We start from the raw sequence: 66238 nt of genomic DNA, 5'->3' as shown, positions 1-66238 counted from the left end.
ACTGTTACTCTATTCTTTTTGCTCAAGTTAATTTGCTTTTATTTTTTACTGTTGTAGGCTACCGTATGTCTCGATTGTGCGTAAGATAATTTCAACTCTGTGGATTTTATTACTTTCATTTGCCGTTTGTTACTTTTCATGAATAATATCTTGAGTCGCTTCTAGACGATTTAAAAGTTGTGTGACCCGATAACTCATGTGTAATTGACAAAGTGGCCCGCGACCGCAAAAAGGTTCGTCACCCCTGCTTTAGATAGACTAGGCTACTAGTGCGTTTTTCTTAGAAGTGTCGATTTGGGGTCTGAAGATCTCATTAGTACCGAGTCCAATATATGCTCTCGACAGTCCTGCCTAGTGCCTATAGCTATGTGATCAAGGCAAATCAACAGAAGCAAAATACCTTTCATTCAAGTTATTTGAAATCTGGTAGGCCTAGGCTGCAGTAGCCAGTGGAGTACGCAGAGGGGGCATTGAGCCATGACCCTCCCCATTCAAAAAATGTAAATTTTTTATCGTTTCTCGGCAGCCGATTTGTAGCAAGAATTGACAGCGATAGACACGTGTTTCGCCCATGAGGCTGGGCTCATCAGTATCGCACCGTATTCTGCCACAAATTTATTCGACCACCGCTTTACCAGTCAGTCGTTGTTGTGATTGTGTAGTGCAAATATGTTATTGTTAAAGAATGGTCTTGGGTAGCAGGGTCTTATTAACCTTCCCTCGTACTCCGGGGGGGGGAGATGACACGGCAGTTTAGGGACCCACTCATTTCAATATTTTCTTGGCTATTTGAAATGAGAAACTGTTGTGAATATTGCTGCAGAAGCTCGATATTCAATAACTTAAATCACGTAAGGTCCTATTTATCGCTTCCAAAACCCCGGTTAGTGGGACCACATCTCTATTTATAGCGACTCCCCCCCGTATTCATATTTAGTTGGTGCAGCGATTTTTGGCGATTTTATCTAAACTACAGCACTGCAACAAGAACTTGACATTTTGTAGCTAAGGTTGTATCTATCGGTCTTGTATTGTTGATCACCATTCGGAATGACTACTTTAAATCAGCGAAACGAGTAGGTCTAAATCTATGCTATTTTGTTGGAATTTACAGAAGAAATAATATTATGCTCTCGCTTTCTTGGAAAATGTCCTTCAACGATCGATAGCATTAGACTCGTCCAAAATTAAATACTGGTAAAACGACAAAGCTGTTCAATAAGATCATTTAGAAGCGTTTACCGCGATATTATCCAGCGTATAAGCTACTTTTGCATTCAAATTTATTTTTTCAATTCTAAAACTTTTTCGGAGGTGGAAGCTTGCATACGGAAGGAAACTCCACGTCGCCAAATTTTTTGTAACTACCTTGTGTAGGCTGTTTTGCATTCAACCAAGCGTCTTTATTTCAAGACAAATGCTGTATTATCCTCTTCCCTAGGTTTTAGTTTTTGTGTTTCAAGACTAATGCAATTACATGTTTTAGAGACGAATCTTTTTCATTGCCAAACAGCCCTGTAATTTTTTTTTAGTTAAACTTTATATTCCTTTGCATTGTTATGTAGTCAAACATGGAGTCCCAACAGATTGTGAAGTCAATTTGATGTTTTTGATCCGAATTCACAACCTATGGTTTGAAAAACATTTTAGGCACATTTACTAAAAGGTAGAGACCCACTAGTAAATTTCGGAGGGAAAGAAGTAGAGATGGTGCTCACATAGCCCTGTAGGATAGCCTAAGCCTTGTTTTGTATGTTCAGAGTGGGATATTTTTTGTTTAAAGTGCCGTAATAAATTGCATTTGACATTTAAACTTTCACAGAGAGGTTCCATGTAGGCTATACTTCAATCTAAGAACACTGCCAGTTAATCGAACTATTACAGTTTTTACTTATCCTTTTAGGCCTACTGTCATGCTTTTCATATTCACATATCCAGCAATTCAATTCAAAAGTACAGTGACATACGCAAAGACCCTGAGAGTTTATATTTCACCAACAGATAGCCTCGGCTACCCTAAATCTGGGTCAGAACATGAAGTAGCATTAGGCTACTCTTGATAAAAAAAAAAGGCAAATTATAGTAGGCCTAAGCTATATCGAACGCTCTCCTCGGGACAAAACCCTGCTTACATCACTGAACGCACCCTCAATACGCGTGATTTATTGGGTTGAGTAAGCTAACTACGTCGTCTATGTAAAACATTATAGTCTATATGCGACGACTCAGGGGCGCCAGAACGATTTTTGACTGGGGGAGGGGGCAAGATTACGAAAAAAGGGCACTTTTGTTTACTAAAAGGCCAATTTTTTTTCAAGTTTCAAGATAAAATATAGCGATAATGATGACAAAGAAGGGCACCATGCTATGTTATAATGACGTAACCTACTGTCAAGCCTTAAAGCAGCCTGCGGCCATGGCCGCTAAGTAGTGCTTGAATGAACCGCCGGTGCTACCTCCTCAATCGGCCAAGTTTGGCCGCCGGTCTCTTCTAGCCAATTATTTAATTTCGCAATAGAATGATCGTGGACTAACTGTCGAAAATATGTAGTATCAAGGAGTGACACAAAATTAGGTCAGCGCGTCATAATCGCCACTGTTGCATTGTGCGGAGAATATTTGTTATTGATGGAATATATCCATTATCCATCTGCGATCGCCAGCGCTGTAAGTCTTGTTTGTAATTCCCGACGTTTATTTTAACAAAGTCTTAATCCGAAGTGCTAATTTACATCGACTGGCAATATTGTCGTTTTTATGTCAATTCGATGTTGTCGGACATTGAACCGTTGTTAAAAAGGAGAACTAAGTTAGTTGACATCAATGGGGAAAACATTTTTTGATCACATTTTGCAAAAATTATGCTTCTTTTAGTAATGTCTTTTAGTAATGTACATCATTGAAATAGCTAAAACCTCAATTGCTAAGGCAACAGGGATCAGATGTCAGTAGATGCAACAAAAAAAATATTTCGCACTTGCTAGTGCATCGTTAGTTCTGATAAAGGGCAGTTAAAGCCTACAAGTAATGTTTTAATCATTGAAACACTTATTTTATTACCTTGCCGTCATTGTCAACACAGTCATGTCGAACGTTGTTTTTCGTTGCTAAAAAGAATTCTAGGGGAGTGGCGAACTTCTATAAAATCAGCCACATTGGAAACACTCGTGCGAGTGTCGTTTGATTAGTGCTGGATTACAATCCCGATAAAGCAGTTATTGCGTGGTGCAACGATTCTATTATAGGACGTCGCCCAGGCCCAAACTTCAACAACGCTAAGTGATCATTTTAACATTGTAGCAAGTTTAATTATATTTACTTGAGCTATCGTTATTTGTATTTTGGCCTCCAAGCACGCAGATTTGGCCGCCGAGAAGGAGCTCCCGGTAGGCCACGATGGCTGCCGAAAAAAAAAAACGAGTTTTAAGGCCTGTACTGTGTTGAAAAATTTTGTGCCGTAAATATTATTTTGAGGCAAATATGAAAGATTATAATTAGGCTAAAAGCGAATAGCAGAAATTGTTATATTGCAAAATGTGCAGTAGTTTACATGACTTTAAAAGGGTACCATTGCCCCCCCCTGCCCCTCCATCTGCAGAAAATTTGAGGGCAGAGAGGGCGAATGCCCCCTTGCCCCCCCCCCCCCCCGCTTCCGGCACCCTTGTGCGACGTCAAGAGTAGCCTATGTAACATTATTTTTGTTTTTAATACAAAATCTATCCAAATCAGTAAAATAGTTATAGCAAACGAAAAAATTGTCAATGCAAGCTGAGTAAGGTATAGGCTAAGCTTACACAATATGACTTAGTCACTTAGCTACTGGTTATTATTAGCAATGGGGCGTTTTTTTAATTTGTTTCGATTCGAAAAAAAATTCTAATGTCCCCCTACCCTTGACAAAATCCTGCGTACGCCACTGGAAGTAGCTCATGTGATTTTTGTTGGGTTAGGCCTACTTTACAGTGACTTTCTTGGTTATTTGAAAAGTTATTTTCGTTGATATAAGACAGATGGCTTGAATTTACAAATTTCAACTTGTGCAGTGCTGTAGTATACATGCGCGCATTCCATTTGGTACTTTGTAGATGAGACAATCACAAATAACAAAGTCAGCAGTTTGTTTTTTGCTTCGCATTTGCAAGCTATAGCCTAGTGAAATGTGTAAAGTAGGCTAAGTTAATAGTAAAACTATAACCATCTACATAGCCCACTTACAGCCCTTGACAACGTGCGAACTAAAGGAATGACTGAAGGCGTATGTAATTTCAATTTTGAGCTCTAACCTAAATTTAATTCATTTCTCTTTAAAAGGATAATTTTGAGAATTCGCATTACCGAAGTGTGATCACTGAATCTCAAATCACGGCAAAACTCCTAATTTTATGCTAAAAAAGGGACCAATCTTTCCCTATTAAAATCTTGTTGCCAGACGCTTCTTGGATTTCAAGCACAAGTGCAAAGTGTACAGTAGGTCTTTATTTGCAGGATAGGACAAAATTAAGACAAAAGTAGCTTAAAATCACACAAAATACACAACAAGGTTAGACCTATGCATTACGAAACAAACTACCAATTTACAGCATAGGCTAGGCCGCTAGGGGATATCAGGGACCAGCGGTCAAAATAGCTTTTTCATTAATAACTCAAAGAATTTACAAACATGGTAAATCAAACCACGATATTTATAAGGTTCCACTGTTCACTCACATCTTCAAAAAATTTCAACAAAAAGTGAAAATAAACCATAAGTTACAAACGTTTTCGGCCATACACATGGTAACCCTTAGGCTATCAAGTAACAAAATGGCTGATGCCATAGCAGGGTTACTCAACTAATCTTAACAATGGTCCAGCTTGACAAATTGAATATTTTTAGCGATCCGGTGAATAAGTTATTTCACACGCAACCACGAAAGTTAAATTATCTGTACCAAACCACCTTTTAGGTAAAATGTAACTCGAATTACATTTCTGAGAAAGTGTTGGAGAGTCTGAGAGTCCAAGCCTCTCAGCAACTAGGATAATTACAGTAAAAATTACTTCTTCTCAGTAGAAATCTGTTTAAAGAAGCCCTGAAAAGTGGCAATGAGATTATTCTTTCAAAAGCTCAAGGTCCACCATCAACACCCAGAAGGTCCAGATTCGAACCGCGGTCCACCAGTTGAGTAGCCCTGTGCTATAACCTACAATTTACATAACTTACATAGAAAATACATAACTGATCTACATACAAAACAACAGTTTTTAAATTTTTTTCAGAAACGTGTTTTTCAACTGACTATGTTGCACATAGCGTAGCCTACCATAGCAATTGAGACAGCCTGTTGTTTGCAAAAATATTTTGAACATTTCACCAAATAGCAAATCTAATGGACACCCAAATTAAATTTTTGTGGAATGGCTTGAAGTATACGATTCTTGTGGAAGATGGTTTCATTCACATGAAATGCGTGAACCCACCTGTTTCAAAGTCATGTTTGCTCTCTTCCCTTGACAAGTACATTGAAATGAAACACTTTATTTCAGCAACGTATGAAAAAGATGCATGGAGAGTTGACGAAAATGAAAAACCGATGACACAACAGCAACCATGTTTGAGTTCTCGACAATCGACATCGGGCCATTGTTTTGCCTTCAATATTCATTATTGGATCAAATCGCCAAATCATTGTCGTAAATTTAAAACCATTCAATTACTTACCCATCATGAAAATGATTGCATCAACTTGCATAAATGTATTCAGCAAGAACTTTCTTCATATATGGAACAGAATGCCATTGTCCGACCACAAAATTTATTGATGTTTATAAATCCGTACTCTGGTAAGAAAGAAGCAAAGTCAATTTATGATCAAATTGCTTCTCCTTTATTGGACAAGGCCAACGTTAAAAGAACAGTAATATTAACAACCCATAAAAATCATGCTAAAGAATATGTTGAATCCAATGATATATCTGCATATGATGGTATTGTCACAATAAGTGGAGATGGAACATTGAGTGAAATTGTAAATAGTGTTTTAGTGGCAGAGCAGAAAAGACAAAACATTTTACTTGATGGAGAAAGTGGTGCCCTCAGCAAGCCAGCCAAGTATGCAAAAGCCCCAATAAAGTTTGGCATCATTCCTGGTGGATCGACAAATTCATTGAACTTGTCCTCTCAAGGAACAACGGACCCTGAAACAGCAACATTGCAAATAATTTGTGGTGAAAGTCATCCTCTTGATGTATCCTCAATTCATGATGATCAAGGACATTTTCTCATCTTTATGATATTATATACAACGTATGGTTACACATCTGATTTCTACAAAATACGTGAAAGTTTGAAAATGCTTGGACGAGTAGGTAAAGCTACAGCTTTCATTGCTTCATTTATCAAACTACAATTATATTCTTACGTGGCTCGTTATCTCCCAAGTTCCGACGATCCCTCTTTAGAATTAAAAAAAGATCTCACAAGTTGCACATACCCTTGCAAAGTTTGCCTTGATTGGATAGAGAAAGATGAAAAAATAGATGAGGAGAATGCAGCGTACGCAATGCATCCCTACGTTGCCAATTGCAAAAGTGGATCATCGAATGATGATAATATATCTGAAAGTTCTTCTGACATGCAAGACTTTCCTTGGAAGGTACAGTTAGATATTGAGAGATATTATTGTTAATGGCGAGCTCAAAATGTTCGTCACTCATCATCACTGGCTTTGTTTTCAACCAATGTTGCTTCGACAACAACTTTTTTTCCAAATGCAAGGCCACATTTTCCAATTTATTTTTTTAGTAAATATTTTGCAGAAAATTAATACGTAGTAGAAACGGTTTGGTATCTTTTTAACTTTATTGAGATAAAAAATTTATCGGTTTTTTATAAGAGCTCACGAAACACTAAAATGCATAATTTTACAGTTAAAACGAGGAAAACTTATCACTTTGAGTTTGATCAATTCAACTTCCAAATGCGCAACATCTCCAAGTGGACCTTCCCCTTCTGCTCATTTGGCTGATGGTTGTATTGATTGTGGAATTGTCAAAGAAGCTGGCTTTCTTCCTTTTGCAAAGCTTATACATTCGCTACAGAGCAAGTGCAGGGATCTTCCCATGCTTGAACTTTTCCGAGTCAAAGGAATACATCTTCAAATGAAACCAGACGAGATAATGACGCATGAGAATTGTGTTTCAATCTTCAACAAAAGTGGGACTGCAAGTCAGTCACTTTTATCTGAAAAGCAAGAAACCGTTGGGTTGCAATCACAGCTTAGCTCGTGGTATGTTGATGGTGACAATGCCTTCAGTAATCTCAACATCACAGTTTGGGTACATAGAGGTCTGATAAGAATATTTTCAAAAGGTCTCGAAAAAGAAGCCGCAGTGGAGACACCGGTGTAATAGCCTACTACAGTGGCGGCTCGTGGTCTCAAAACATGGGGGGGCTGCATCAACCAGTAGGCTAACCTAATATAAATAATTATAAACCTGTACCGGACTGAGGTATAAATGCACTGAGTTAGGGTTAGTAACACAGTAACATGTTCTTTTAATTGGCTGTCGTTTAATGTTTTTATCATTTAAAGTAAACTTTTGATAATGGCTTGAATGTGGTCAAGTTTAGGTGGTCACCAGATGGAGCTAGTACTATTTTGGGACTTGGTATTAACTTAGTTGGTTAGATCTATGCTTGTGCTTTCCAACGATAGCAAATTTGTTGAAATTGAACAACAAATGAATAAATGGGAGACAATTTCCTTCAGGTGTTTTTCAGTGCCTTTCCACCCCGTACTTCCTCCTTTATAATAGTCTATTCCAACCTGTGTGACGTACATGACGTCATCAAAGAGCACCAATAATTACAGTAATTGGCTTTACTTTACATCAAAACTAGTCTGTCTCGGTGACTTCTCAAAACACAGATCAAGTAAAGTAACCTACGATCCCTTTACCTAATCACCGATAGCTTCCACACGCTTAAACTAAAGATTTACGAGAACCAAAGTTGGAATCCCTGACCAGGGTCTGTTTTATTTGCAGTCCCCGCAGCGCTTGTTCAGTGATGCTAGAAAACTTTTTTCTGAAAAACTACGTCATAAAAAAAAGAACAAGCAACACCGGACCTGCAGAATTTGCAGACCCAGAGTTGCCAATTAATTTTTGTAACACAAATTTTTAATATTAAGAGTTTTTTTTAATTTTTCAAGCGAAATAAATTAAAAAAACATGGCAAAACTATCTATATGTAATATAATTCACATATGCACAAAAATGTTGGGGGGGCTGCAGTCCCGCAGTCCCTTATGACGAGCCGCCACTGGCCTACTATATTTTCGTTCATTGCGTGAATATCTGAGTTTGTGGTGATTAGCCTAGCTACGCCCTGTTATCTCAAGTGGTCAAGCGTCCGACTCAAGATCAAGCAGCGAATGCATTTCAATAAACACAAAAATATGTAGCCTACATTATAAGTTGAAGTATAGCTGATAAAAATAAGGAAATGATGGCGACAAAACGATGGCTACTCACGGCGATCTTTTTACACACACAGGCCTTGCCAGCATGCGAAATAGCTAGGCCGATGTAATTTCGATTTTGAAATCTTAGCTAAATTTACTTTATATAGCTTTGAAGTGATAGTTTTGAGAATACAAATCGCCAATGTGTGAACACCGAATCTCAAACAGATTTAAAACTCCTGATTTTACGTTAAAAATGACAAATCTTTTTCTGTTGCCATTGTTGCCAGACGTTTTTAGGTTTCTAGTACAAGTGCCGAAATTTAGATCATTATTTATAGTCCATCATTTTATTTTTCGTCATTGACGCGTCCGGGACGAAAAAGATACTAACTACAAAAATTGATATAGACCTTCCAGCACGTTAATGAACTGGAAAAGGTGACAAAACCATGAAAGGTTTAAAAGATGCCTGAATGAAAAATTATGTAGTAGGCTATATATCAGTAGTTAGCACGGCCACAAAACCCAAAAAACAAATAGCAAAAAATAAAACAAAAACAGAGAGAAGCACGCATGTAGTAATGAAGTTTAAATGACACAAAATATACACAAAGGCTATATTTATGAACAACTACTCAAACTATCAGGGTTATAGCCGACTAGCGATTCTGGCTATAGCCCTTTATCATATCGCCCTACAGCCAAATTTAAAGCTGCAAGTTGGCATGGTCTGCATAAAGGTAGGCGTGCCTAGTACGTAGCAGCCTACATGTAGGCTTTTTTGACGTGTAATGTAGTCTAAGGTTGTGTAATGTACTACGTGTACGTGTGTACTATAGGCCTACTAGTTGTAATGTAGTCTCGTTACAGCCGATGAAGAAAAATGAACACAACAATAGCAGTAATAAAACCAATCGAAACGAAGATTTAAGTTATTTAAGTTTTTTCGAACACTCAAGATTTGCCTTAAAATAATTGCACAAACAACAAAAGTCATTCAAATGTAGTAGCTTACGGTAGTAGGCTAGTAGGTCTTGTAGCCTAGTCAGTACAGGCCCGGATTTAGAGGGGGAGCAGAGGGTGCAGGTGCCCCGGGCCCCCGACGTTTGAAGGACCCCCTACGTGAAAAAAAATGATTTTGTGTTATTGTTATTTTTTATTTCAGCCTTTGAAGTTTCTGTAAAATGCTGTGCAGTGCAGTGCTGGATTTATGTTACTGTAGACGTAGAGGTGTTTTTTTGCACGGGGGCCCCCGATCTGAAAGTGCCCCGGGCCCCCCCATCAGCTAAATCCGGCCCTGAGTCAGTAGTATTGGTCCAAGAGTCATGGGGAGCAAGCGCCTCTCTAATCATCATTTTAAGTTGCAATAATTGTTTTTAATGTTAAAAATGTTTTTTATAAAATTGGATTGAAAATATTATGGTCGAAATAAAGTTACAAAGTATCATAGGTGATGGGTCCTGTAGTATTCATGAGCCCCTTTCATTTATATTCTCATATTGATATTGCATGAACCGTTGTGTATTTATGTTACTTCGCACATGTAAACGGATTTTACAATTATTAAAAAGAAACTGTAAGCAAGCAAAGTGTACTATAGTGAGTAAAGGCAGAACATTATAACTGGCGACGAGGAGAGTTTTAGAAACCACGTAGGCTAAACACATCAACGTAAGACAGCAAGATGACTGGTCTTTCGCAAGCATTTCCATCTTTTGAAGAGGGTGATCCTTCATCAACTGGACAACGGTGGAACAAGTGGGTTTGTCGTTTAGAAAACTTCTTTATTGTCAATAAAATTAAAGAAGATAAAAGCAAACGAGCATCTCTACTGCACTATGCAGGAGAATGGCTGTTCGACATTTTTATAACTTTGCCTAACACTGGTAATGAAAATGATTATGAGGCTGCCAAACAAGCCATAAGTAACTACTTCAAGCCTCAGATAAACATTGACTATGAAGTGCTGCAATTTCGTGAAATGGCACAACTGCCAGATGAAACCATCAATCAGTTTTACGCCAGACTTAGAAAAAAGGCTCAAACTTGTGATTTTGGTGGCGAAATTGACAAAGAAATTAAAAGGCAAATCATCAGCAAAACTTCTGACAAAAAACTGCGTACCAGAGCTCTAGAAGCAAAAAATCTGAATCTAACAAATTTGCTTGAAATAGGAAAAACCCTTGAAACTTCACGACAGCAAACAGAACATCTTGAACAACAGGCTCACAGTCAATCACAATCGATCAACAAAATGCACAAACTCTCAACAAATAAACAGCATTCATTCAAGCCAAAACCTACTAGGCCAACACAACTCAGACAGTCAACAAGCATCAGCAAGTGCTATTTTTGCAGTGGCAGTTATCCTCATGCTAAGGGAAGGCGGTCATGCCCTGCATTTGGAAAGACTTGCAGAAATTGTGGAAAACCAAATCATTTTGAAAAATGCTGTTTAACTAAACAAAAACAGTATCAAAGAAATGTTAGAGCTACATTTGAACAGCAAAGCAGTAATGACACATCAGATTCTAATGAAGAAATTGCTTATGTATGTAGAATAAATTCAGAAAAGAATCCTACTGCAAATCTAAACATCAATGGAAAAAACATCAAATTTTTGCTTGATTCTGGATCATCAGCTAATCTTATTGATGAAGAAAACTTCAACAAAATACAATGCAAACTTTTCAAAACCAATGTTAAAATTTTTACATATGGTTCTTGCAAGCCAATGAAACTACTTGGCAAATGTCGTGCTGACATAAAGACAAAAAATAAATCAACTTATGCCACATTTTATGTAGTGGAAGGAACACATGGCTGTTTGTTGAGCTACAACAGTGCTGTTAATCTAAACCCGTTACACATAATCAATCAAACTGTCACTGGTACAAATTCTAGCATCATTAACAAGTATGCTGACCGTTTTCAAGGCATAGGCAAACTCAAAGACTTCAAAGCCAAACTCCACATTGACAAATTAGTGATACCTACAGCCATAACCGTACGAGATCAAAGCATTTTGGGGGGGCAGAAAGTAAATTTGCCCAAATGTGCACGCTTTTATAGAAATTGCCCAAATATAATGTATGCGGTGTATGATAACTATCCCTGATGATAACAGTGAAAAAGTAACATAACAAGATCACCAGCAGTGGCGTAGCCAGTAATTTTGAAAGGGCGGGGGTTGAGGGCGTGTTTCGCTTATGACGACACCCAGCAGTGGGAGGGTCTGGGGGGCCTCCCCTAGAAAATTTTGAAAAATTACTTTGAATTTGGTGCATTCTGAGAGCATTTTCAACAAAAATGTGGTTATGAATATTCCTGTAAAATGATGCTGTCCGGTGGCATAGCAAAAGGATAAGATCATGTTTTCTTCGGTATTTTTCAGAAATAAAGCTACAATTCTCTATGTTTTCTTGTTGCTAATTCCTGGCTGAGATATTTGAATGCTTGGTAATGGCAAAACTCGCTCTTTGCAATACCCCCCCGTCCCCCCCCCCCCCCCCCTTGGCTACGCCACTGATCACCAGCTAGCTAGAACTTCTTACCAAAGTATTCAAGATAGAGCAAATGAATTCATCTTTGAAGAGCATGGTAAGTAGTAGTAACAAATATTGTTTTACACACCACAAATAATAAACAAGGCCACTTAAATATTCAGTTGTGATGTCATAAAAGACTCAAAAAAATAAACATTGCAGGAAACCGGCTCAGGGTGACCATGCGGATTCAGAAAAAACTACATAACAATAGATAAATTATAATTAAATGTAATAAAACACAGACATACCACTTCTGTTCAAATAAACTTTGTTCAATCAATTAAAGTAGTTTTGATGATACGAATTTTAGTACAAAAATAAAAAGGTCTGGCAGCACTACTTCTAAAAATATAGTTAGGCTAGGTAATTTGATGACAAAAATATCTAAGTTTAATATATTCTAAGTTTGCATACAGACAGTGACGTAGGATTCAAAGAACCCAATTAGCCTAACAGTTCGTATTTACATTGATTCAATGTCTGAATATTGAATAATATTCAATCATCGGATTTGCAGAAGGCGTCGTTGGATTTTCAAAAAATCGCCGAATAAGAAACTCGCCGAAAAAGGCTCTGGCCGAATAGGGAACTCGCCGAATAGTAGCAGAACCTTTTTATAAAAGTAACCAAACAAAGCTAAGCAACACCTTAACATTACAGTACTTTTAACAGGTATATATAACATGTTTTTGTTAAATGTTGTGGTGGTGTTGCTTAGCTATGTCCATTTATGGTTGAAAAAGTACTGTGACCTCCTCACCCGAATTGTTTTGTAAAAGTACCGGTAGGCTATTCACCAGATTTATATAAATTCATATTTTGTAGTTGCCCAAATCAAGATGATGCATTTATGGATATTATGAAAAAAATTAAAGACTTTGTACATTTTGATGCGAGGCAACTGCATCATGCCAATTTGGGCAGTTTTATAAATAGACTATGATCAGATAATTTCATATTTTTTGTTGCCTTAATCTAAACGATACAGTTATGTAAATGGGAAAAATTAATGAATTTGTTCATTTTGGGTAAACTGCCTCACGCTAATTTGGGCAGTTGCATAAACAGACAGACTAATCAGTTTCATCAAATAATTTCATGTTTTTAGCTGCCCAAATCAACACGATGCATTTGTGAAAATTAATAAAATTAGCTATATAGCAAATTTTGTGTTTTGATTTGGGCAGTTTCACAAAAGTATTAGAGACATATTTTGGTGGCTGCCCAAATTGGCATGATGCAGTTGGTTAAATGCATTTCATACTATAGTTTGATCACCATGCAATACAATACATCAGTACGGGTGTGCCAAATGAAAATTTTGCGGCACATTTTGTAGTGTTTCGTCATAGAAACCATTGTTACGTTTCACTAGCCTATCGTTTGTACTACGTGCGACTGTTACGAGCAAGGATGCCAGAGCTTGGTTTTTCCACCTAGATCTGGGTTTTTTTGACTACATCTGGGTTTTAAGTTTTTTTATTTTAAATTTAGGTAAATCTAGGTTTTTTTGGTTTTTTAACTTTGTACAGAGCTTGCACGGTATTAAGGCACTGGGATCTTTGATAAATGGTCCACACTGCAACACAAAAATGATAAGGTAGGGGAAGGTCTTGACCTACGAGCCACTTTTTAGATTTTTTGCGTTAACTTTTTTTTTGCCAAAGGTAGAACGCTCAAATTTTTAAAGGATTTAACATAACTATTGGGGCAGATCATAGGCAAGTTTCAGATCAATACCTTTAATAGCGCAACAGTTATAAACATTTTCCTGAAAGTTTCCAAAGTGGTTCAAGGGTCATGCTGGTAATGACCCATGAACCACTCTAAATGACCCATAAGCCACTGCAATTAAATCAACCAATTTTGTTTGATTGCTGTTATGAAATGTACTTTAGACGCAAAAAAACACAAGCATACAAAAAATAGCCTACAGTAGGCTACAAAGGTACTATTAATGGACCAACTGAACAACCCCCCCCAGCGAAATCCGTAGTTTTTTCGCCCCTCCTAACATAGCTCAAAGTAAGGGTGGAAGAGGGAAATAGTTTGGCTGAGCACAAGTGGGGGAAAGATTTCAGCAGACTATTTTCCCTCCCCCACCCCATTTGGGGCGTTGCTAGGCAGGACAAAAAATCTACAGATTTTGATGGGGGGGGGGGGATTCTTCAGTTGATATCTGATTAATAAAACACATTAGATGCTGCTAAAGAAATTGTCCTCAGTTTATGCATTTAACACAAAACCCAGGAATTCATAGACAAAACCTATTCAATGTTGTAGCAGGTTCAATCTACAGAGAAATGCTTGATCCCTTGTGTCCATATAATGGGGCCACAAGGATTTGGTGGAGGAAGTAACAATACGACATCACATATTTGCACAGAGTGAATGTCTCCAACAACAGGTTCAACAAAATCATTTCCCTTCGGATTGCTTCTCAAAAATGACACCTTTACATCATCTTTTTCTTTTGTGATCTTTCCCATATAGTGCACGTCCCGCTTCTCACAAAACTTATCAACCACAAAGTTCCCAATGCTAACCGTAGTTTCATCTTTCGAATCATTGATCGTGTCGTCCACCTCATTTTCATCCGAACTGTTGTCATTAAGATGCAGAATAGTTGCATTTTCAGCTTCACTTTACGAATCGTCTGACAGCACTTTAAAAAGATTTCTCTTTTTTCTTTGTCCCATCTGAGCAGATTTTCTTGCAGCAACCTGGAGGCTTACATCTTCAGCAGCATTGAGTGTGGTAGCATTTTCTGCTGCTTTAGCCGGCGAGTCAGTGAGGACTGCTGATTTTACTCGCTTAGGCCTACGGTTTGTCATTTTTTTTCTCAGTTAAGCATGTGGAAATGGCCTCACCTGTTCTGGTGTTATGCCTGCCTTGTTTGTGCTGCATAGCGTGGTTCGGTCAACATTGTTATCTCTTGCTGCTGCACGTATTGCTTTCTTATTCTGGAGAACATCTAAGCTGTGCCATTGACATCAAAGCCAGTGAAGTCTCCCTATTTTTTGCTTAACTTTGGTCTAGGTGACGTGCTTTGATTTTTATGCTAATAACATATAAGTAGGCTAAGCTATAGTTTATGTAAGCTATAAATGTAAATTTAAAAGAGATTAAAAAATTATTAAGTCATTGTGCAACATTTTGAAAAGAGGCCTACAGCTTTGGTCTGTTCGTTTAACTACAGGAACAGGCTAGTACTATACTGTAGTAGTAGTAGCTGAGTAGGCTAGCCTACCAAGCTAAATTACACTTAGCCTAAACCTTACAGCAAATACACCTATAGGCTACAGTCCTACATACTATGACATAAATGGCATCACCCATGAACCATGGCTCAAGAGTCATGCTCCTAGGTGGCTCATCGGTCAAGACCAACCTGATTGGCATGCTTTGCACCAGAACTAAAAAATTAAAGCAAGTTATTAGCCACAGTCTGACTAAGATTCAGCACTAATGCCTACCATTGCATATCCGAAATACAGCTTCCTGCACTGAGCTAAACTTTAGGTGCCAGAACAAAAAATCAATGGCACCAAATATTTACTCTGGAAGGCTCAAAACAGTAATTTCTTAACAACTGAAAAACGCCTTTCAGCTCTAACCCAGAATTTTCCATGGAACCTTCTGAGTCATTAGCAAGTTCAGAAATGATACAAGTTGGCGCTAGAGTGCAACAGAATTTTTTTAAAGGGGGTGGCTCATGGGTCAACCCGGTTCATAAGTCAAGACCTTCCCCTACTGGTATAATGTTTTTTGGGAGCTGGTATACAATTCAATTTATTTTTTAAGTCCCCCCCCCCCCTTGGTAACTCATGACAAAGACAGGACTCGACCAAACATATTGGGTGAAACTACTTTACCTTTGCTTTACGGTTCACACACTTCAATCCACATGTTTTGGTCAATTCCTCTTTGTCATGAGTTACCAAGGGGAGGGGGGACTTGTGTACCAGCTCCGTTTTTTGCATCAGCTACTGCAGTCAGTGAGGTACAGGATGCTGAAGAAGGGATCCAACTTTATGAAAATGTGGATGACTAAAAATTGGAGTAGTACAACTATTTGTGTTACTGAACATTTATTTATTGTGAATTTGAATTATTCTTTTCAACATTATGTTCAAATGAAAAAGGCTAAAAAGTTTATTGCTAAGAACCAAGTTATCGTAGTTGTACACCAAACTGTAAGCAGGAAGCAGGCATCGTGATTCTCCTCAGCCGCAGTCTTCAACTCACACAGTAAAAAGTTTAGTTCAAAAGTCAAAACTAACCTTAATGGCTAGCTTATACACTCATACATCTAGTCAGTTTTAGAAATTTTGGTTAAACACACACTGAACCTTGCTAGCTAGACGCTTTACCATAAAGGTAATTTTGAACCAAAATCTTTGCTGTGAGCCCATATAGGCCTACCAAGCTCTTGTTTTTGTATATATATATAGTTAAATTACATACCGTATATATTAACTACCATACCAACATAAGCATGTATACTGTATAATTATATATACGTGTTACTATTTGTAGCTTTCTGAGGCTTCTGTGTAATGATTTAAAATGGTGCTGAAAGCACACGCAGGTTTTTTTAACCGCTTTACTACATATTTTCTGGACCTGGGTTTTTTTTGCCTCATCTGGGTTTTTTTTAGCACACAATCTAAGTTTATTGGAAATTTGTCGCTGGCATCCCTGGTTACGAGACTAGAGCATGAGATAGATTCGCTAAGAGAAAGTACAATAAAGTGGTCTGTGTGTAATCTATTAAAGTGTGGTATATCTAAGTTAATCAAACGGAAATACAACAATGGCGACGAGGATTTAAGTGAAAGATGGCTGAACAAGTTACTGTAGCCCGAAGCAACCCGCTGGTCTGCGAACTAGGCAGTCTCAAATCGTTTCAAGTGCAAGGTGATCCACATGGTTTAGGACAAAGATGGAAGCAGTGGAAAAGGTCATTTTCTCTTTTTACAGTCAGTAAAGGAATTGCAGACGATAAACAAAAGCAAGCGTTGTTGTTACACACAGCTGGAGAAGAGGTTCAAGAAGTTTATTTCAGCCTCGTGGACGAAAATGACGACAGTAAGTCTTTTAACGATACTCTAGCAATTTTGGATGAGTACTTTTTGCCTAAATGTAATGTTCCTTTTGAAAGATATAAGTTTCGGCAGCTGACGCAAGCCCAAGACGAGACCATTGACAAATTTATTTGCCGTTTGCGCCAGCAAGCAACGTTGTGTGAATTTGGAACCAATAGAGATGACTACATTCGAGATCAAGTTATTGAAAAATGTGCTTCTAACATATTGAGAAGGAAGTTGCTCGGAAAAAATAATCTAGTCTTGAATGATGCAATAGTTATAGCAAAAGCTCATGAAGATGTCGAAAATCAATTAAAGACAATGCAGCCTACGTCATCAGTTCATGTCAACGAAGTGCGCCACCCAGAGCATCGACGCGCATTGCCTTCAATTAAGAAGGAAGGGAAAGTATGTTTTGCTTGTGGTAAGACTGGACATTTTAAGTTTGATCAACAATGTCCAGCAAGAGGCAAGCAATGTAACAAATGTGGCAAAGTCGGACATTTTGCTTTACAATGTCGAACACGGTCCCGAACGAATAGATGTGTGACGTCACAATATCCTTCTGACGTCAAGATGAATCGGAATACGCCGTCGCGGAGACCAGTGCAGCGCAAGTCCAATACCAATACATCAGAGGAAGAAGAAGGAAAGACTTTTATTTTCGCAGAAAACGAGGAGAGCAACAAAGAAGTTTTCAACTTACAAGGGACACGTAAGAACTCTTGTACAATAACTTTGAAAGTTGGTGGTGTAAAATTATCTGATGTTTTGATCGATTCAGGTGCTGCCAGTAATGTGATTAGTAAAGATACTTGGGAATGGTTAAAATGTCGTAATGTTGTTGCCCAATGTCGGAAATCAGCTAAATCTTTGTATTCATATGGGAGTACTACACCGTTACCTACACTAGGTACTTTTACTGCAGAAGTAATTTGTGAGGATACTAACTGTGCCTGTGTAACTGATTTTATTGTAGTTAACTGTGATGCACCTAGTCTCTTAAGTAGAGATACTGCAGAAAAATTGAGTGTATTGCGTATTGGCCCTTCACGTGTAAACAATCTGTGCAATGATGTTTTTGATAGTTACCCTAAACTGTTTAATGGGGTGGGACTTTTAAAAAATTATGAATTAAAGTTACACATTGACACATCGGTAAAGCCCGTAGCTCAACCAGTACGTAAAGTTCCATTTCAACTTAGGGGTAAAGTTGAGTGCAAATTGCAAGACCTACTCGACGCAGACATCATTGAAGAAGTTCCCGAGGGACCTACAGGTTGGGTTTCACCCGTTGTTATTATCCCAAAGCCAGATGGGGATGTACGATTGTGTGTAGACATGCGTCGAGCGAATGAAGCAATCATCCGGGAACGACATCCCATTCCAACAATTGAAGATTTGTTGCATCGAATGTATGGTAGCACTATGTTTAGTAAACTCGATTTAAAGTGGGGTTTCCATCAAATTATGTTAGAGCCAGAAAGTCGTTACATCACAACATTTGTGACGCATAAAGGACTTTATCGCTATAAACGTTTGATGTTTGGAATCAACTCCGCTCCAGAGAAGTACCAAAAGATTCTGTGCGATGTGTTGAAGAAATGCCAAGGAGTAGCCAACATCGCAGACGATGTAATTGTGTACGGGAAGAACAAAGAAGAACATGATCAAAGATTGATTAATGTTTTAGAAAAACTACGGGAAGCCGGATTAACCTTGAACAAACATAAATGCCAATTTCGTTTACCGAAGCTGACGTTTTTTGGACACAATCTGAGCAAGCAAGGTGTCAGTCCCAGCGAGGAAAAAGTCGCAGCAATACTGAATGCAGAACCACCGAAAACTTCAAGTGAAGCAAGATCATTTATGGGATTGGTTCAATACTCTTCTAAATTTATTCCAAATCTTGCTACGATCGCTAGGCCTATACTTGATCTGACAAAGAAAGAAGTTAAATTTGAGTGGAAGCAGGAGCAGCAACAAGCTTTTGAACAGCTGAAATCATTGATGACCAAAGCTAATGCATTAGCATTTTTCCGAACCGATTGCAAGACACGCATTATTGCAGATGCATCACCAATCGGTTTAGGAGCTGTTCTTACACAGCTACAGGATGGGTTGTGGCGCGTAATTGCTTATGCGTCAAGGAGTCTTTCTGACATTGAGAAGCGTTATAGCCAAACAGAAAAGGAAGCTTTAGGGTTAGTTTGGGCATGTGAACGCTTTAATCTGTATGTGTTCGGGAAAGAATTTGAGCTGGAAACAGACCATAAACCTTTACAGTTTATTTATAACAAAACGTCCAAACCCTCTGCCAGAATAGAAAGATGGGTTTTAAGGTTACAAGCTTATGATTTCAAAGTTGTTTACAGACCGGGACGTACGAACATTGCAGATGCCTTATCAAGACTCAACTCCACACAATTAAAAGAAGACGGTTCGCATGAAGAGTACGATTTTGTGAGGTTAGTAGCAATAAGCAGTACTCCAGTTGCATTAACACCGCTAGAAATTGAAAGAGAGTCTGCTCGTGACAAGGAGTTTGAAGAAATTCGAAAATATGTCAAATCTGGCGATTGGTCAAAGTGTTCTCAATTTAGCTATTTACATGTCAAGGATGAACTTTGTTGTTATGGTGAATTAATTTTAAGAGGAACACGACTAGTAATTCCAAAGTCTTTGCGAGAACGCGTTTTGGAGCTCGCACATGAAGGACACCAGGGAATCGTTAAAACTAAGAATAGACTACGCACGAAAGTGTGGTGGCCTAAAATGGACAGTGATGCAGAGAAGTTGTGTAGGAAATGTCATGGTTGCAAAGTGACAAGCGAATATGCAAGACCAGAGCCGATGACAAGAGTGGTTCCTCCGAACGGTCCATGGCAAGCTTGTTCTGCTGACATTGTTGGACCGTTGCCAAGCGGTGAAAACATTTTAGTTATTGTAGACTATTACAGTAGGTACTATGAAATAGCTGTCTTGAAGTCTACTACCACTACGAAAATAATAGACGCAATTGTGCCTGTGTTTGCACGATTTGGTGTGCCAGTTTCTTTGAGAACTGATAATGGGCCACAATTTGTTTCTTCAGAGTTTGAAAATTTCTTAACCGAGTACGGCATAAAGCATGAAAAGTCGACGCCATTGTGGCCACAAGCAAATGGAGAGGTGGAGCGACAAAACAGAACGTTGATGAAAGCGATCAGAATTGCACATGTGGACGGAAAAGAATGGAAAGAGGAGATCAGTAAATTCCTGATGGCTTATCGATCGACACCACAGTCATCCACTGGTGCATCTCCGTACTATTTGATGTTTGGACGAGAAATGAAAACGAAACTTCCAGAATTGTGTCGTGAGCCACAACAGTTCGACGAAGAAGTCAGAGATCGTGATTGGGAGAACAAATTGAAAAGTAAAAGCTATGCTGACGAAAAAAGGGGGGCTGTAGAGTCGGAAATAAAAATGGGTGATGAAGTCTTAGTTAGAAATCCTAAAACTTCTAAATTGTCTCCTACATTTAAACCTGTCCCTCAAACAGTTGTCTCGAAAGAAAAGGGTGAGGTCACTGTTATGGATAAGGATGGTATTGAACTAAAACGTAATTCGTCTTTCTTTAAGAAGTATATCAGTCCAGACAATAGTCCTTGTGAAAGTGAGACTTACGACTCACCACTAGTCACTGTCGATGAATCAGATTCAATGAATCTATCACCCCCACGTTTACAAATGCCAGAACGTAGATCTTCTCGCTGTATAACTAAACCAACAAGGTTTAATGACTATGTTCTCACATAAACATGTTTACTGTATGTGGTAATATTGTGTAGTTCTGTTTTTACGTGTATTGGAGTAACCTACCACATACTAACAATTTTCTTATTTGTTTATGTCTTGCTTCATACTTGCATATTAAGGCATATCGTCGAAATAGTAATAGCCTGATCTGATGTTCTATGTACATACCGTTTATGTCACCAATTGTTTCGTAATTGAGTCGCCACTAAAGTGCAGCTGTAGCAGTTCATAAAAGCTCATTCATATTCTTGTTTTTCAATGTTAAAGCTGCATTAACTATTGTGATCTGTACCGTATTTTAAAGTTTAAAAAAAAAAAAAGGAGGGATGTAGTGTTTCGTCATAGAAACCATTGTTACGTTTCACTAGCCTATCGTTTGTACTACGTGCGACTGTTACGAGACTAGAGCATGAGATAGATTCGCTAAGAGAAAGTACAATAAAGTGGTCTGTGTGTAATCTATTAAAGTGTGGTATATCTAAGTTAATCAAACGGAAATACAACACATTTCTTGTGCAAATAAGAGGCTGTACTTAGTTTGATAGGTAAAAGATATTAATTTATAGTTTTTCTTAATTCATGCAATTTTGTAGCTTTTTATATAGCAATTTTTGCCCTAATAATTGCAAGATTTTGCCCGGATTCGCGACGTTTTGAAACAACAGGGGGGGCGGCTGCCCCCCCTGCCCCCCTGGCTCGTACGGCTATGCCTACAGCTATCCCACACAGGCGAATACCATTTCTCATTCGGAAAAAAGTCAACACAGAACTGAAATACTTGGAAGACCATGATATAATTGAAAAAGTCAATGGTCCAACACCTTGGGTATCCCCCATTGTCACACCACCAAAACCAAACAACCCAGAAGAAGTAAGAACCTGTGTGGACATGAGAATGCCAAACAAGGCTATACATCGTGAAAGACACATCTGCCCAACTGTGGATGACCTTATTCATGCACTAAATGGGGCCAAAATGTTTTCAAAGCTAGATCTGAACAAAGGATATCACCAAATTGAGTTGGATGATGACAGCAGATACATAACAACATTCTCAACTCATAATGGGTTATATCGCTACAAACGTTTAAACTTTGGTGTGAGTTCAGCAGCCGAACTTTTTCAAAAAACCATTCAGCAAGCACTCGATGGCTTACCCGGTACACTCAACATTAGCGATGACATCATTGTCTATGGAAAGACTGAAGCAGACCACAACAAGAATCTTGATGCTTTATTGCAACGATTGCGAGAAAAGAATCTCACTCTGAACAAAAGAAAATGTGAATTTAACAAAACAAAATTGGAATTTTATGGATACACATTTTCTGACAAAGGCATTTCTGCACTAGACACCAAAATAAATGCTATAAAGAATGCTGCAACGCCAAAATCAGTCGGTGAAGTGCGAAGTCTACTGGGATTAGCAAACTATTGTGCAAGAACAATCAGAAACTTTTCAACAATCACTCAACCGTTGCGAGAGTTAACACATCAGAACACAGAGTGGAAATGGACTGCTGTGCATGATGACGCAATACAAGCTCTCAAAGACAGCCTGACAGGGAATGAAGTCTTAACATACTTTGACCTGAACAAAGAAACAGAGCTTATTGTAGATGCCAGTCCCGTAGGACTTGGAGCCATTCTCACTCAACGAAGCAATGTTAACGAACCGGCACGGATTGTTGCATACGCAAGTAAAGTTCTCACCCCTGTCGAACAAAGATATTCTCAAACTGAAAGAGAAGCACTAGCAATTGTTTCGGGCTGTGAACATTTTCATCTGTATCTATGTGGCATGCAAAAACCCTTCAATTTGATTACAGATCACAAGCCATTAGAACTCATATTCAGAAATGCATCATCCAAGCCTCCAGCAAGAATTGTGCGTTGGAATTTAAGATTGCAACCCTACAATTTCGTTGTAACGTATAAACCGGGAAAAGACAACCCTGCTGACTACATGTCTCGACACCCCGTGGGAAGCACACATTGCACTTCATTGTGTGATGCGACTGAACAATATGTGAACTTTATTTCTCAATCAGCAATTCCACTAGCAATGACAATTGATGATGTCACAAATGCTGTCAAAGGTGACGACACAATGCAGAAAATCATCAACATCATCAAAAGCAACGCATGGAAATCTGCTATGCAGAACCCAGATCAAGACATCAAGCCATACATTCCTATCAGGAACGAGCTGACATTAACAAACTCTGATTTAATTCTTAAACAGAACAAAATCTTTATGCCGCGAGTGTTAGAAAAACAAGCCGTCACTCTTGCACACCAAGGACATCAAGGCATCGTGAAAACAAAAGCATTGATTCGAGAAAAAGTTTGGTTTCCTGGCATTGACAAAACTGTTGAAAACGCTGTTAAAAATTGCATTTATTGCCAAGCTGCAACCGTTAAAAACACTGTTGAACCATTAAAAATGTCACCATTGCCTAACGCACCATGGACTGAACTGTGTATTGATTTTTCTGGACCGTATAACACTGGTAAATACTTGCTAGTAATTGTCGATGAGTATTCGCGATTTCCTGTTGTAGAAATTGTCAATTCTACCAAAGCTTCATCTGTGATACCGGTAGTTGACAAAATTTTCTCTATGTTTGGAATTCCACTTGTGCTTAAATCAGATAATGGCCCGCCATTCAATAGTTACGATTTTAAGCAATTTGCTCAACGTTTAGGTTTCAAACATCGAAAGATAACTCCGTTGTGGCCGAAAAGCAACAGCGAAGCTGAACGCTTCGTGAAAACACTTAACAAATCTGTTCGCATTTCAAATGTTCAACACAATTCATGGCAATCTGACTTGAATAACTTTTTGAGAAATTATTGAGCTACGCCACACTGCACGACCAGAACGAGTCCCGCAGAACTCTTGTTTGGGAGGAAAGCTAATATTACGATTCCTCAAGCTCTCACTACTGTAAATGACCAATCGTTGAGAGAGAAAGACACTCGTGCAAAATGTAAAATGAAAAAATATGCAGACAAACGTACACATGCTAAAAATTGTGATATTTCAATTGGTGACTTGGTTTTGTTGAAAGTTAAAAGAGAAAGTAAACTATCACTCCCTTATGGATTGCGTCCTTACAAAGTGACCAACATAAATGGTTCGATGATCACTGCAAAAAAAGGATCTCATGTGGTCACAAGAAACTTTTCATTCTTCAAACCAGTCACAAATGACCTTTGTATAGATTGATGACAAGTATGTTTGATTAATTCTTGTTCTGTGTAAAACTGTAATTCGAGTAAGCAACGTTTTGTTATCATCAGACTGAAAATTTGTGACAACTATAATTTATCGTACTCGTTATATAAAAAGCATACCCCTTAATCCGAATCTACAACTTGGGGAGGATTGTAGTATTCATGAGCCCCTTTCATCTATATTCTCATATTGATGTTGCATGAACCGTTGTGTATTTATGTTACTTCGCACATGTAAACGGATTTTACAATTATTAAAAAGAAACTGTAAGCAAGCAAAGTGTACTAGTGAGTAAAGGCAGAACATTATAGGTCCCAGGTCACTTAAATTTCAATTCATACATTTGAAACGTTTTTACTTGCAAAATCGAAATGCAAATTAAAGAAAGCGCAACATGCCATGCCAAGAATATAGGCTACATCACTGATGAGTTTCTGTTTATAAAACATTATAAGTAATCAATTAGTTGCAAACGTATTATCACATCATCGTCGTCTTTTGGTCACATTAAAGTATATTGTTCTACACTTGTGAAAAGAGTTGTTCGTTTTTCGTCATTTTTGTTGCTAGCCGAGGTCCACAGGAAAGGCTAAATTGAAATTAGGAGAGGTTAGCATTTTTGGACGTAGCCTACAGACTTTCGTCGTCGTTTGAACTGCTGGTAACGAACATCCATTTTTTCACAACCTCAGCTTTACGACGTCCCAGGATGGGGAGACTCAGGTAAGTTGGCCCAATGGGCAAGTTTGCCCACTCTAAATAATTTTTTAAGTACAATAGTTATTGTGACCTATCATACACGGTTATAGGCAAATTGTTCGTAAGCAATTGTTCGTAAAACAATTGTTCGTAAACTGTTTTTTGTAAAATGAAATCTGTAAAACAATTCTTCGTAAAGCATTTCTTCGTATACATCAAATTTTAACTGCATGCAAGAAAAAATGCTTTAGGAATCCACAGCAAAGCGAAGTACCAGAACGAAATCAAAAAGAGCCATCATCACTGACACTCCAGAGAAAGAAAGGATTTCATCACTGCGAAAGAAAAAAGTACCAGTGTCTTCCAATCGAGCCAAAGTATCAGTGCTTACTAAACGAGCACAACAGCTCTCTTCCAGTAGCGACAGTGATCTGGCCATGTCTCTCCATTCCGACACTGAATATGATGAGGAATCATCAAGCGCTGAAGACAGCAATTACCAGGAAAGGCAAACTGCAGAAGATTGTGGCCAAGAGTCGCTTGCAGATCTTTTAAAAGTTGGCGATCACATCATCGTGAAGGTATCCACAAATGGAAAACGACACCAAAATTTTATAGCGGTTATTACAGATGGACCAGCTGATGATGGTGATTTTGATGTCAAATATATGAAGCGCTCTCAGAAGATTACGGGTGTTTTTTTGTTTCCAGAGGAAGATGACCTGGCATCAGTAAAAGGTGCTGACATCGTCCGTATTCTGTCTGCGCCAATACCTTGTGCTGCTACAAAACGTCTGTCTGGAATTTTTAAGTTTGAAGGAAATCCTGCACATTATGGATTGTAAATCTGTAACTGACAAATACTCTTCACTTTTGATTTTATTTTGTGCATTTATTGTCCAGTAATTACAACCTATTGTCGCAAAATCTCTGTACGCTCTAATAAACAGAAGAAACAGTGATATTAAAAGTAAAAATCAAGTTAATTGTACAGCACCTTTAACAATATTTTTTTTAAAATGCGTGTCCCATAGGTACCCAACCATGTCCCATAGGTCCCCATTCGTGGGGACCTATGGAACACTTGAGTCACGTTTTAAATATATAAAAAAATATAACAAATAGTTATTGAAATCTTCTTATTTTTCGCAGTTAGGTAGAGCGTGGACTGCAGTATTAGAAAAACACTGCTTTGGCCACCGTGTGCTGACATGTATCGCTAAATTTCAAAAACTCTGAATTTGGTTCCATAGGTCCCCTACCTCCCTATACTTCTACATAATTTTATCATTTATTAAGGTAATCAGAGTTGCCAAGTAATCTTAGAGGATTTCAAATCTACGGTGCTTCGTAAGATTGATTGATTGAATCTTTATCCTCGGATTGGGAAAGCTTCTTGCAGAGCTTAATCGTGGCACTTTTGCATACTTGTAGAGACTTTGAATCACTGATGCAGGCCGGTCGCGAAATTTTTCTTCCACGAGATTTCTGTCTCATTGATTCTAGTCACTCAAAAAGTAAGATTTTCCGAAAGTGTTTTGAGAGATTGGTTGATTCAGATTGCGAAATAATTATTTGCCAATGAAATTCTGCAATGATAATAAAATATAAGCTTTCCTTAACCCTACTTTTTTTGAAAAGCTCATGTGCACCCCAAAAATTAATTTAAAGAAAATAAAAAGTTTGACTTCGACGGGCGTCGAACCCTCGTTCTCACGAACACTAGGCAGAGGATGAAACCACTGAACCAACCGTGCCAACGAGAAAATGTTGCATTCACACGGTTTTAATACAAACTTTTACCAAAATATGCAAACAAGACAGAAATCTCGTGGGAAAAAAATTTTCGCGGCCGGTCACCGAGATTGGCAGAGTTAAGTTTCCGATTGTTGAAGTTTTGTTGCAGGGAAGTCCTTAACGTGCGTTGCTCAAGCGCACGCCCTGAGAGTCGAACCAGCGCCGCTTGATCTTGAAGTTCTTCGTTCCAGAAGTCACACGCTAACCAATTGAGCTATTGGGGCGGACAAAAATTAACTTATCAGTTTCATATGCAATTAAAAAGGTTTAGTCTAAAACTTGATTAATCTATGTTTGTTTTTTTTTTAGAATTTTGTGTTTATGTTATTTTCTTATCTTAAATATTTTTTTGGTGGAACGTTGTGCCTTTCGGTAACATTGTTTTAAATGGCAAAATCGTCATTTCTGTAAGGTGGCAGTTGACTAGTAGCCTCGATTGTATGGTCGTCTTGTTGTCTCCCTGTTATTATGGGAACATGTGCAACTTATGCATTGTAGGCTACGGTGCCTATACCGTATATTGCTTGCATATTTCAAACATGTAGACTAATATTTTCTTGTTTCTGACCAATAAACCATTGATTGATTAATAATTTTAGTTTATTTATGGTCCAGTACTTCACTAGTGAAACTGTAAATTAAAATTTAACACAAAAAATGTCCTAATGACTTGCTAATCGTTTGACACAGTATATAAAATTGGTCAACTTGCCATTTTTTGATCGAATTTTAGTCCACCCAACAATTGTGTTGAAAATTTTAAAATTATCTGGCAGCACTACACTGTCTGTATTTTCTAGAAATTCGGCGAGACGAAAACGAAACTAAAAACAGTAATTTTCAGCGTAGATGACTTAGAAGTTTTCTCTGTTTTAAGTGATCTGTTCAGCTTGGTGGCTAGCGGATATTTTTGAAATCATCAGAATGGTTTCAAAACTATTTAATTGCTAAACCCAGCAGAATGTCAGTCAAGCAAACGTATTTTATGCTGGACAGAGCTCTTTATGTACTTTGTACAGAACATGGTTTCATTCATTTGAAATGCACAACAGAAGTTGTATCAAATACACCTCTTTTGTCTTCATTTGATAAGCACATCAAAGTTAGCAACATTATATCAACAACATATGAAAAAGAAAAATGGGGAGTGGATGAAAGCAGCGAATATGATTATAAAGCTTTGTTTATGATACTGCAGCAAAAGTTGTGTCATTGTTTTGCCTTCAAAATTCATTACTGGATCAAATTACCAAATCATTGTCGTAAATTTAAAACCATTAAGCTCTTTACCCATCAAGAAAAAAACTGTATGAACTTAAATAAATTTATTCAGAAAGAACTTTCTTTATATATGGAACAGAATGCCATTGTCCGACCACGAAATTTATTGATGTTCATAAATCCGCATTCTGGTAAGAAAGAAGCAAAGTCAATTTATGAGCAAATTGCTTCTCCTTTATTGGACAAGGCCAACGTTAAAAGAACAGTAATATTAACAACCCATAAAAATCATGCTAAAGAATATGTTGAATCCAATGATATATCTGCATATGATGGTATTGTCACAATAAGTGGCGATGGGACATTGAGTGAAATTGTGAATAGTGTTTTAGTGGCAGAACAGAAAAAACAAAACATTTTACTTGATGGAGAAAGTGGTGCCCTCAGCAAGCCAGCCAAGTATGCAAAAGCCCCAATAAAGTTTGGCATCATTCCTGGTGGATCGACAAATTCATTGAACATGTCCTCTCAAGGAACAACGGACCCTGAAACAGCAACATTGCAAATAATTTGTGGTGAAAGTCATCCTCTTGATGTATCCTCAATTCATGATGATCAAGGACATTTTCTTACATTTTTTCTCCTAACTTCAGTATATGGTCATCCCAGTGAATTCCATAAGTTGAAAGAAAAAATGAGAAGTATTGGTCCATTAAGAGTTCTGATTGCACTATTACTTTCTTTTCTTAAGCTGAAGTCTTACTCATATGAAATTCGTTACTTATTAGATTCCTGTGGTTCACCAAAAATAGATTTATGTGCTGACACCACAAAGTGTGTATATCCATGCACAACATGCCATAGTGAACCACAGCTATGTTCTCAAAGTCATTTATCTGGAGATGAACAGGTGAACCTGAGGAGTTCTGTAAATGAGGAAGCAAAACATCTTTTTGAAAAGTCAGATCAAACTTGGAAGGTACGTAAAACATGTTGATGATATATCATTTTGCTTACATTATAATAGCCTATAGCTTGGCTTTGTTTTTGTTAATTAGACAATAGAAGTTCAAATTTATTATAACTATGATAAATTAATTGCTGAAAGGAAAGCACTGGCGTGGTGTAAAAAATTGTAAAATGTAAGGAAGTTTACTTGCAACTAAACCTTAAATTTATTATCTTTTTCACTATTTATCATCATAAATAAAATTAGTTTTTCACCTATTGACTTAATACTTACTACCGGTAGTCCGGTACACGTTTGGATTTTCATCAGCATTATTATCTTTTATACCAATAGTTATATATTGTTCATCTGATGAGTATAAAAGCAGAAACATGATTGATTGATTGAATCTTTATCCGTGGACTGGGAAAGCTTCTTGCAGAGCTTAATCCTGGCAGTTTCGCATATTTGTAGATGCTTTGAATCACTGACGCAGGCCCGGTCACCGAGATTGGCAGAGTGAAGTTTCCGATTGTGGAAGTCTTGTTGCCAGGGAATTATTCCATCCATTAAATGTCGCTGAATGGAGAGTAGTCCTTAACGTGCGTTGCTCAAGCGCATACCCCGAGCGTCGAACCAGCGCTGCTTGAACTTGAAGTTTCTTCGTTCCAGAAGTCACACTCTAACCAACTGAGCTATTGAGGTGGACCGAAAGAAAGAAGTTGTTTTATTGCTTCTTTGACGTTTCGCTCACCAAGACAATTGACAATGCACATCCTAAGAGCAAAAAACATCAGTGGTTTGAAGCCTCTACAAGTATGCAAAACTGCCAAATGTTATTAAAGCTGTATTGGAAGCTTTCTTCCTCCCACGTTAAAGATTTTCACAATAAAAATATTTCAGTACTAGATTTTTATCTGACTACACACAGTTCTTGTTTTAAATATTGTATATACTGTGCAGGCATTGTATGGAAATCTGATCAGCACCACTTTGATGAATACAACATGCAAGTTCCCTGAGTGCCCTGATGGGCCGTCGCCGTCTGCTCACCTCGCAGACGGCTGCATTGACTTTGTGGTTGTAGAGAAAGTTCCCTTCCTTTCATATTTGGAATTCTTGCGAGCCATACCTGATGTTAAGAAAAATCATTTTGCTTTCCCGTTTGTCAAGTGCCATCGTGTGAATGCAATACATTTTCATATCTCTTCTAGTGATGAAGTATCGGCTCAATATCGTGAAAAAAACACGAAAAATACGCCATCTCAGTCTTCATTATTCCAGCCAGAAAAAGAAAACTGTTCTTCAGTGGGCCGACTTTGCAACTGGTCTGTTGATGGAGACAGGAAGTTTGACAACAGCAATATGACCTTATGGGTTCACAGAGGTTTAATAAATATATTTTCAAGGGGATTTGAAGACAATTTGTCGATGGAAACGCCAGTTTAACTTTTATGATCGTATGTATCGTATGTGATTTCTTAATGTGTTTTTCCTGGTGCAATTAACAAAATCGTAAGCATATAGCCTGAGAACAAAGTCATATTTTAACTTTTTTAATGGTTCTACGTCATATATTTTGGTTTATTGGTTATAATTTGCCACTATGACATATATATTGTTTTCAAATTGAAGTAACGTGTTCCAGTGTCCACTGTCATTAGTATTTTGTTGCTTGATTTTTATCGTGAGTCTTCATTGCTTTACTTGCATTCATCTCAAGTGGCGGTTAAAGAGTAATTTGTTTTCCTACCAACGAAACACACGTGTAGAGTTTAGATGTTAATCAGTGTAAAATAAAATTGATTTCCTGTGCTATATTAGAAAGTTTAATCCATCGCGACCTGTAAACATAGGCTTTGCTGCAGGGAATCTAGGCTTGGTGGACTAATCCTGTCCTAGATCTCTACAGCATAATAAGTGTCATAACAAACCATGATTAAGCTTATTGTATTGCTTCAGTTTATTTTCATCCGTATTCAAAAACACCGCACCATTGAACAACGCTCTTTGTCGTCAAATCTCGTCGTTTTCGACGAATAGAAAAAGGCTTTACGTTTGTGATTACATACGCTTGGCGGAGCTATAGAGCTTCATTCAGAAAGGCAGTTAAGCCCTGTAGAATGCAGATTATTTCCAACTTCAAAACTTTTGCCATTGGCTGCGAGTCACTGCCAAAAATTTGGGTCACGAAAGTGTAGGGCATAATGACTTCTGCAATAATACCAATGTGGAAATGCGTAGGCTAAATGATACTAACAAATGCGAAAAAATGCTTGGTTTGGTTTTGAATCTGTATTCTCGGACTGACAAATCCTTGATAGGTTATTCCTGGTCGTTTCACATAGCCTACTTGTGGAGACTTTTAACGCGGAAACGGTTACCGAGATTGACAGAGTGAAGTTTTCCGATTGTTGCCGGGGAATCACTCCATCCATGAGATGCAGCTGAATGGGGAGCAGTCCTTAGAATGCGTTGTTCAAGCTCACACTCCAAGAGTCGAACTAGCGCGGTTTGATCTTGAAGCTTCTCTGTTCACGAAGTCAATCAACTGAGCTATCGGCAGTGCACCCAAAATAGTAGGCTACTCGTTTCAACGCAAAGGTGATGGAAACAGGGGGAAGTTTAACTGATGGGAGACCCGGTGCACTTTTAGATTGAAGGGTCTCCATAAAAAAAATTTCGCGCCCGAAACGGGAAAAACTTTGCAAGGTAACTTGAAAGTCACCCACACCGTTGCTAATGCCTTTACGCCAAGCTCAGTCGGCACCTTGTGACTAAAAATTAATTTTGAAAGAAAAAGGAGGCATTTTGCAGAAACTTCAAAGGCTGAGAGAAAATAATAATAACAACACAAAATTATATTTTTCCACCTCGGGGGGGGCTGGGGAAACTGCCCTCTGAATCCGGGCCTGGTGGGAAATGCTTTTCACCTTGATGTTATAAGAAAATGAGCACCTATCAAGGCATCATTATTAGTTTATCATGTGCAATCATAACTATATCGCAATGCTATAATAAATGGCAATTGGTGCTATTATGTAGGCTACAGTTTTGGCAATGATGTTTGCTATAAGACAATGCTGACAGGAACGAAATAGCCTACAGAGTAGAATTAGTTCTCAACCAATTTAATGCAGTGTGGTGTGACACGCCGCAGACAGCAAAATCAGCCTTTTTACAGGTCTTTGGCGACATCGCTGTGTGTCTGCCAATATTTATTGAGCGAATAACACTGTTAAATAATTTTACATCTGGCGAGGCATGAAACAGCATAAGTGTGATGACTTATGCCTTAGGTTACGCCAAAAATAACATTTATGTATGGGCAGTGGCGTATTTAGAAAGTTTGTTAGGGGGGGAGGGCAAGACATTGCCGCGTAGCGGCTGACTCGGCGGATGGGGGTCTGAGGGTAGTACACACGGGGTAGGCTACGGTAGTCTCAACGGTAGTAGGCCTACACAGAAAGCTCAAATTTGGTGAAAATAGCTGTTAATTGGTTCAAATTTTTTCTAATTAGGTAAAAATTATACTTGTTTGATCCTTTGAATAACAGGGGGGGGGGGGGGGAGACTGGGGTTAGTTGGAAGGCGGGGTTAGTTGAAAAATTATCATTTTTTCAAATCGCGATGAATTTTTTGAATATTTACTGCCACCATGTGATGTAGTTTATAAAAACACATAATCCATGTTAGTTTCGATTTGTTGAGTCAAGTTATAGATTACCTGTTTGGCAGACAATTTTGTATTTTCTTACTTTTGAAGTAAAAATTTTGGCGTTTTAAGAAACATTTTTTGCGTCAATGTCGTTAAAGATAGGCGGAAGTATTTTGGTGTGTGTCAGCTGTAGGTGTTCTACAACACCAAGAAATAAACAAATTTTAGTCAAATGCACCATGCTTGAATATTCTAGGAAAATAGTTTGTCATGTGCTAATGGGGCTAGTTGGAAAATAGTGGGTGGAGTTAGTTGGAAAATGTTTTGATACCAGTATGACGATGTAATATGATGCGAGTATATCGTCGTGGCATGATAGTAGCCTACGTAGTATAAGCTCCAATGTAGCCTACTTGTTTTAAGCAGATATACTGGTAAAATTTTAATTTGAATAGCTTGGAAAGTGCAATATATTCGGTATCACAAGTTTTAAGAATGAGTTTATTAAAAAATGTTTTTACGGTGATTAGGTGTAAGTTAGAATTTATTGCATTCTGATTTCAAAGCAAGTAAACATAATTGCTTACAACCCCATGTAAATGTTTGTTGGTTGAAAAAAGAGTATCCAGTTAATTAGCGTGCAGTAAACTGACGTTTTTCAACTATCCCCAGGCATGGGGTTAGTTGGAAAATCAATTTTATGTTTTTTATTTTAAATTTGCATTAAAATTTAAATTGACTGAATGCCTAGCCTACTTATTTTTAGTTGTATGATGGGGACAACATTAGCGATAATTTAAGCCGCTTCAAGTTGTCAGGTTATGCACCAATTGCATTAAATTCCACTTAAAAAAAAATCTTTCCAACTAACCCCAGTCTCCCCTATACCAAAATGTCATATGATGAGTCAGAACGTGGGGAGGGAGTTAGCTGAAACCGTCAGAATACCGTCAGAAAGGGGGGAGGGGGTCCCAAAATCAAGAGCGAATCCGCAGAGGTAAGTTACTGTTGCAATCAATGAACTAACAAAAGATATCAAACACTTCACAACATAAACAATAAGTTAGTCCTTCCGACCTCGAATAGGCTACCTTTTGAACATTCTTAGCGATTCGCAATGACAATTTAATGCGATGGCTGCGCTTAGAAAATATATCAATGAATGCATCATACTCGAGTAGGCTACAATATCCTTGTTTAAATACATCTGAGCTAGACCGTTCAAACATGGCTCGGTCATGGTCGTGCGGTAATAATTTTTCACGTAGCCTACTTTAGTAAACTGAAACATCACTCATTGGAGGCAGTTGTGACTGGAAGCGTAGCAAAGATTCGAAGTAATTTATGGGTAATCGGATAAGTGCCGAGTTGTTCAGCAGCTTGACACGCATCCACAAGAGTCGCAGGTCGTTTATCCACAGAAACTGCAAGCCAATTCGCTCTTCCTCTTCGCAATTCAGTAGTAGCTGCAAAGCAATTGCTTGGTTCAACATCCAGCATTTAATTCATGGTACAGTAGGCTAGAATTCGCCTATAGTAGCCTATGTGACTTTGGCTATAGTCAGGGTTGGATGTCGTTAGTCAAAAAGCAAAGACTATTTCACTATTCGATAGTGCCCAAAAAAGCAATGACTTTCCGCTATCGATACTGAAAAAAAGCAATGAATAGCAATTACTAAAAATTGACTGAAAAAAAAACAAGCCCACAAACAAACAACCCGCAAACTCAAAAAAATACGAAAATTCGAAAAAAACAAGCCCAAACTTGCGGGAAAACCGCAAGGGACTCTCTCTGGCATGGTTTTTCTGAACTGTGTTGCCGCAAAATTTTCCTTAATCCTTTAAAGTTCGAAAACCGGAAGAGGACTAGGTCGGATAGTAATCCGAAAACTAAATCTCGTAAATTCGTTTTGATGACGTAGTAACTGAACAACAAAAAATGATTCAGCAGTTCTCCTAAATATCGATTAGTGAAAAACGGATAATGATTTCGTTGCTTGCATAAAAAAGCAGTGAATAACGCGCATTCGATATTTACTTTTAAAAGGAATGGGTATAACTTATAAGCATTCGATATTCATAAAGCAACGAATAACGCTATCGAATAGTGACAACTAGTCGTTACTTCCAACCCTGGCTATAGTGACACTTCACCTATAGTGACACCTGTTGCAAAGTCCCGTTTGCATACGCAACAGTTGAGTAGAATTCGGCTACAGCGACACTTCGGTTATGGTGACACTTTTTCCGCGGTGGATCCCTTCAGGTGTCACTATATGGGTGAATTCTACTGTAGAAGTCGAAAATCTCGTCGATCGGGCAGTTCTCATCTTCATGAATCAATGAAAGCAGAAATGTGCTGACTTTAAAAGCTAGCGAGCAGTGCTCATTGAATCTCCAGTGAATTTGTGCCATGCAATTGTCAAGAAAAGGAAGAAAAACTGTTCGTTTGAAATAGATCTCCGCAGTTTCAAGTGGAATGTTAGGTCAATGTTGTTATCTAGGTGGAAACTTAGAATATTATTGACAAATTACATTGTAAAAAGTATACCTCCCCCGCGCTAGGATGAATCATCCAAGCAATTATGTCTTGCGCTGCAGCTTTTTTTTGCTAATTTTTTTTTACCTGATTATTAGGGGGGGCCTTTATCCTCGCCCCTAAATACGCTACTGCGTATGGGTAGGCTACTATATTATGCTCTATACCATATATCTATGGTTTGATATTTTGACAATGTCAAAGAAATTACGGAAATGAAAAGCATGCCGGAAGAACTACTAAAAACGAAAGACAGAATAGAATGTATCGAAGGGAGTTCATGTGGGAGATGTCAGTGATCAAACATGACCAATCTGTTGAAGAAGAGGATACCGGTAGGCTACCTCGAGTTAGCCCTGCCATAGAGACCACAAATATATTTTTATCTCACCGCATTCATCAAGTTTAAACCCACCGTCTGACACGAGCAATTGTTGATATTTTGTGTCACAAAGCCTACATTTACTCCCTGGACAAGAACACGGAATTTATTTTTATTTTATTGGTGAATTGGACACATTAGTCCTAACAACGTCGGCTACACCGCTACATAGTATATCAGATAAATTTTATTTTTATCAAGAATAATTAGCCTCGGTTCCTCATCAACACCCTTTGAGCAATATTCTTGTGTGGTATTTTGAAAATATTTTATTGGCATCTTGATGTGATGACATCAAATGCAACTGTTTGTAGCATTGCCAAATGAAAATTCTTTTTCCACTGAAGAATTTTGTCAAAATTTGAAAGACGTTAGATGAAAAAAAATAAAACTTCAATCAAATAAATTTTTATCAGTTTTTTTTTCACATCTTTTAAAAATTTTGTTACAGTTAATTTTGGGAAAACTTTCACGAGATGGCTAATTTTGTAGCAGTGCTGGAGAAAATTACCAGATCGTCGGCGTATGAGCAGATCTTCCAGGCTAGATTGAATTACTAGATGATATCTGGCAACACAATTTTAGTAAAGTTCTTGAAGTTGTGACTTATGACGCAACCGAGCGACTTTTATAAGTGGAACGGAACTGATTAAGGTCAGTTGGCTAGCCTCTGATCATTGAATTGACTTCTATGCAGATAAGGGCAGTAGAACTATGATAAAACAACGGAGCATGGGCTGCATTGCTGCCAAAAATCAGTTCTATTGAATTAAGGCAATTTTTAATCGGTCAGAAACGCTAGGGTTTCTAGGCTTACTTAATCTATAGGCTATGGAGTGGCCTGGTTTAGAAGAAACTATCAAGCAGTGACTATTAGCCCGCCGTAACTTACCGGTATTTAACAGTGGCGAGTTTGTGTCTATCCGATATAATAAGACAATGAATCAAGCATAAAGTTCTGAGGCCAGCATACATGTTACACCCTGTCAATGTATTCAAAAGCTGTAGGCTATTGACAGGGTTGGAAGTCGTTAGTCAAAAAGCAATGACTATTCCACTATTTGATAGTGCCCAAAAAGCAATGACTTTACGCTATCAATACTTAAAAAAAGCAATGAATAGCAATTACTAAAAATAGTATATTTTATTGTATTTGCGTATTTAACGACCAGTGATGCAAGGTTGTTTTTTAAAAACAAGCAAGTGAATCTAAAAAACAAGCCCAATAATTTGCAACCAATACCAATTAGCGTAAAGCACGCAATTTAGCAGTTCAAAATTTTGAATACAACCTTTGCAGTCCATACATAAGTCAAAGAATGACATTTGTTTACTCCATTCCAAGCAATCATTATCTTGAAAAGAAGGGATGCAATGTTGACCACATAAAAATCTCGCACTTTCAGTGTCAAAGACAAGTTAAAAAAAGTTTGACTAGCCAAAAAACAAGCAACTCGCAAACTCAAAAAAAAAATACCCAAACTCAAAAAAAGCATGCCAAAACTTGCGGGAAAACCGCAAGGTTGCCAACACTGTTAACGACTCTCACTGGCATGATTTTTCTGAACTATGTCGCCGCAAAATTTTCCCTGATCCTTTAAAGTTTGAAAACCAGAAGGAGACTAGGTTGGATAATAATCCGAAAACTAAATCTCGTAAATTCGTTTTGATGACGAAGTAAGTAAACAACAAAAAATGATTCAGCAGTTCTCCTAAGTATCGATAAGTGAAAAACAAATAATGATTTCGTTGCTTGCATAAAAAAGCAGTGAATAATGCGTATTCCATATTTATATTTAAAAGAAATAGGCAGGCTATAAGGATAAGCATTCGATATTCAGAAAGCAACGAATAACGCTATTGAATGGTAACAACTAGTCGTTACTTCCAACTCTGGCTATTTAGTCAGCCTTTCAGTTTGATATTGATATTAATTATCGACAGTTGCTAAAGTAATAGGTAAACCAAAGTAAAAAAAAAAATTTAATAAATTACATAGGTAAAAAATGTGCCAATGCAAATTTCTAGAACATGTTGCAGTGTTCTCTAACAGTTATTTAATTGTGGGAGAAAAAGTGTGTCCAGTTTGTACAAATTGAAAATTATATATATATATATATATAGTGGCATGAGTGAACTGGCAAGTGGTAAACTCATGCTACAATAAAGCAAAGGCAACATTACAAGCTTCTGCATGAGTAACATAAAAGAAAAAAAAAAACCAATCCAAAGCTTTTGAAATTTGAAAAATAACTAATACCGTACATAATTTACCAATGTTTGACATTTGTCACTAGCTGACTTGATGACTGATATAGTCTTTCGCTACTTCCTGTCTGTTGTGGTATCTAGATTGCAATGGTGCTATTTTATTCATATTGTGTATAATTGTACTATGCTATTCTCGCAACAGATAAAATAAAAGTTTTCTCTTTTTCTCTCTATAATTCTCTTAATAACTATAGCCACTGCAAATTGCAAAACAAAAAGAACAGTAAAATTATACAGCACAAAAAAGATGGGTATTATCAGGTAGCCACTTAAACATGACAATTCCCTGTAAGACATCCCTCAACAAGTTAGAACATATGCTTAAAGTAACTGCCATTCAATTGTGACTCTTCTAGCATTCAGCCAGAGTTGATCCTAATTTGAACTTTTTTTGGTAATTACAGAAGAAAAAAGGGTTATGACCAGGGTTGCCAACCTTGCGGTTTTCACGCCCAATTGGGCTGGTTTTCGTCCTGAGTTGTGGGATTTTTTTGAAGGTTGCGGGTTGCGGTTTTTTGGGCTGGTTTGAGTAATGTGTCTCAAAACAACATGAGATTGCTAAAACTTGTTAAAAGGAGAAAATGTAGTCGAGATTCAAATGTACTGTAGTTAGGTTGTATAGAACGCTGTAAGTTGTTGCTCTAGTGCTGTCATGTCAGCCATTAGATTGGTCTCATAAAGAAGGCAAGTTTATTTTGTGCTTGTGAAATGCATAAATTAATGTTTTATTATTTTTCAATTTTCATTAAGAAAGTTTGCATAAAAGTTCAGTAGGCCTACAAAGCTTTACTCAACACTGTTGTGTTCATAGCAAGGCAATGTTTACCAATTGGAAAGTGGGCAAAATATGGCCATCTCTGAAATTATTAGATAAGTTTGATGTGAATATGTATGATCATAAACGTGTAGATAATGCGTAATTGGACATACTGTACCTGCGGTGCTGACCTGTGTTTAGTAAAGTTACATATTTCTTATTTTGTTTGCAATGTAATTATTTCAATTTTTATACATTGATTATTCTTTTTTTGCAGTTAAATGCTAAATTCAGCATAAAATTATAAGATCTAGATATGTTAGACATCAGTATATATATGATTGAATTGAGTCTGTCAAAATCTTTTGAAAGTGTGAAGCATATTGAAAATTGGGCTGGTTTTGGGCTTGTTCCGTGATCAGTTTGGGCTGAAAATATTTTCAAAGGTTGGCAACCCTGGTTATGACAGGGGTGGGAATCAAACCCATGTTATTGAAATGTATTCCCTAGCCTTAACCCACTAGACCCAGTGGTGGCCTTAAGGTTTTGTGGGCCCTGGACAAGAAGTAATATGAGGGCCCCCCTACAGCCCGGTATCGACAAAGTAAAGTACGCAAGTTTTCGCTCGTGATTTTCACCTCAAAAAGATAGGTTCGACTTATATATACACAGGACAAGCTGTTGTCTCCACTCGGTAGCCTTCAAAATTAACGCATTTTTGCTGCGGCAAAATCATTGCCCATGTATTGTGAAATGGCGTCGGCCGAAGTACCATAAAGTTGTGAATGCGTTTATTTGCAGTGATTCAGACTTAATTTTCAAATTTAATGATTTGTTGTGAATTCTAAACTTTATACGCTTGTTGAGCAATATGCAAAGCTCACGAGGCAAAACAGCATAAAGACTAAAGAGCTGTTTTAAGCGATCAATTTTGTTATTTTTGTGTGTAGGATATATATAATTGTTCTTATTACATAACATTCTATGATCATTGAAGTCGATGTCAAACCTCACCAAATTATCAGACTGTGTCATTGTTATAAAAAATTCAAAAAATGATTAGAATCATTTTTTTTTAAGAACTTGAACTTAAATTTAATAGTATGTAATGATATTTTTTCATTTTGTTTAAGTTTAAAAACTGATGATTTTATTGCTTTACCTTGTTTTAAAAAGATATCAGAGGAAATAGAAAAAATTGTATTATATGTGATAAAAAATGTACATCTGATGCTACCATGCTTCTCAGTATGAAAAAAACAAAATCAACACTGACCATCTGTTTGATTAGGGACTAATTTTTTGTTTTAGAGAATAATCTCATTCCATGATTAATTGATTATTTACTGTATAGGCCTATATTGAAATGTATGTATATATATGACTTTTTTAATAAAAGCTAGGCTATGTTGAGAGGGTAATATTGGGGCGTATTGAGTTGAATTTGCTAAAAAAAAATTACAACTATAAACTGTGATACACCTAATGGTTGTGATACTTGCCTAATACCTAAACTGGAAAAAAATATTATTATTATGTTGTTGTATCAGGTTTCAATGTATATAATAAAATAAATATCTTTAAAAACTGAACACAGTAAAATGGCTTTGAAAATATTTGAATGTTATGGGCATTTTTGTGCAACGTATGCATTGGAAATGATAGTATGCTTCTTAACCATAGTAGTTGGAACAGTCACTTTGAACGTGAGCAGTCCCTATGAACTTTGCAATTGGGCACTACATTGCACAAACAACTCAGAAACTGAAGTGAATAGTGACGTTGTTCTTCTCACTATTTTACGATGTGGAACCATCATCTATCTATATTGGCAATTAAAAAAGATGTGGAAATCTGGTTCTCTGCTTATTATTGGGATTGTTTCAGCTTACACAGTCTTTGCAGTGATGACTTTTACCTTCACCATTCTTCACTTTCTAAAAAAAGATATTGTGAATGTCAGTAGTGCCCTTCCAGTATTTTTACTGCTGATTGATATATCACGCATGGTGCTTTTTACTCAACATTGCTTAGGTATGTCCTCCATTGACAATCTTCAAGATCGTATTGCTGAAGGCGTTGGTATAGTAGTTCCTGTTCTTTCACTTGACACACTAGTTGAGCTTTTGCTTCTCATGAACGTTGGGGGATACATACAAGTTAACCAGCTTCAACAGTTGTGTTGTTTTGCCTGTCTTTCCGTTACCATAAACTACATTGTCTTTACCACATTCATGCCAGCTTGCTTGGCGGTGTATTTAAAAGCGAGTGATCAAAGTCCAAAGAATTTTGGTATGCATAAGCCATCTTGGCATGACAAAAGGTTTTCACAAATACTTTACAAACCAGAAGCACACAATACCTTTTTGACAATTAGGGTAAAAGTTCTTCTCTGCTTGATGTTGTTGATTTTGTATGGAATTCGTTCGCTTGTTCTGCCAACTCAATTCTCTCAGGATGGAGGAAAAATGCAAAGCAGCTTTGATTCTATTTTGACTCTTAGACCAGAACAACTTTTCACTGTAGCACTGATATGCATTTTAATAGGAAAATATGTATTTGATGATTCCGAACTTTTTACTAATTTTCGTTACAAACCAACTCATAGTCAAGGCAAGTCTTTACAAAGCAGGCAACATCGCATTAGCAATTCTGTATGTAGTGAGACTGTACCCAATAACAATCAAGAAGAAAATGTACTGGATAGAACTCCAGAGGAAATGTTACACTCATTAAAATGTGGTTCAGATTTGCTGTCAGATTCTGAAATCATCTTGCTTGTTAAACTTCGAAAGTTGCCAATATACAAACTGGAGCGTGACTTGAATGATGCTAATCGTGGAGTTATGATTCGAAGACAAATACTGGGCAACAACATGGATGATCAAGAGAGTAAAGATGCTTTGCGTCACATCCCACATGATTCATATGATTTTACTACAGCTACTAAAGCATGCTGTGAAAATACTGTGGGATATATTCCAGTGCCTGTTGGCATTGTAGGTCCACTGTTGCTCAATGGAGAGCAAATCAGTGTCCCAATGGCAACAACAGAAGGAACGTTATTGGCGAGTACAAATCGTGGGTTAAAAGCACTTTTTCTTTCTGGTGGTGTCAAAGCTATTGTATATAAAGATGGCATGACCAGAGCACCAGTTGTACGTTTTCCTTCCATTCAAATGTGCTGCGAGATGATGGAATGGCTTCAAGATGGATATAACTTTACTTTGGTAAAGGAAAAGTTTGATGAGACGAGTCGATATGCAAGATTAAAAGAAATCAAGCCTGTGGTGTCAGGTAGGCTTCTTTACCTCCGGTTTGTGGCTTTCACTGGTGATGCAATGGGAATGAACATGGTATCGAAGGGAGTGGAAAATTCTTTGAGGTTGGTGTGCCAGCTACATTTATACGAATTTTTTAATTGACATGAAGTGTGTAAAAAGAACTGAGTAACAAAATTATTACAAATCATTAAAGTTATTTTAAGATTTTTCCGATTTAAGGTTTGTTATGAATCCATTCCATACTCATTCATCACAAATCCTCAACTTAAGATTTAATAAACAAAACACACGATATAGCTGAATATAAACATAGCAGTTAAACATTAACATAATACGATAGTTTGTATTAACTTAAATAAAGAATACCCACCACAGGCTACAACTAAGATTACATGCAAGTGAAATATCAACACAACTAAACTGTCAGCTGTATGCATCTACGCTGGTAGAACATAAGTGAAATGTCGTGACAGGTACGTAATTGTAGGCGAGCAATTACCTGCGTCAGGGCTTCCCAAACTGGGGGTCGCGACCCCCCACGGGGTCGCGTAACAAACTTCAGGGGTTGCAGAAAGTATACCAATTTGCACAAGGTACTACGTATTAACACTTCTGTGCGAGATGCTGTGGCACTCAATAGGCTGCCCTATTTTTGAAAATTAATGGTGAAATGGAATCGGAGTTAAAATCTCTTTTACTACATCGTGAAGTGAGGTGGCTGTCAAAAGTCAAAGCTTCAAAATGGCTAGCCAATTAACGTTGAAAACTGAAATCGGGAATTTTTCAACAGAATAAAATTCAGTCTTGGTCCACCATTTTCGTAATGACATCTAGCTTTTGGAACTATGTCAAATTTGCTTGAAAAACTAAACGAATTTAGTTTGTTCCTTCTAGGAAAAAACATCAATATTTGCATTAAAATCTAAAATTGATGCGTTCATCAAAAAATTAAACATCTGGAAACCAAAATTTCAAAATGATTTATCTGAAATGCTCTCACTTCGCTTACCGTTCCAACCTAAGCAACATTGAAACCGCCTTGAGACCTGCATTAACAAACACTGAGCCACGACTGGACTTGCTTTGTGGCAGAAAGCAGTCACATCCATCACACTGAATAAATGTGTTTGCTTTTTTGTTTTGTTTCCAGTAGGCTACCCAGTACCCATAGGCTTCGTTGTGATGGTCAGAAATTAATAAAAAATATAAAAAAAACTCAACTGAGTGCCGGTAAATTGTTTTTGGTTTTCGTTTGATCTAAGATTTTCAATAAATATCACAAATGTATATTTCGCACTGTTCGTCATTTTAATCGTAAGGGGTCGCGAAAACTTTTAAGAGATTAAAAGGGGTCGCGAGCAAAAAAGTTTGGGAAGCCCTGACCTACGTCATAGTACCACAAGGCAAAGCAATAGAAATGATTAGGCATGAAGCAAAATAAGATGGATAGTTTACAACAAGGTTTTGCAATCATCACAAACTATGCATGATTCAACTAAAGATACACTATGTCATTTGTTGCAAAGCGCCTATAACACTTTGTTACACAATGTAAATTTAAACTTTTTATTAACTGTTGGCAATATGAGTAGTTTCAATCTATCGCCCTTTCTACATTTTAGCCAAAATTTGTGCACCAAAACTTGAAAATTCGTTTGGTTAAAATTTTAGAATAGTCAATAAGCTTTTACTGCTATATAAACTTATCAATGAAACTGCTCCACTTATTGTCCTGAAATAAAGGTGGCTGCTGAAATGTTTAAAAGTTATACGGTTATAGTAAAGTTTGGCATCCTGCTTTTAAAATGTTGGATTCCAAAATAGGAAGCTAAACTTTTTTGCTACTTTTATAATAGATATTCTAAGAACATTTGGTTTACTGTTAACGCCTTCTTTAAAATGGGACTTCAATAAGAACACATAACGGCCCTAACGCCCCATACTGCTTTTGAAAAATAACGCGATTGGATTGCCGAGGTAGCATAACTTATGATCACAAGAGGTTACTGTACGGAAAATTTACTTTACAAAATAATTTGCAGGTGGCTTAAAGAACGCTTTCCGCACATGAATGTGATAAGCCTAAGTGGAAACTTCTGCACTGATAAGAAGGCATCCGCTGTGAATTGGATAGAAGGTCGTGGTAAATCCGTCGTTGCTGAAGCAGTGTTGTCATCCGAAATCGTGCAGTCTGTGCTTAAAACTGATGTTGCTTCTTTGGTAGACTTGAATCAATGCAAAAATCACATCGGTTCGGCGATGGCTGGAAGTATTGGCGGTCTCAACGCCCACGCAGCGAACATAGTCACTGCCCTGTTCATCGCAACTGGGCAAGATCCCGCACAGAATGTAGTTAGCAGTAACTGCATCACGACATTGAGCGCTATTCCATCGAATTCTCAAAGCACAGATCAATCTCCATCATTGCTAGCTACATGCACAATGCCGTCGCTGGAGGTTGCAACTGTGGGTGGAGGATGCGCTCTTGATCCTCAAAAGGCATGTCTTAGACTGCTTGGTGTTGCGGGGAGCAGTGTTCCTGATCGCCCTGGTGCTAATGCTGCACAATTGGCTAAAATCGTATGTGCTACTGTGTTAGCAGGCGAGCTGTCATTGCTATCAGCGCTAAGAACTGGAGACTTAGTACAGAGTCACATGAATCACAACAGACTTCACAGACCAATAGTTCATCAAGAGCAGGAGCATAATATTTTATAAGTTTCTTATCCGTGAATTTAGATATATATTGCACGATGCAGTTGGGCTGCCAAGTTTTGAGTGCTTACAATTATGAGTAAAAACTTTTTGTAATTATGACGTAATATCGTATTTTGTCATTGACACATAAACTTTAGTACGGATGCTTCAGCACAGTGAGTAACCTAGTTACGAAAATTACGTTTACATACGTTTAAATTACATTACGTTTTTGCACTTGCAACTTTGAATATTTTAAGTGGATTTTACTTGCCACCACTTGCAAAATTGTGATTTTGTCGAAGTCACTCTGTTGGTTTCATCGCTTGCGATATTTAACGTCTATCTATTGCCATAATCCAATTCTAGTATTATTTGGCTTCAAATGCCAGGAAATTTTAATTAAAGAAGAGACCACGAACCTACATTAATAGAGGCCGAACCGCGTTAAAACGTGAAAACTTTTCAATAATGACATTTTGGTACTTTAGTATTTTTTCCCTTCAATACCATATTAGGATTGTTCGAAATATTTTTAGATTGAAACTCAGCTTAATTTTATTAGATAAAAGTTCGAAACGAGACAACTTCGAAACAGAACTGAAGTACGACAAAAGAATTTTGCGCTGAAAGGTTCATTGAAGGAAATTTTTCAAAGCAGTTTTGTTTTCTGAATCATCAGCGCGCAATATTTAGTAGCCTAAACCAGCACAACTCGAGCATTTTGATTTTTTGATCCTTTCTGGATTATCAGATTCGAATGCTGGAAGAAATGGAATTGCTTGATTTTTAAGCAGAATAGCGTATTTTTAAATTAAAACCCAAGGATATTTCCAGTCTATTTCGAGCTCTAGTCAATATTGCAATAAATAAAACTTTATTTTGCTTGGGTTTTTCTTTTTGCGAAATCCCAGGAATAGACAGTGCAACTCCTGTCCTTTTTGTCTATATGCGAAGAGAAAAAGGATTTGTTTTCATACCGATGGCGATAGGTGCCAATGTTTCGTTTGCGATATCATATAACTCATTGCTAATTGTTCAAAAAAGTTTAGGATGAAATTTTATATGTAATATTTTTTTCACATTTGTTTTAACCAAGACCAGTAAATTTTTCCATCTACCATTTTTGTCAACAGTGGCCTTTTGTCTTATTCATTACACAACCTTGTGGACTTCACGCTTTTAAAAGTAGTTTCTACGCCTGCCACCTGCTATACAATGCGCTGGCTTTGCACGGAACGGGTATTTATTTTCTACCTTTGCTTGTAATAGCACACGTGATCCACAAAAGCTGGTGAAAAACCTAAAAAAGTGAGAATTTCTTGTGTAAAGTTAAGCTACTATTTTAATTGAGACTTCGCTGGAAACTTTTGTATTGTGACCTAGTGATTTTTGTGTGTGACTTCATAAAAAGTACTGAGATACTGCACGTGCAACATAGGCTACATTGCCCTGTTAACGTCTTGACGTGCTCGAATTCTCTTTATGCACAACGTCCTCTTTCGCAATAACTATGCCCTGCGAAGTATTTGCCCACAACCGATCATTTGTTGTTGTGGCTTTGTTCGGACGGGGAAATTTTGATATAAAATTTCAGGGTTTTTCATGAATGCTTTGTTCAATGTTGACAGCCCAGCCGTGAGCGCTTTTTTGGTATTTGTATCAATCGGTGTATTTTTTTTCGTTAACTTGAGGAAGCGTTGTTTTATTTAAGCGTATTTTATTTTTGCTGTGTGTATGAAAAGCATTTGTATCTGTGTTCTCAACCCCGACTTTCAACATTGTCATGGAATGTGAACGAGTGATAAGCAAATAAGATTTCACTTTACAACCTAAAAAGTATGTAAACTTTCTGTTGCGACATACTTTAATTATATGAATTTATTGGAACGTGCGACATTGTGAATGTGAAACACCTGACTTGTATTTGTTAGTTTCGCATCAAAAGGGTTTGGTCTCGTGGTCAAACTGTTTCAACAACAGCAATGATATATGCATACGAGCTTAGTCCTTTTCTCCTAAAATAGCCCCAACGGTCTATCATCCCCGATCTGAGTTGAGGTAGTTCAGCGTGACCAGCAACAGATCGTTCTTCGAGCTTCTGTCCTTTTACCACCCACCCAAGGTTTGAAAAGGATCCCGGATGACATCGCAAAAATACAAATCTGTGATTTCATCATCCAAGACACGCAGTACCTCCACTCTCTTAGGTGAATTGAAGATAGTGCCGTCCTTGATGATGTGGTATGTTCCTTATCACTACATTCACACGATGCCATTCCCCATTGATGTGTGGTCGAGCGGAGAGTTTGTTGATATTGATCTTCAATATAAAACTAGAGGGTCGGTTCAAATACAGTACGGTAGTAATTTTTTGAGTTCATTGAATGTAGCTAACTGGCGAGTATTCTTTGGTTTGTCACTGCATCAACCAAATTTGGTTTTGTTCCCGCTAGAGTGATTCACTGCAGCAAACCTCTTTTCGCCATCGCATCTTCCCCATTCATCACTTCCTGACTTGGCTTAGTAAAGTTTGCTTATTAATATTGTTCTTCACCTTTTCCATTTTTGTACAACATTGCAAATTCATTTTTGTTACCTGTGTTTGTAGCCTACTATAACGCCAAGACCACCAGCATTTTTAGAGCAGCTTTATTGCGAAAGTAGGCAACAAGACTTGTACAGCACGCGTTTTTTGTATTCTTTCTTTCAATAAGTCATATAAAAGGGCATCAGTTGCACTCTAAATGCTAAACAAATACAATGTTGACAAAATTGCCTATAAATATAAAATAAATGTATTAGCAAAGCCATTGAAATGCTCGGACAAAGTCTTAGTTCTTGAAGCACACAAAATCGCTTGGCACAAAAATGATCAACAAGACACCATTTAAATAGCCTACGACTTTTGTAAACAAACGTCATTTAAGAAACCTCATTAAAGCAGTATACGATACTGAGCATGTCGTAAATTATATTGGTCGATCTCCAAGCATCACGTTTCCGGCATAGCTTTCAGTCTAGTGTTTTCGTCAATTCACAATAAATTGTGATGTTTGAACAATCCCATGTGGTGTGCACAGAGCAGTAGGACTATCCCATTATGGAGTTGTTCTCTGAATCTCTGGAAGCTAAACCCACTAGCCATAGCAGCACCAATACTGCTCCAAGTTCGATGACACTATTGACCGGTTTTCCGGTAGCATTCGAAGCAAGGAAGTAGGCCACTAAAATAGTGCGAACACTTGACATACGAATTTCAAGATTTCAATAACCACTATTTAGGTAACAGCATTGCCTTAACGACAGTAAAAATACGCCATGAAATGGCAGAAACTCTTGAAAACAATGCTTTGGGATCACGGTTCTAATTTTACATTGCTACATCTATAATAATGTTTAACTACGGTACGTTGGTTAATTCAATGTTTATAATACCTTTTTTTCATACGGTAATTAACATCTTCCCTGTGTTCTCATAAAGGCACAACACAAAGCTGACTTTTAAAAAAAATGATAAACCGATAGTCCACGCTTGGAATACGCAACTGTCACATTGAGGTAAGATTTTTGACATAAACGTCATGTTACGTTAATCTAAATTTAAAAACTCACTTTTGTGCGTACAAATTGTTGTGAAAAAGATAAGGCTCCGTTAAAGGTTGAAGCAATAGCAGAAAAGCGATTAAGCCAACTACAAAACAAGTGCATACGACTATCCTTTTAGGATGATGCAGCGCATGTTCAAATTCAGGAAAACCCATCATATTGCACAAGGAGTGGGAAACAAAGGCACTCATTAAGTGCCCTGTCCTTAGGAATATGTATGACGACAAGATACCAAAAACTGTGGTATAGGCAGCTTGAAACAATGTGGAGATGAGAATTGTAGGCAAGGTATTGTATCCCCCTTTATATTGTTCGTACGCATGGTGAAGGTGAGCTGAAAAATGAAATTACAATTAATAAAACAACTAAGCAGAGAAATTGTCTAAAAAGTCCTTGTACAATGTAAATTGGGATAAACTCTCGCCAGCTACTAAATTTGTTGAATCACAAAGTAGCAGTAGTTGAACTTATAAGCTGAAATTTCATGTACGGCTAACTAAAGTGAAAACCACTTAGTTTTAGTAGGCAAATGAACAGGCGGTAGAAATTAAAGTTTGCACACGCACAGTACGGTATATTACTAAGTACTCATTAGTACTGTACTACCATTGAATCAGAAACAAAATACCATATTATGAACAATACTGGGAACCAAGGATTAGATGATAAAAGCTACAGTATGCCACGCACCAATATAATTGGAGAAACGTGAGTGCTGATAAGGGCAAGAAAGGGATCAAGACCGTCTGGCGCGGCCGACCTGGCACAAGACGATTGACCGCTGCTGACCTGGCATGTGGACAACTTGTCGCAGAGATATCTCATTGCTAGACTATTTGGCGCAAAGCCGCCTATTTTTCGTTGAACCCATCTTGTCTTGTACGGATACTTTGTACTTTTGAGAACCAATATTGAATTCCAGACATATTTTTTGTTTCAATTAAGCCTGATCTTCATGATTAAACACTTGTAAAAAGTGAGACAGGCTCATTTCAAAAACAAGCTAATGCAAGCCAGGAAGTAATTACACTGTTATCAAATTAAACTTATACGTGGAATTTGGAAATACCTATGTCACAATACAAGTACCATTATATATGTCGTGTTGCCAAATTAGGCCACTCCTCATTTCAAAATATAAAATAATCTAAATCTTGAACCATCCTAAACGGGTAAATATATAAATCTTTCGGTATTCAAAGTACAGTACGTTATGCTTTAAAGAAGTGCCACATGAAGAGCTTTACCTAATCCAAAAAACCAAGGTGCAAGTAATATGGATACACTCTGTCCAAATGCCGGGACGAGAAGAGGCATCATACAGCCACGAAAGACAAGTTCTTCAGACAAGGGAGCCTGAGAGACAACATAAATTTTCTGTTATTTGAAGTCACTGCAAAATTGTCTAATTTTAGGCCCAAATAAGCAAATAATATAATGATATAAAATCAAAAAAGAAACTTTACCACGATTTAACAATCTTCAAGAGACAACAAAACTAACATAAATGATGTAGAATTTTTGTGACATGCAACGAAAAGTAAACCTCATTGCACTTATACAGTATAGGCTATACACTATACAATATGAGCTGGGCGACTTGAATGGGGAGCCCAAGACTGACTGCATATTATTCTCAGTGTAGTTTAGGAAAACATCAATAGTCTGGTGTGGTTTGAGGATATATTATCAGCCCAGGGGACTCAAACAACAGGGTCTGCTACTATTCGGTGAGTTCGATTCGGTGAGAGCCTGTTTGGTAATTTTTTTGAAATTTTTTTTGAAAATTATCGGGTACCGTAGGCTAATTATCATTGCCGCTTTTACATCATTTTAACGTCGCTAAAGGTTGAAATAAGACCCTAACCCTTAACCCCTAACCCTATAACGGCATTGTAGTTCAGGCCCTTAGGGGCAAAAATGAGCATCTTTAGGCTAAACGTGTTACACGTTGTTTTTTTGCATTTTTTTGTAGTTGATGAATCTAACTTCAATTTTAGTGGGTGCCGCAACTTTTTGGGTCACGTGATCACCCCCAAATCGGGGATTCCCCCCAAGTCAATTTTGAGCTCTTTTCACGGCATTTTTATGCAATTAGATACGTTATTTTTTTACATTTGGACTGACTGCCACTACAAAATACACGAGATAAAAATGACACAAAATTATGTTATTAATGACGTCATGTATTAATTTTTTGCTTGTTTTTTCTTATAGTGCAGGCCCTTAGGGGCAAAAATGAGCATCTTTAGGCTAAACGTGTTACACGTTGTTGTTTTGCATTTTTTTGTAGTTGATGAATCTAACTTCAATTTTAGTGGGTGCCGCAACTTTTTGGGTCACGTGATCACCCCCAAATCGGGGATTCCCCCCAAGTCAATTTTGAGCTCTTTTCACGGCATTTTTATGCAATTAGATACGTTATTTTTTTACATTTGGACTGACTGCCACTACAAAATACACGAGATAAAAATGACACAAAATTATGTTATTAATGACGTCATTGTGACGTCATGTATTAATTTTTTGCTTGTTTTTTTTTTATTGTAGTCGCTTGTTTGTTGTTGGTGTTACTTTTTTGGTTACAATAAGTTACCAATGGTTTTTCAACTGATTTGATTCGTATTGAGTGTAAGTACTAACATATTCAAAATCTTAAGGAATCCAACTTCCGGAAAGTGGTTATTTTCAAGATAGCTTACAAGATGGCCGCCAAACCATTGAACAAAACAATAAATTGACCATAACTCGGTCATCATATGACCAAAACATGTAGTTTTGGTGTCTATATCTAGGTTTTTATACCCTGTGAAGTCAATGAGACTATTCTCAGAATTGTTGAATTATCTGATAGCCTATAAATTCAATATGGCCATCCAAGATGGCCGCCAAACCATTAAAATAACAGTAAATTGACCATAACTCGGTCATCCTATGACCAAAGCATGTAGTTTTGGTGTCTATATCTAGGTTTTTATACCCTGTAAGTGTAAAGTCAATTAAACCATTCTCAGAATTGTTAAATCATCTGATAGCCTATAAATTCAAAATGGCAATCCAAGATGGCCGCCAAATCATTAAAATAACATAGTAAATTGACCATAACTCGGTCATCATATGACCAAAACATGTAGTTTTGGTGTCTATATCTAGGTTTTTATACCCTGTGAAGTCAATGAGACTATTCTCAGAATTGTTGAATTATCTGATAGCCTATAAATTCAATATGGCAAACCAAGATGGCCGCCAAATCATTGAAATAACATACAAAATTGACCATAACTAGGTTATCATATGACCAAAACATGTAGTTTTGGTGTCTATACCTAGGTTTTTATACCTTGTGAAGTCAATGAGACCATTCTCAGAATTGTTAAATTATCTGATGGCCTATAAATTCAATATGCCAAAACAATTAAAAATGTACAATAACAATGTATTGTTTATTAAAAAACCCGGTAAATTTCTATCACAGGGATTTCTATATATATTTGGGTTAACTGAGCAGGCATAAAGAGCTCATACGATGTGGTCATGCAGACTCTTGACATGATCAGCGTAAATAAAGCAAATGGATCAAGTATTACTAATGCTCATCGCTGTCACTCTCGATGTCATCGTTTGTAATTATGTGATTGCTGTATGGACACATGAACCAGTTTGGCATGGTCCACATCCAGCATGGTATGGTAGCACATATCTCCGGCAACTACAGTGAGGTGAACACGATTCGCAATTGCAGTGATCATTTTCAGTAGGTTGTCCGGGCAGCTTTCATGTCCGTCATGATTGGAACCATCTGATTATTGTCTACTTTCCATCCCCAGTCTAGAGCATCCATACCATCGTCAGTAGCCTACCCATCCTGACCATAATCTGGTAGTAAACTATGAGGCGGTGGAATTTGGTAAAGGATGATGTAGGTGGCAAACGTTCAGGGTGAACAAAGGATTTGGCTGTTTTAATTTTCTTGACCAATGTATTGTATCGCTGTGTTTCTAGGTTACTACTGCCATCGTTGCCAAACATAACGGTCATAGCTTTGTTTCCAAGATCCTTAATGATGTGGTCTGTCTGATTTGGGAGAATAAAGCAATTTGCACATTCTTTGATTATTGGTTGACTTTTCACTAGTTTCTTGAAAGCGTCTTCTTCCCGATACCAAATATCCTTGACGTTGAATCACAACCGGTGAATGCATGAATGAAGAGGAGCTGTAAGCATAATTATGTCTGGTCCGATGATTGCTTTAAGTGTGTTGATGTCGTGTGTCTTGGTTGCGTAAGCCTTTTCGGAGCGGAAGTAGAGGTCTTTAATGTTTGGGTCAGTGTCAGCATAGCATAGTATCAATATTAAAAGGTCCGTGTCTTCACCAATTAAAGTCGTACTATGTCGATGAGGGCTGTCCATCTGCCGTCTTGACGATGTCAACATCTGCATCACCTGGAGCGTTCATCACATTGCAGCTTCTATTCCTCAGTTGAGCAGAAATTAATCCTTCCTTGTTGGAAGCTCGAGGCAAGAACTGCTTCTTCTTTCCAATGAACTTGGTGTCTACAGTAAAGTGAACAACCGGGTGGACGTTCATCCCGCGTCTTTGATGGGTATTGTCTTTGATAGACGGACCACCATATCCATCAAAGACCACCGTTGCTAAGCGATAATGACGAATGGTAAAATCTGCATACGACTGTGCAATAGACCCATAACTGTCTCCAGTTTCAATGGCACTCGATGCAACAAGAACCCTCCATCAAGGACGTAGTGATCGGTTTTCGAGGCAGATTCTTTCACTACTTCATAATCGGCTGACATCACACTGCTGGCATGTTCTGTGATGGCAGTAGCTATTTGAGGCTTATCTACTGCAAGAAACAGGGTCTGGATGTTACGTGGCTGTCACAAGTAGTACTCGTCTTCCTCTCAACTGGTCTGAGTTTTTGGGAAATGACAGCAACAAAACTGCGTTATATCAACTGGTTCAACAAGCTGTGATAACTTCAGTCGATCCAAACTTGTTTACGATTGTTGTAACATCGTTAGATACAGCTCTTAACAATCAAACATTGGACATGTCTGAGGTTTCCCCATGTGATCACGAAGAGGCAGACACCCGTATGTTTCTCCATGTGAAACATGGAGAATCCGATGCCATAGTCAAAAAAGTAGATACTAATGTGGTAATTATTGCAATTTCGTGTTTTGACAAGTTAGAAATCTGTAAACTATGGGTTGAATTTGGAGTTGGAGAAAAAACTCGCTTCATTCCAATCCATGATATTGTTTCATCTTTACCTCAATCTCCGATGATTTGCGCTTCTTTACCTTTGTTTTATGCTATCACAATCTGTGATACTGTTTCGTCTTTGGAAAAAAAAAGGCTTGGGATTGTTGGATGCTCAATCTTACCGCAATGTGTGGCTTATTTAACTCTCTGAATTTCTCAAGCTCACCTAGTTCTATAAATGACATACAAAAGTATGTCATAGCTCTTTATGGCAATGGTCCTACTATCACGGATGTAGACGAATTCCGTTATATGATGTTTACCAATGGTTGCACTATTGAAAAGCTGCCACCAACGTCAGCTGCTCTGATGCAACATACACGCAGAGCGATACATTAAGCTGAAATACGGAAATCAAGCCTCGTAAATGTTCAGCAACTATCTTCTCCTTTAGCTTGGGGTTGGAAACATAATGATGCAAATCAGCTTGTTCCGTTTTGTCAGTCTACTTGTGGCTCTCGATGTTCCTGTAAGAAAAAATCCATAAAATGCACAAGTCTTTGTTCATGCGAGTACGAAACATGCAATTCGACCACAAAATATCCAATCCTCTCTGATGTTTCATCTTCAATCCACATTGACGTTTCATCTCCAATCCACACTGATCATTCAAGAAATGCTTTTGACTTTCTAAACTCTATCTTGTAACTTGAAAAAACTTGTCGTACACGAATTTTTTTAACATCAAATTACGTATGGTAGGAATTTAACATCGAAAACCGCTAGTTTTTTCATCTTGAATTAACAGTGTTAAGACTCTGACATTGCATCATCTGGGGTCGTGTATTAATTTGATTTGTAGATCATAATTAGGCCTACATATTATTTTAAATTTTAAAGTGGCATGACCAAAAGGGAAATTCACCCCTGGTAGCTGCTCTTCTGGTTATTCCCTTGAATGACGTCGTTATTGCGTCATACTGTACTGGAATTATTGTTATTGCTTGCAATTGTAAAATTTTAAGCATTTGCAAAACTTATAATGAGAGTATTTGATCGCTTTTTTCGGAATAAACTTACCTTTGGTTTCTGAATTTGAAGTTGTCTAGTTTTAATAATGTAATGATGACATCATAAACGATGCAATCATGACGAAACTACTTTTAGGAATTGTGAAATGGTTTTAATAACCGGTACTCCAACTAAAATCAACAGCAAACGACCAAAATAGGATAAAAAAGCAAAAAAATATATGTGATGACGTCACAATGACGTCATCAATCAAATTATTTTGTGTTTATTTTGTCTCACTTATTTGTATGTGCTTTTTAAGTTAAAATATACAAAAATCAAATATGTAATTGCACAAAAATGACGTAAAAAGAGCTGAAACGTGATTTCTGGGGAAATCCCCGATTTGGGGGTGATTACGTGACCCAAAAAGTTGCGGCACCCACTAAAATCAAAGTTGGGTTGATCAACTGCAAAAATATGCAAAAAAACAACGTGTAACACGTTTAGCCTAAAGATTCCCCTAAGGGCCTGCACTAATTGATAATTAGGCTACGGTACCCAATAATTTAAAAAAAAACATCACCAAATAAGGCTCTCACCGAAAAAAGCTCTCACCGAATAGGGAACTCACCGAAACGGGCCATTCCGCAACCAACAAACTGAGCAAAACTCAAGGTGGCAAAAGTTGTCTTATATTGTATAATACAACATTTGTACATGTACAGTATGTGAGATTGGGAGCAATGAACAAATCCATAAAGAAATCCCCACGATAACTGCTACTCACCACAAAATAATTTCTCCATAAAATGATATCTGATGGATTATAAAATGTAAAACATGAAAATCCATGATCGAGGATAAACATTACAACTGGTCCCAAGAAAAGAATTAATATCAAAAGGGCAGACAGAATTACAGCAGGAATAATTCCTTCAAAACGAATTCCAATCCACTGCAAAAAAGTTCCAGCAAAACCAGATTTGGGAGATGAACTTGATAGGAAAACTATATAGCAAGCAACCAAGGAAGCTAGAGTTACTCTAGTAATTCGTTCCTTGATGGTTTTTGGATGATCTCTGTAAGAACATTAATTTCTTTACAAGTATCCAAACACAAAATGCCTGACTTTTAATAATTGGAACAAATCGTTATTTTTCAAATATTTCTTTTATAATTGCGTTTCTAATTGCACATGACTATGTTATACACTTACTTCTATTATACACTTACACTGATTATGTTATAATATACACTTATACATAAATGGAAGTCATCAATTGGTAAAAAAGTATCAACAAAAATAACTAGCTTTGTCACAACAAATATAAAGTGTGATTTCTACCACTTTTTTCAAATAAGTACTAAAATCAAGTGCCTAACTTTGGAATAACTTCACGAGTGATATAAACTGGATTCTATATTTTTATCAAGTTTACTGAATATATTTTTGTTGTATCTAGGCTTACATCCGACAGTTGAAGATTTAGATTAAGTGAATGGCAAGAAAAAGCAAATCATTGTGTCCACATCTCATGAAGTGTCTTGCCAAAGACACAGCCACACTATTGAGCGGTGCCAAACCTCAGCAATGTAACCGACATGGTAAGTCTTGATGAAATAATTTTAGTAAAAAGACATAAAATAAAAAACACATAAATTGACAATTTTTACAATCATTGAAGGACAGGTCAATCCATTTGTCTTGATAAAGGATACATTTTCTGAAAAGGTCATATGGCAATCAACCAATCATACATCAAACATATTATTATACCACTAAAGTGAAATTATTATGATAATTTAGTGAATAAAGGTGGACATACAATATATATATATACCACTGTTTCACAAACTGTGGTACGCTGAAATCTTCCAGGTAGTACGTGAGAAACTCACTTAAGTTGACACGAGTTAAAATAATAGAATTTGAGCAAACTTTCAAATTCCACAATCTGCATTATTGCATCATAATTAATTTTATTTTGAGAGGATTTTAAAGGTTTATGACATCGGTCAGCAGTTCTCAAAATTCTTTGGAAAAGTTTGCAGGACTTGCGATGCACCAAGCAATAGAAATTTAAGTATATATATAATTTTTATTTATTTGTGTCTCCAGCCTTTATTCGTCTCAGGGTGAAGTGAATTAGAATTGTGCTATGTGAATGTTAGATCATGATGAATTACTACAGTTCAGGGATGGATCCAGCCTCTAATTTTTGGGGGGGTGCTGCTGGAATCTATTTTCATTCAAGGAGGTCCATCACTGTGGCACTGTCAAAATGTGTCTCGGCTGTATTTGGCATACTGATAAGCATTCATGTTGTTAATATATACAGATGTTTTTGTTTAATATTAATAAAGACCTGAAAACGGAGAAAGTGTGCATGAAAAATCAAGTCTTAAAAACAAGCATAAATAAAAAACACTCATGGTATAACAAAGTTCAAGAACGTGATGAAATTTTGGGAAATATTGTAAATTTTAAAAACATGAGCAGTACAAAAAACATATGATTATTTCCATTGGTACACATTCCATAATCTACACAGCATCAATTCGATACATGCTGATATAAAAGATATAAAATGCTATGATCTATCAAAATATAAAGTAATATGTTAGCGGTTTGAAATTTTTGGGGGGTGCGCAGTGCGCACCCCCCCCCCCTGGATCCATTCTTGCTACAGTTGCATAATAATGAGTTCAAATGGACATGTTAAGGGATAATAATTAATATCATACTACAAAAAGTGCTCAAAGCCAAGCAGAGCAAATTACATCAAGCATAGTAACTAGCCTACTCTCTAAAACCTCCACAACTTGTTTCACCCTAAAAGGGGAATCATCAGAAGGTCCATATTAAAATAGAATCTTAATTTATGTTAGGGGATAATTAATAACACTGAATCTGTAAGCGTTTCATTACACCAATTGAGTTTAAATACAAAGCAGAATCATTGTGCTAAGCTGTTAAAAAATTAAAATGATGCACCAGAGCGCCAGAACACACAATTTGAGAATCTCTGACATCCTAGGTTGTTCAACAAAAACACCAAAAGTTTTCAAAGTTGCTACTGATGGCAGCAATAGTAGTGCAGGCTATTTATTGGACTTCCACTTATGCAACAGTCAAACAGCTTAACTATTATAGGTATTTAGTTTAATATTAACAAACTTTTTGTCTTGAAGCCTTGTGCTAATATTTATCAAACTTGCCTTTAATTGTACTGTATTGTAGAGATTTTCTGAATAGCCTACCGGTATGTACAGCTACCGCAAAATGACTTCGGACCTTTTTACCAAAATTTACATCAGGTTTGTAGCTGTGCGTTTTACATCAGATCATACCACTAACAATAAGCATTGTGACTAACAATGCGAAGATTGTGAAAAATGTGAAGAAGGTTATAATAATGCAATATGACAAATTATTAAGAAAGGTCCATAGTTTTTATTAAAAAAATTTATTGTATTACAAAATGCTTGTTTTTCTTGAAAATTTAGAAAGGTCCGAAGTCATTTTGCGGTAGCTGTACAGTATATGTATATAAGTGGTACACAAACAGAACACTGAATGAAACTTCTGAATGATACGCGAATAGAAAAAAATGTATGAACCACTGCCAATAAACAAAAACTTTTATGTGGCTCTTAAGCTACACAAACTTGCAAAAAAGAAAAATAACTCACCGTGGAAGCTGTTGAGATTTTATATATAGACTTCCAACGTACAATGTAGAAAACAAAAAACAACATGAAACTGCTCTGGTTTTGGAAATGTCATCAAAACATATTTCAGAAAACATACCGACATAGATCACAGTATGAAGTTGAATCAATGAATAGTACTTCAAAGCAATTCACCAACTACACAATATTATGCAAGTACCTGTGGCAATGAGAATCAGTTAGAAGAAATATAGCCATTTTTTGAAGCTTCTAAAATTTTTGTTGATATGAAAAAATATGCAGCAACTCTTGTTAACAAATAATAGAACCAGGAGCTGAATAGAGCTCTAGTCTGATATAACCTACACTGCACAATATACAAGTTTCCACCCTGGTCAAAAATGGAAAAACCTAGAACATCACACAACTCAGGCGAAAGAGAAATTGAAAAAAGAAAACTAATCCGGAAAAAATGATGGTTTACGAAAATGAGAGAACTTGTGTACCTGGGACTGGTATATAAGTCCCCCCCCCCACCCCCCTTGGTAACTCATCGCAAAGACAGGACTCAATGGACATGGCTCTTTCGCCTTAGTTGTGTGATGTTCTAAGCGTTACCGTCAAAAAAGGTATGAGGAGACGTCATATATTGAAATCAACCAAAAAATAGAGTGAAGTGTGTGAATAGTGCCTTCACTATGCTATTTTCTACCCCTAAACCAGTGGTTCTCACAGGGGCGTTTCCTCAATGGAAGCAAGGGAAGCATTGCTTCCCCTGTCAAAATTGAAAAAAGAGAAAATGATATTTTTAAGTAAAACGATTTCGTAATTTCTTTACCTGAATACAAATTAGAACGGTTTCTAACTCATGTCCTCGTATGATTTCAGCTCGGTTTTAATTTTAAAAAAGTTGAAAGGTTACGGAAGCAAGTATTCGTATCGCTTCCCTTGCTCTCGTTTTTGCTATACTAAGAAACAAGTGAGAGAAAAGAAAAAAAAGCAGCGCAAAGTTTGCTCGATTTACGTTTCTTTTAACTCATCCATGGAAGCAACTTTTCAATCGCTTCCCTGTCGCAGGGTTACCAGATTGGCCAAATTCCTTAAATTAGGCTTTTTTAAATTACTTCTTCAAAATGCATAATCATCAATATTTCTCAAATATTGTAACCTTACCAGATGAAACTATGTTCAAGATTGTTAATTATCGTAGGCCTACATGTTCTATACTTGTTTAATACTCGTAATGTGGCAGATTAAAACTCATCCGCTACAGTCCTTCTATACTTGCTATTTTTCAGGCTATACTTTTAGAATTATTTTTGCTACAATTTATTGAAATCCGCTACAAGTCATAAAATATATGTACATTTTATTATTTTTAATAGAAAGAGGTAGGCTAAATATATTCATTTGGCGTTTTTGTCTAATATTTTTCTTGTTTTAGCCTTTTTTTTGTATTATTTTAGCTTTAGACCTTTTCATAGTCTGGCAACTTTGCTCTGTTGGATTTTGTGCCAAAAATTAAGGTGCTGTTATGGTTATGATATCGGCCTAGTAAGCAAAAGTTTGAGCCAAATGTTGGCTTTACACTGCTATCCTGGCTGGATAGACTTTGGCATAAAACAGGATATGTGAGGATAGGCGCCGACTTTTATTTTTGCACGGGGTGGCGGATAGCACAATATGGCAACCTAAAAATTTCCAAACTGCATGTTTTTGTTTGATTTTTACTAAGCGTGTTTCGTAGATGCAATTGTCTTTTCACAACTGATTTGTAGCTCGATAATTTACAAAGCAACTTTAAAACAAAGCACAGGAAGTATGTCGTGAATTTTATTGCTACGTTGCTGCTCTGACACTTAACATTTGGCAAAAGTATTTTTGCGAACAGCAGCTCTGTCAATCCAACTGTTAATCAACTGGTCAAGTTGTAACCGTGAAGCTTCAGCTTGATAAACATTTAAAATTAGGACGTGGTTCAATCGCTGTTGCGTCATGGTAGATCGCAAGTAGGTTTTTATGCGCCTGAGTGCACTAAACGATCGCTCCGCCTCGCAGGTGGTGGAAGGCAACGATCAGTATATTTTCACAATGCAGACCACGTTTGGAAGCATTAATGAAATTGTTTCATTGCTTGCAAACAGATCAAGCAGTTGCGACATAATTGAAACAAAAATCTGTTTTTGCTGTTGAAAACTTTCCAGCTGTTGCAATTCCAAACGCAGAAGTGTTGGGTTTATGTCATCTTTATATGTGGCAGCGACATTTTCAAAAGCAGCTCTGTTCTCTTCCGATGCTTGATCCTTGGAAAGCAGAACTGTTTCCATGTCATTATCGTTATCATGTCCTGCTGTGAATAATGTGACAAAAGTGAAGAAGAACACTGTTTAAATACGTCTAAATAAATGCTTTGGGAGTAAGCATTTACGGTAGGAAAAAAAAAAAAAAAAGCGGTTGCTGTTGCTGGTCATCGAAAGATCTTGCAGTACGTCCACCACGGCCACGCGGCAAAGATGGCAACTGCAAACCCATATCAACAGCTGATTTTTTACATGCTTCGAACAACGCAGATGCCTCACTTTATGTTGCTGCATTCCAAGAAACCGTTGATGATACGGCTTCCAGTAATTCACGTACCTTTCCGACATTGATCCCACGTTTCTGAACAGCGATATGTACAGGGCTTAAAATAAGCAAAAGCTTTTGCAGGACACGCAAGGAAAAGTAAACGTCGAAACTCTCCATGGATAAAACATGGCTAGTGGCACTGTTTCGAGTGACAGCATCCATGCCATCTTCTTTCGATGCCGTGTCAAGCCAATCTAGTATGACCTTATACTGGTAAAGAAAAGCATTTACGCTGGGAGCTGCTTTTCGAAAATTGCATTTTTTTAATGAAATTTGAAAATGGATAATTGGATATTCATTTAGGGGGTGGAGTTATCAATCATCGAGATAATTTTATTTCCAAGTATTTTATAGCTGGCATAATTTATAGCGATATTATGAGCAGTTTAAAAATTTTCAAAAAAGATTTTTGAGGGAGGCAATGGAAAGATCGTATTTTATTTATTAATAAATCCCATTGTAAACCTAACAAATGTAACAATGACTTATGACAAGTAACAAATAAAACGATCGCAACAACAACAAGGAAAAAACTCGTAGCCACGTGTTGCGTAATCTTCACGTAGCTTGTTTGATGTTACGCGAGTATCATGCTTGCGACAAAACAATCATTTTCTTCATAATACTGTATTGGTTCACTTCTTGCTTTACGTTGACTTGAAGCGAAAACCAATGACCAAAAAAAGATTTAAACGTCGGTTCAAATTACATTTATTTGCAGTAAGTAATGTAGCCTAAACGGGGTGGCTGCCACCCCGCCACAGCGGTTACGTGGTGGCGTGGCCACCCCGTAACCCCGTAAGTCGGCGCCAGTGTAGTGAGGTCTAGGCTAAACTTGACTGAAATGAATTCTGGCTTAAGCTACTACAGCAGTAGGTAACTGCAGCTGAGTTTTTGGTGTTTTTTAATTTTAGCTGCATTTTTTGCCCGTTTGTGTGTAAGAGCTACCTTTAATAAATTAATAGCTGTTATTATCTGCTTATAAATTTCATACAAATATTACCCTAAAAGTGTTTCCTGAAAGCACTATAATCCATTATTTGAGTTAAATTTTGCAAAATTTTTCAGGGGGAGCATGCCCCCGGACCCCCCTAGAAAACACGTGCCTTCGGCACGCTTTCATCCCCCACGAGTTTTATTGCTTCCCTTGCTCCACCAACCAGGATACGCCACTGTTCTCAACCGGTGTGCCAAATAATGCCTTGATTACAAATAGAACGAATTGAACAGATTCAAAACATGAAAACTAAACTATAACAAAACTAAACTATAACTATAACCAGTATTGGGCGCGATAACTCGTTTTTCAGTTAAGCGATAACGATAATCGATAAACGAAAAATGCCTAAAGCAGGGATGGAGGAACCACGTGGGTGGGCCTCGTGGGCCTGGGCCCACCTACTTTATTTACTGGGTAGGCCTGGCCCACCCACTTTTGAAAGGCAAAGTTTTTTGAAAAGGTAGCGAAAACGGCAAATCAGAGAGGAAGTTCCAAAAAAAGGTCTTCACTCATTTGATACACAGCTAGTTTGATTATCTTTGATAGCTCAATGATGAAATCCAGTCTTCAAACTTTTCTGTTGAGTCCATTATTAGGTGTGCAGCGCGTGTGGGTGTGGTTGCGTGTGACTGGTGGAGCAATCTATCAATCAATATAATTATTCTCTATCCTCTCTATGGTTAGAACAGTGATACCGGTATCATTACATATAGAATGCGCGTAGTCTACTGTATAATGCTGCAGATTATTACTTCCAGGTGGTATTATAAGCTAGCTGTGTGTGTAGGGTGGAGTGAATTTCACTTTTTGTTTTGGATTTTGATTTAAGGTGTTGTAATGTTGTCTTTGGGCCTAAAAAATAACCCCGAACATAATTTTAGTTCTCCTACCCCTAAATTGACCCTCCTACCTGAGGTCAAAGGTCACGTGAGGCCAAAATTGCTCTATCTCCATTTCTGCTGGTGCTAGAAATCTGTTTAATGGCTTAACAGATTCAGAAGACCCATATTTCTATCTGTTCTAAGAGAACTTTTTCTTCTATTATTAGTAGAATTTGACTAAACAGCAAAAATATAGTTTTTGTGGTATTTTTGCATATACAACAATATAGTTAACGAACTTCAACAGCCAATATAGTAAATTTCAGCAATTGGTTGGATTGTAGTTTGAGAATAAGTAGATTGAACATGAAAATATTCTTATCTGTAGCATTGATGAGGAACTGAATTTTGAACTAAGTATGAAATTAATGTTTTGATGCATTTAAGATGACATTTCAATGGTTGAAAGCATGAAATTATTGAGAGATACACTGTGATACAGTTTTTGCCAACAAGTCACACTACGTACAATAATAATTATGAGACAAACAATTAAAATTTAAATTGAGCTTGAACTAACCAGTAACCAGCAACAACGGGAAGGCTGCGAAGGGACCACCGACAGGTCTTTAAGTCAAGCAGCAACTAATGAAAATCCCATTGCTTGAAAATGAAAATCCAATTGCACTTTTAAACACTCAAAAAATGTCACAAAAGATTTTGCCTCCCTCATATTTAGGTCCCGGACTCCCGGCTATGCCCCTGGTAACTATAAAGAAAAAACAAGTGGTTTTTATGCAATCGTATTCAACAGTAAAATTGATTTTTGGTGTTGAAAGAGGGCATCAACTTCCGTGATTTGATCATTTTCGGATCACATCATCCCATCTTTAGAACCTAGCCACATGCATGGAAGCTTCTGTTACGAGCTTCACATGACGCTGTACAGCTTGACTGTGGCATGGGTGATCAAGTTCAAGCTTGTTTGTTTTGAAATTTTGTATTGCATCATCATTCATGACTTTGGTTGCGGGAGGTTCTGTGACATGAATTTCATCAAATTGACCATGTTGTGGTAGAACTCGGCGTTGATATTGATCTCCGGTATGATAAATTTTCGAACAGTTTTTCTCCTCTCTGCAATAGATTTCGCCTTTGCACTTTCATCATCTGGGGTCATTTCAACATCTTTGCTTCTGCGTAGGGATAGCACAATATTGACAGCTTGCAATCGAATTGTATCATCATCGTCAGCCATCATCGAAAGAAGAATGTTTTCCGGGTGAGCTGAGAAGCCATTACGTATTACAGTTTTTGATGCAATGTCTCTTGCTTGCTTCTAGGGATTCCCTAGTAAGGAAATTGGTTGATTCGTTTGAGCATGCAAAAATAGTTGACAGCTACCGGTACTTTATCTATTTTAGAGTTAAGCTTGACATCAAACCAAGTTGGGAAGTAAGACTTTTAAACAGTATTCTACCAGAATTCTCAAATTTTTGCTCGACTTTGTTTAGGAAGTGTAATATCTCAAGATGCGACATGCAAGTGTCAACCATCTTGCATGTGACAAGCCACCTACTTCAAACTGTGCTAAGTCATTCTCAAGTTTTCCAGATATGACAGCCAAACAAATTTGGTATGCATAAAATTGATCGGAACTCAAACTTTTTGTAACTTCTTTTGGCAATTGAGGAAACTCAATAGAAGAAAATGGCTTAAACTTAACCACATGCCAATCAGACACTAAACCATTTAGCTCTTTGCCAGTTGGGCCTGAAAACGAGTCGGAGTGTAAAGAGACTCCATCCAAGTGCTTAAAGTCATGTCTGGGAGGTAGTTCGTTGGTATGCAGGAGACAGATGCTATTGCAAAGGTCTTTACAGCAACTCTTCTAATGTGGCAATGCTGCAATGGTGTTTACCTGTCATAATTGCGGTTCCATCTGAGCCTGTAATTAACAAATTGTTCTGCAGGTCGGTATTTTCCAGTGATTTATGGATAGCTTTGTGATTTTCAAATAACAATCCAACCAATTGCTAAAATTTACTATTTTGGCTGTTGAAGTTCGTTAACTATAATTGTGTATAAGCAAAAATACCACAAAAACTATATTTTTGCTGTTTAGTCAAATTCTACTAGCAATAGAAAAAAAAGTTCTCTTAGAACAGATAGAAATATGGGTCTTTTGAATCTTTTAAGCCATTAAACAGATTTCTAGCACCAGCAGAAGTGGAGATAGAGCAATTTTAACCCCGCGTGACCTTTGACCTCAGGTAGGAGGGTCAATTTAGGGGTAGGAAAACCAAAATTATGTTCGGGGTTATTTTTTAGGCCCAAAGACAACATTACAACACCTTAAATCAAAATCTAAAACATTAAGTGAAATTCACTCCACCCTAGTGTGTATTGTTGCCTTTTTATTTGTTTGTAGCCTACATCGCCACATTTTGTACAGCGCTATAGAGCAATTCAACAATTTTGTAAATTTTTTTTACCAAACCAAGCCCAAAAATGGAAAATTTTGCCTGTTGGCACAAAAGGCAATTATGAAAACGCAATGTGTAAACCAGGGGTCGGCAACCTTTTTCTAACTGCTACGTTGTCTGTCCAATTGTGACCATTCCAACATTCAGCCAGAGCATTAATTATTACTTTGAACTTTATTTGGTAATTACAGAAGAGAAAAGAGCTATAGCAGAGGTGGGAATCAAACCCACGTCAATGTAATGACTACCACCGCCCTAACCCAATGCGCCAAGTCAACCGATGGCAAAGCATTGATTTAATTTAGCTAGAATTTGCTTTTTTCCTTTATTCTTCAACACTAGAACGGCCGAAAAAAAAATATAGGCTACCTCCAACGGCCGCTGGTGTCGAAATCGACACTTTTCACAAAAGCTTTATTTTTTCGAAAATTAGCAGTAAGATTTTGTTTTATTTTACAGTGATAAAACTATCTGAAGCACTTATTACTTTTGTCACCTATTTGCGCTGTTCATTTGTTGGTTTTAAACAAAAATTATGACGTAGGCTACCAGGTTTTGATCAGTTCGAAGCTTGACTGTATCTGTATCTTGACTCTGTACGATGATCTAAAAATTCAACAGAGCGAAGACATAATTATCATAAAAATAGCACAAAGTTTTCTTATTCAGAAGAAGAAAAAAAATCAAACAAGCCAACAAACACTTTACGCAGTGCAGCCTTTGCACTCTGTAACTTTCCAGTCACCATTATCACACTTCCCACTTTTCGACAGTGGCCGCAAATAGTAACTGTATTGTTTTTGCAATAATATCCAGCACATTTTTCCGCGTTTTCTAGATAGTCGTCCCTGCTTTTTTTCTCTCTGCAGTGTCGGTTTGCGTTTCAGCACATGAGCAGTTCTCAAGAGCTCTCAAAGAGCTGGAGGATAAAATCACGTCGGCTGATGTTGCTGCTGGAACGTTTTTTAAAAATAATCCAAGAGTTCAAAGCTGCAATATCTAGTATATTTGTCCAAACTGCAAGAGGCCATCTTTTACTTGCTGCACGTGTGGTGTAGGCTACTTTCTTGCCATTTGATCAAACACATCAACTGCTACTTTGTTTTGGCTATAAAAATGGGTCACAGAGGGTTTCTTTTTCTCTGTTGCATCAATACTGGGGCTGTCATGCATAGTGGAAAGGACATTGCATTTTTTTGCACAGATAGTTTACAAACATGCAGCTGTTCGTTGCATCGTAGAAGAATTTATTGGAAAATCTTTCTCCTCCACCCTTGGTCATCTCCTTTGTCAGTCCTTTACTGTTAGCTCGAACAGTTCCAACAATGGTTATATTTCTTTTCTGTAGTAAACCAGCAAGATTCACCCTAGTAAAAAGTTAACTGTTGTGACGTTGT

The 66238-nt window shown here is 37.3% G+C and overlaps 3 protein-coding genes across 3 annotated transcripts; 2 read left to right on the top strand and 1 right to left on the bottom strand.

The window, feature by feature from the left end:
- The first annotated feature begins 27453 nt into the window (after window positions 1-27453).
- LOC145784525 (ceramide kinase-like) lies at window positions 27454-30851 on the top strand. Its single transcript, XM_082596362.1, has 2 exons — window positions 27454-28826; window positions 29760-30851. Exons 1-2 carry the CDS (start codon window positions 27588-27590, stop codon window positions 30243-30245), a joined length of 1725 nt encoding a protein of 574 aa, XP_082452488.1. The 5' UTR covers window positions 27454-27587; the 3' UTR covers window positions 30246-30851.
- A 9146-nt stretch (window positions 30852-39997) lies between these two features.
- On the top strand, window positions 39998-46278 carry LOC145784192 (3-hydroxy-3-methylglutaryl-coenzyme A reductase 2-like). The gene is made up of 2 exons (XM_082595965.1): window positions 39998-41788; window positions 43730-46278. The coding sequence occupies exons 1-2, from the start codon at window positions 40005-40007 to the stop codon at window positions 44403-44405; spliced, it is 2460 nt and encodes an 819-aa protein (XP_082452091.1). The 5' UTR covers window positions 39998-40004; the 3' UTR covers window positions 44406-46278.
- A 743-nt stretch (window positions 46279-47021) lies between these two features.
- On the bottom strand, window positions 47022-58117 carry LOC145784193 (CAAX prenyl protease 2-like). Its single transcript, XM_082595966.1, has 4 exons — window positions 57928-58117; window positions 55022-55313; window positions 49241-49349; window positions 47022-48327 (listed from the first exon to the last, which is right to left on the bottom strand). The coding sequence occupies exons 1-4, from the start codon at window positions 58041-58043 to the stop codon at window positions 47996-47998; spliced, it is 849 nt and encodes a 282-aa protein (XP_082452092.1). The 5' UTR covers window positions 58044-58117; the 3' UTR covers window positions 47022-47995.
- Window positions 58118-66238: the final 8121 nt, after the last annotated feature.

This window comes from Aplidium turbinatum, chromosome 15, assembly GCF_918807975.1.
Source record: "Aplidium turbinatum chromosome 15, kaAplTurb1.1, whole genome shotgun sequence".
NCBI classification, from domain to species: Eukaryota; Metazoa; Chordata; class Ascidiacea; order Aplousobranchia; family Polyclinidae; genus Aplidium; species Aplidium turbinatum.
This window is presented reverse-complemented; position numbering and strand designations above follow the sequence as displayed.

What these genes read in the sequence shown, in the direction of transcription:
- LOC145784525 (XM_082596362.1), top strand. Translation starts at nt 27,588, where the DNA reads ATGTCAGTCAAGCAAACGTATTTTATGCTGGACAGAGCTCTTTATGTA. An exon ending in AGTCAGATCAAACTTGGAAG is followed by an intron (nt 28,827 to 29,759) that starts GTACGTAAAACA and finishes TATACTGTGCAG; the next exon opens with GCATTGTATGGAAATCTGAT.
- LOC145784192 (XM_082595965.1), top strand. Translation starts at nt 40,005, where the DNA reads ATGGCTTTGAAAATATTTGAATGTTATGGGCATTTTTGTGCAACGTAT. An exon ending in GGAGTGGAAAATTCTTTGAG is followed by an intron (nt 41,789 to 43,729) that starts GTTGGTGTGCCA and finishes AATAATTTGCAG; the next exon opens with GTGGCTTAAAGAACGCTTTC.
- LOC145784193 (XM_082595966.1), bottom strand. Translation starts at nt 58,043, where the DNA reads ATGTTTTCTGAAATATGTTTTGATGACATTTCCAAAACCAGAGCAGTT. An exon ending in AAATCTCAACAGCTTCCACG is followed by an intron (nt 55,314 to 57,927) that starts GTGAGTTATTTT and finishes ATGTTCTTACAG; the next exon opens with AGATCATCCAAAAACCATCA. An exon ending in TATGGAGAAATTATTTTGTG is followed by an intron (nt 49,350 to 55,021) that starts GTGAGTAGCAGT and finishes GTTGTCTCTCAG; the next exon opens with GCTCCCTTGTCTGAAGAACT.